Source organism: Bidens hawaiensis, unplaced genomic scaffold, assembly GCF_021521415.1.
Source record: "Bidens hawaiensis isolate Kalapana, Puna unplaced genomic scaffold, B.hawaiensis_p1.1 tig00002438_1, whole genome shotgun sequence".
NCBI classification, from domain to species: domain Eukaryota; kingdom Viridiplantae; phylum Streptophyta; class Magnoliopsida; order Asterales; family Asteraceae; genus Bidens; species Bidens hawaiensis.
The window spans coordinates 752,368-824,456 of record NW_027491134.1 but is presented as its reverse complement, the minus strand read 5'-3'; the positions used below and the strand labels follow the sequence as shown (position 1 = coordinate 824,456).

Below are 72,089 nucleotides of genomic sequence, written 5' to 3'. Positions count from 1 at the left end.
CATAGCTCGATATAGGGTCGGATCTACGGTATCCTCCAATTCATCTGGTGATAAATTGTGACCCATGGGAAGAGGAGTAGAGGGAATTTTGCCATCGGATATCTTGAATCGGCTCAAGACATCGTTCACATATTTCGTCTGATGGATAATGATCCCAGCGTCAGACTGGTGAACTTGCAAACCCAGAAAGAAACTCATTTCTCCCATCGAACTCATCTCGAATTTTGTCTGCATCGTTTTCTCGAATTCCTTGCATAAACTATCGTTTGTCGAACCAAAAATAATATCATCCACGTAAATTTGGACGAGGAGCAGATCATCACCCATATTCTTGTAAAATAACATACAATCCACAGTTCCCCTCTTGAATCCACTTTCAATCAGATGGTCAGCCAACGTGCTGTACCAGGCTCTCGGGGCCTGATGCAAACCATATAGAGCTTTGTTTAAACGGTAAACACGCTCAGGAAAGTCTGGATCCTCAAAGCCAGGAGGCTGTTTCACGTACACTTCTTCATGAATTGCTCCGTTCAAGAATGCCGATTTCACATCCATTTGATAAATTTTGAAGTTTTTGTAGGCTGCATAGGCAAGAAAGATTCGTATAGCCTCCAATCGTGCCACCGGAGCATACACTTCTGTATAATCTATGCCTTCCTGTTGATTGTAACCAAGAACGACCAATCGCGCCTTATTTCGCACGATAACCCCACGGTCGTCCTTCTTGCACTTAAAAACCCATTTTGTATGAATCGCCTTTTTAACGCGATCGGGTTTGTCGATTAAGTCCCATACACCCAGTCTAACAAACTGTTGCAGCTCCTCCTGTATAGCTTCAACCCATGTTGGTTCCTTGAGTGCCATTGCAACACTTGTCGGTTCTATCTGTGATAGAAAGCAGGTGTATTGTGCGATACTAAGGATACCCAAAGAGTGCAAATCCGCATAAGCACAAACAATCGAATCCTCAGTAGGAGATACATTATGATCATATTGATCATCACATATGTTAGCCAATTGGTGCCTTCCCGTCGTTCACATCACCAATTATCTGATCCTGTGGATGTTGCGAATGAATCCGTAAAGTAGGATTTGCAGGAACAGATACATTATCACCCAAATTGGTGATATTCACCTCCGCAGAGTCTAAAGAGACAGATGATGAATCATCACTGATTAGAATAGTCTCGGTAGTCTCTTGAGCTTCATCTACCATTACAGATGATGAATCAACAAACTCAGCATCATCGGAAAATTAAGAAACATCGTTTGACGTTTCAGATACAGTAGGAGAATCACTTGCATCAACCGAGGAAAACCTTGAACTTGGAAGACATTGGTCCACCAAATACGATCTAACGAGATCTTCAGGTATGTCAGTAACCGTTGATGTATATGAATTAAATAATTGATCGTAATCGAACATCCAATCGGGTCCTGTACCAGCTGATGGAGTCGTATAACTTTGACAATCAACGTGATACCATTCCTCCACGCAACCAGAAGAAAGATTGAAAATCCGCTTCTTCGGAGAATTATAACCCAAGAAATAACCCTCAAAAGCTTTCGCATCGAACTTTCCAACGTATTTCTTACAGAGTACATGGACACCCAAATGGTTCCAAATACTTTAAGTTCGGCTTACAGTTATGTAGAAGCTCGTAACTAGTCTTCTTGAGCTTCTTTACCGTTAGTACGCGATTCAATGTGTAGCAATCGGTATTCACAGCTTCATTCCAGAATTGAACAGGTAGCTTTGAATCAGCCAGCATTGTACGTGCAGCCTCAATCAGCGTACGATTCTTTCGTTCAGACACCCCATTCTGTTGAGGAACATAAGGTGCACTAAATTCCCGATGAATTCCTTTCTGTATATAGAAGAAATCCAATACATTATTCCTGAACTCAGTTCCATTGTCACTACGAATTCGTCTCACTTTCAAGATGTAAAGTGATTCGATCTTTGTAATAAGGTTTTGAATCAGTACAGGAGTTTGATCTTTCGATCCCATAAATAACACCCACGAGTAACGAGAGAAATCATCCGTCACAACAAAACAATAAATATCTCTAGCAATGCTAGCACGGTTCACTGGACCAAAGAGATCCATATGAAGTCGTTCCAGAGGAGTAACGATATCGTTTATTGATTTGATCGGGTGTGATTTCTTCTTTTGTTTCCCCTTCTTGCATGCAACGCAATGATCATTAAATTTGAAGTTCTTGAGGGACACTCCATTTACTAAATCATTTGTCATTAAAAAGTTCATTTTTCTTAAGTGAATGTGTCCCATGCGTCTATGCCAAAGAATAGAATCTTTCTCCATTGCTTTAGACACGAAGCAAGTAGATGAAGGAGAAACTTTGACATCGTAACTCATGTCAAGTACATAAATATCATTTGATCGAGGTGATCGCATGACAACCATGTCTTCTGGAATTGTGTATCCTGGTTGAAGAATAACACATACCTTGTCGGTAAATATGGTGGTGAACTTCTTATCGCAAATTTGTGAAACACTCAACAGATTGTGATCCACCTTTTCACAATAATTAACCTTTTCAAACGTAATTCTACCGTTTGAAACTTCCCCTTCTTTTGTAATCATTCTTCCTTGATTTCCAGCAAACGCCACATAACCCCCTTGAATACCTTTAATGTTGTTCAGAAGGTCTAAGTTGCCGGTTATATGCCGAGAACATCCGCTATCCAATATCCATTTTTGACTCGATACGGACCTAGATGTACCCTGCACAAACAAGTAAAATGATTAGTCCAAAAAGGCAGCCCAAGCCTCAGTCTTGGGCTCTCCCTTTGACACTTTTGGAGAACTTAATAATTTAACACACGTATTCGGTACTTGAGAATAAGTGGCAATTTTCTTAGTTTTCTTCTTTAGATAACCATCACGGATTCTTTCCGAATTTGTGTTTGAACAGATGGGTTGAACACGCTCAACACATGTTTTCAATACATTAAGTGCATCAACCCGAATAACTTTCCTCAGATTGATGTTTGAATACATTATCAAAGAATCATCAACTTGATTTTCCTTTGTGTTTGAAAAAGATTTAGTTTTGCAAGTTGAATAATCTTTGATATTGTTGATCTTTGCTTTGCATCGTCTTGAAATGTGACCCGGTTCACCACACTTGAAACACAGTCGAGAGTCTAAACTTTGTTGTGATGATGTACCGGTCAGTTGTGATATCAAACTTTTAAGATCATCAAATATAGATGTCTCAAAAGTGACCTTCTTCGATGAATCATGTTTTAAACCCTTCTTTGTTTTATGAAATTCAAGATTTGTCAAATTTGATGAATTTTCCAAACCTGACGATTTTATGAATTTTATAGGTTTGAAAACATTTGTTTTTTGTTTTTGAACATTACTAGTTTTTGATTGAAAGAATTTCTTCTCAAGTTCAGTCATTTTAGTAGTTTCATCTTGAAATACACTTTCAATCAATTCTGGTTTAAGAAGATTCAATGGAACTTCTTTGTCTGAGAACACTTTTGAGAGACCTTTTAATTTAAACACTTTTCCAGTTGAAGTTTTCAGTGGAGGATTAATGAATCGCATTAATTCCTCATCAGACACTGAAAGCTTTTCGGTGGAAGTTACATTAACATGTTCCTTTGGAATTGCTTTAGGAATATCCTTAGGAACACATGAAATGTTTGAATAAAAACTTGAGGATTTTGCACCATAAACAGTTTTTTCAAAATCTTCTGGTTCACACAGAATGTGATTGTCAATTGGAATGTCCTTATTTTTAACAATCACATCTGTTTCAATCAGCTCCTCGATTGAACCGTCCATTTCATTTTTGGTAAACACCTTTTTACTTTCAATATTAACTGGTTCACGAGTCAGTTCAAATGAATCAACATTTTCAGGTTTATCAGTAGGCATATTTAAAGAATTTTCTGCCTTAGGAATGCTACTGTAATCCTGATTAAATGGAGGAGGAATTTCGACGTATCCCAAACCTGCTTTTCCGTTCTTTTTATGTGAATGATTAACCTCGATTATTTCATTCAACAGAAAAGAAGAATCTCTGAATTTACTAAGTTTATGATTTAATTCCATTTTTTCTTGTTCGAGTTTGGAAATGCATGTTCGAAATCGAAGAATCTCCTTTAAATGTTGATCCACTTCGATAATTTTACAATGAACCTTTGCTTTAAGATCATGATTACTATCTGATAATTTCTGAACTTTCAGATTAGTTTGCTCAAGCAATTTTGTTTTTTGCTTATACCATTCCTTGATTGTAAAGTAATCATTAGTAAATGTATTGTTCTGATTTAATGTTGTTTCAAGTTTGGCTTTTAACACAGCACACTCAGAACAATCCACCATTATAGATGCAGGTTCATTTACATTAACTTGAGGTGTAGGACATACCTCATCAATCTTAGCCATGCAGACATAAGATTCAGTTTTCTCAGAAGTTGATTCTGGTGAAGATGACAGAGATTGATCACTGTCAGTTTCCGAGTCAGATGAATCACTACTCTCCAATACATTATCGCTACTGACATCTTCAAAATTCTTCACAGGCTCAACGATAGCAACGTTTGCTTGGTTTCCCAATAAACGTTGAGACCAATCAACTCCATCATTTACCAACAAAGCTTGAGTAACGGGAGATTTGTTTTGATCACCAGAGCCAGCAGTGTTACTTTTATCTTCTCCAGATGAAGACTTTGTAGAAGACCGGTCAGAATTGCGTGAGCCAGAATAATCTTTCCTCGGCTTGTCACACTCTTTGGCAAAGTGGCCAAATTCACTGCAATTATAACACTTGACTTTTAACTTATCAAACCCAACCCTTTTGTTCAACGTGGGAAGATCTTTTCCCGTTCATTGCATGAATCTTTTAACCTTTCGAACAATCATGGCCATGTTCCACTTTAAATCCATGAGTTCAAGATCATCAGGGTCGATTTGATCGTAGTCCTCATCTGTGAGATCGCTCGTAGCAATCTTACTTCCCACCAGTTGTTCATATGAAGTCATGAACGCACATACAAACACAAACTGTTGTTCAGCTTCTTGTAAATTAACCTGGGGTAAGCTTGATGTATGAGCATTTGAGTTGCCAGTTGCACCACTCGCCATGAAACATACATTATGAGGACTGTTTACGTTAGGATCCTCTTGGGATTGAACAAAGAATGCATTAATAGGCACTGAGCTTGTCGCATTATTTGCTAGTAATGCACCACCATAAAGTAATGGGTTTTAAGTTAATGACTGCTGATTTTAATTTTCTTTCAAAGTAGATTGACATTTAAGATCAAATTCCCTTTCTTCGATCTTGTTAATGAATTGTACAGCAGTCAGTTCAGGTTTCTGAAAGAATCCGTTCTCTTTAAGCACAAACAGAAAAGTCGAATAGTCTGTAGGTAAAGCATTCTTCAAAGTATCAATCTTGTCTTGTTCTGTTGGCTCAAGATCAACAGAAGACATCTCAACAATCAAGTGGCTAAAACGGTTGATCATTTCTTCTACAGTTTCATTTTTCATCAGAATAAAATTTCTGAATTGGAATTTCACTAAAGTCTTCTTGCTTTCGAGAGTATTTCCCAAACTTCTCGTTTTCAAGGTAGTAAACAGTGAAGCACAGACTTTGATCGTACTATATTGATGAAAAATATGTTCCGGTAAAGCCATAGTGAGTGTAGAATATGCTTTCGTCTCACTTTCAAAGCCCTTCAACTCATGTGTCTCATAATCTTTAAAAGGTTTCAGAGTCCAACTCGTGTTGTCATTACCGATCAGTGGTGCAGCATAAACATCATCAAGAAAACGAACACCGCTAGGATGCACAGATCCCAGATGTGCACGAAATCTTGGTTCCCAACGGGCAAAATCCGATAGTTTCAACAGCTTGGGACATTTATTATGACCGCCTATCTCGTTATCCATCGTCAGCATCTGTTGCAATAAGACATTCTGTGACGCTAATGCATAATAAGATGAATTCTGAGCAGCCATGATAAACTAATTGATAAACTTCAAGGATTACAAAGTTTACTGTTCACACGAATGAACCAGTAACGAATGGACCAGTAACAAATGGGTTTTAACAAATGGGATATTCGTTAAAACTGAGATACGTTAACGAATGGGATATTCGTCAAAAATTGATTATTTTAACGAATGGGATATTCGTTAAAAGTTGATTACTTTAACGAGGGATATTCGTTACAAAATTTGTTAACGAATGACAGTTAACGTATATGGCTTAACGAATCAGGCTTAACGAATTAGGTTTGATCTTAGCGAATAAGGTGACGAATGAGATTGAAATTGTAACGAATGAGTGGTTAGGTCTTAGCGAATGAGTGTAACGAATCAGGCTTCAACCTAACGAATAAGACTTCATCTTAACGAATTAATCTTCAACGATTCAAACTTCCAATTTCAACTTAGAACCCGTCCTAATCTTACTGAAACTACTTAAAAACTTATATCAAAAGGATCCAACACCAAATCCGAACCTATCTAGCCATGTCCGAAGCCACAAACATTCTTCAATCAGGTTCAATTTAATGAATAAACAGTCTCTGGTTTTGAACTTCAATTAACTCACCAAATCAATCAATTCATATTCGAAATTGATCAATTGATTATAGTTTTAACTCGATTATGTATCGAAGATCAGCTCCATGGCTCTAATACCACTTGTAAGTACTTGGAACGGATCTAGAGCTTATGATTACGACGATACATGATGTTTTGATATATGATCGAAGTTGATATACGTTATGATTGATATGAATGATATGAGAGAATAAATTGGCAGAGTAATGAGAGAAGATTGTTAACAAACTGAAAAACTTACATTAAAGAATAATTTACAAAATATATATAGGGGATGACCACATTCATTAACTTAACAGTTAACGAATGTGTCATTCGTTACATTCAACCATACGAATGAACTCTTCATTCGTTAATACATTTAACATATAACAAATAGCTCTCATTCGTTATCTCATTCGTTAAACAGGGTTAACGAATGAGCTTACAGATTAGACGAATGTGTTACATTCGTTACGGGGTAACGAATGTGTTACATTCGTTACGGGGTAACGAATGAAACATTACATTAGATCGAATGGCCCATTTAGCCATATTTACATTAAGATCCCTATACTTTAAACTAATTACATTAATGTCCTGATAAAGAATGAGACGTACAAAACGTGTATCAACATGGATGATAGTATGTACAGAACCAGCTTTGAAGAAAAAGGAAAAGCAAAACAAGTTGATCTGGACAAACTATGGACCTCAGTTGCTCCTGAAGCAAATGGATTTACCTTTGGAAGAAACATCCAAGGAGAAAATGAAGTAGAGAGAGTTGGACAAGAGGCTGGAGTTGAAATCTCAAATGAAGGTCCCAGTATTATTGAAAGTGAGCCCATCCAAAGTCAGCAACCCTCTCAGACTGAAGAAATGTATCAGTTGCAGACCCTGTTAGACTCATTGCAGCTAGGAGGAAATGAGGCATCTACATCAGAACTCAATCATGTTCAAACCTCTACTAAAAATCAAGACAGGTCTGAAGATGAATCTGCTGAGATGAATATGACAAATCTAGAAGCAGAAGTGCTAGTACCACCAGTTGTTCAAACTACCTCAGTTGAAAGAAATCACCCTGTAGAGAACATAATTGGAGACCTACATGAAAGAGTTACTAGAAGTGCATCTGAAAGAGCAAATATCTGCCTGTATGCCTGTTTTCTATCCCAAGTTGAACCAAAGAATATCAATCAAGCTTTAAAGGACAACAGCTGGGTGGAAGCTGTACAGGAGGAATTAGCTCAGTTCAGAGACTTACATGTGTGGGACTTAGTGGACAAGCCAAGAGGAAAGTATGCAATTGGTACAAAATGGGTCTTTAGAAACAAGAAGGATGAAAGGGGGATAGTGATTAAGAACAAAGCTAGATTGGCAGCTCTAGGGTGCCTACAAGAAGAAGGAGTAGACTTTGAAAAGGTATTTGCTCCTGTTGCAAGACTAGAGGCTATCAGGATTTTTCTAGCATATGCAGCATCAATGAACATTAAAGTCTATCAGCTTGATGTAAAATCTGCATTTCTGAATGGAAAGATAGATGAAGAAGTTTATGTCACTCAACCTCCTGGATTTGAAGATCCAATTCATCCAAACAAAGTCTACAAGCTCAGCAAGGCACTTTATGGACTACATCAGGCACCAAGAGCCTAGTATGATGAGCTGTCTAACCATTGATAGGTCTTTGTTTTACAAAAGAAAAGGGAAAGATTTGCTACTGCTGCAAGTGTATGTGGATGACATCATTTTTGGCTCAACAAATGACAAAATGTTCAAGGAATTTGAGCAAGTGATGAAGTCCAAATACAAAATGAGCTCAATGGGAGAAATGAATTTCTTCCTTGGACTGCAAGTGCAACAGAAGCTAGATGGAATTTTCATCAATCAATCAAAATATGTTCAAGATATTCTCACCAAGTTCAAGTGCCAAGACTTTAAGACAGTGTCAACACCAATGGACACACATGAGAAAATGGTACCTAATGAAAAAGGGGAGCCAGTGGACCAGCATGAGTATCGGGCCAAGATAGGATCACTGATGTATCTTACAGCATCTAGGCCAGATATTATGTTTGTTGTGTGTGTCTGTGCAAGGTTTCAAGCAAACCCCAAAGTGTCACATATGCTAGCAGTGAAAAGAATATTCAGATACTTGAAAGGAAAACCAGACTTGGGAATTTGGTATCCAAAGAACCTCTCTTTTGATTTGATGGCCTACATAGACAGTGACTATGATGGTTGCAACATGAGCAGGAAATCAACCTCAGGAGGCTGCCAGTTTTTATGGAACAGGTTGGTGTCATGGCAATGCAAGAAACAGACTACTGTGTCTATCTCAACTGCTGAAGCTGAATACATTGCTGCAGCTGCTTGCTGTGCACAGGTTTTGTGGATTCAAAATCAACTACTGGACTATGGTCTGAATTTCTTACTCACACCTATCTTAATTGATAATACTGCTGCTATGTTTATTGTTAAGAATCCAGTCCAACATTCTAAGACTAAGCACATTGAAATTAGACATCATTTCATTAGGGATTGTCAGGAAAAAGGTCTTATAGAAATGAAAAGGGTAGACACATCTGATAATTTGGCTGATTTGTTCACCAAACCTTTAGATAAGACCAGGTTTCATTTTCTGTTAAAATGCCTAGGAATGATAAATGCTGATGAGGTTTAATTTAGGATGTGTGCTTAAGTGAGGTGCTTACTGATGATCTAGGTTACTCACTTTGAATGTTTGCATGATAAATTGCTATGTTTGAATGCTTACTTGAATTGCATGAATCATGTTTGTGACTGTTCTTGTGTGGAATTTCTGTAAACTGAGTTAATCACAGCTGTTAGTACTTTGATATGTGCTTGCATGATGAAATTTTTATGATTCTAAGTACTTCGAGCATGAATTTGTGCTTGATGATGTGCTTATTTCTCTTCGAGCACAAGCATAGGCCTCTAAAAGACTATTCTAAGTCATTCGAGCACAGATGTCATTGCTCAACTGCTTGAGCATAGAATGCAGTCTTGAAAACTTTTGAAAGTGTTTCGAGCATGCTTCTGTGGAAGATGGGTTTTTAATGCTCTTAGAGCACAAACAATCCATACTTGGAAGTTTTTCTCAAGTAACTCGAGCATGAATGTTGTTACCAGTCGTCGAGCATGTACATATGTTCAGGATAACTTGCTTATTCCTTGCAAATTTTTGCTCGAGCACAAAGTTAAGTCTCTCGAGCACAATCATTGAATTGATTCACTTCTAAGGTTGCTCAATAGATTTTCGAGCATGCTCGATGAAGTTCTGAGCATGCTCGACAGACTTAAGTGATACTTTGTTGTTTCTATGCTATCTGAAAGTTTGTGTTTTGATTCTGTGAAAGTGTGTGCTTAATTACAAATGCTTAAATGACAACACCATCTTTGAAATCACTGTTCTTCAATTGAATTTTCAAAAGGAAAATGGTTTTTAAATGGTAAAAGTTTTTGATTAAGCAACACTGTTTTGGTGATCACATAGGAGAGATGATAACATTATCCAAGTTCCTAATCAGAAGTGATAATTATTTTTCAATTAGAGATTGAATCCAACTAATCTGGGAAATGATAGTATGTTGTCTAATCTCCTAACTCATGGATTATAGGCTTAAAAGATTTCTGCTCAGTAAACTGACAATTTGTGTGTCTTCTTCTCATGAGTGCAGTGATCTATGTGATACAAATACTATAATCATGCTAAGTTTGATGTGGTGATTCATTTGAAAACTAAGGTATGTTTCCTTGCACATCTCTCCGAATGATAGGCAGAAAGACAATTATCCAATCATACACGAGCCTGTTGATGTTTTGGTCTAACAAAAACAAGTCCTCAAATTATGAGCAGCTACTAAATAGCTATATATATTTGAAAGCTTATCAAAACAAAATGAATCAAATGAAAAGGAGTGAAAAAGAAAATGAAATATGCTTCAAAATCATTAATGATAAATAAATATATCATGACCTTAAGGGGCACTAACAGAACTACAAGAGTGGGGCATTCAAATAAGTCCTAAACACTCTGAATGAAAGGCATGTAAGTCCGGATGGCCTGTAAGTCCAACGTTCAACCTTATGGTCTGATATCTATGTATCTTATTATTAACTAAACTGCTCGGACAAATAATATTTTTTTTACCAACGCATCAGGGGGTTGAAGTCAAATCGGGGTGATTCGGAGAAAGCTAAATAAGCTTTGAGAAGAGATAAGGAACAACTAAAGTCTAAAATGTGACCATTCTAACTCAAGCAACTAATTGAACCTTAAGAATATCACAAAAAGTCATGAGAATCATGCTAAGAACCTACACCTAGTGTCAGCCTGATTTAAGTCATAATACGGCTGAAAATGAAGTGGTGTGACGGTTATTGGACAATCTGATCCCATGTTGAGATCTTTCCAATGAATTGAACTAACTTTTTGAACTGGATTTTGATCTCTTGTTCACCTCAAACCCAAGCTTGAGCAAACGGAATGATTTCATTAACTTGTAATCTTAATTATTGCAAAGTTTGAGTGTGATCTTTGTCTTAACTTCTAGGCAAATGATATTGACATAACCAATGTTATCTGTATTTTGTTCTAAGTATTTTCGAGTATGTTCTAGGAATTAGACTGTACTTCGAGCTTGCTTTTGATGTGTTTTGTTATCTTTGATCTACGAGCATGAAGATATACTTTGTTATTATACTAAGTATCTTCGAGCATGATTGCATGCGTAAGTATGATTTCAAGTCTACGAGCACGAGAACTGAATGATAGGAAACATCTAAGTGTTTCGAGCAAGGTCTGTGCTAGGTGTCTTAGTCGAGATTAGGAGAGATGAATCTATTGCTAAGTAATTTTCGAGCACGGTAAGGTACCAGATTTGTGAGTTCGAGTACGGGATTAGGAAAGATTTTGATAAGGCTTTCAAGCACAGTGTACTTCGAGCATATTGGGCTATCGATGTCTAAAGCTAAGTTCACACAGGAATGCATCTCGAGCATAGGGAATTGACATGATATATTTCTAAGTATACTCGAGCAAGGATTGTACCATGTCCTTATGTACAGGGGGAGCCAACTTTTATTTTGGCTGTATACTCGAGCAAGGGAGGTACATGTGAATTTGAAATTAAATGACAACTGTCGTGTGCTAGACAACAAACCAAGGTACTGTACCAGCCAATCGTTAGGTATAAAAAGGGGACTTAGAAAGTTTTTCACACATTTTTCTCTAATTAAACCTACACGAAAGCCCTCTTGCTCGTGCTATCTCCCTCTTGCTCGCTGGTCTATTATTCCTTAATTTCACTTTGATAATAGCCATTAGCTCTGTTTCAACTTCGGTAAGACATCGCTAGTCGATAATCGTCGCACCAATTTTGAAATTAGGGTTTCCAATTGAACAAATTGACTAACTGTTTACTTGTTTTGCAGGTACGCATATTACTACGGAACAGGTTAATTGAAGACGCCATTAATCATCTATCTATTCTCCTATATTAGTTCTGCAACTTTGTGTACTAACAACTCTTCTTATTTTTGCAAAACTGATGGCTTTCAAATTCGAAGAGCGGCATAATATGTGTGCTCGGTTGGAGATAGACTATGACAACCGAGAGTTGGAGCCAATGATACATTTTTTGAGTAACTCCAATATGAGGGTGGCTTTAACTACCGACCCCACAATATACAGAAATCATATTTCGGATTTTTGGGGGTCTGCAACATATGCCAATGACGTCAATGGGGAAAGAATTGAGGCGTCGATTCTAAATAATGACATCGAGATTACAGAAGCCTCAATCAGAGCTGCACTGGACCTTAATGACAATTTTGAGTCTCAGCCGTCCTACTCAGTCCCAAGATTACTAAGAGTCTTTCAAGAGACTATGGGCTATCAGGGAGGAGTTAAGGAGGGACAGTTTCAAAAGGGAAGTTTTCCTTTAATCTACAGGTTCCTGATTCATCACGTGATCCAGTCCTTATCTCCTCGGAGAGGGACTTGTACTTTATTGAGCAGAGAGCTTGGGACTCTCACTGTCGCCATTCTTTACCAGCAACCCTTTAACATTTCAAGACTCATCTTTCAAGGGTTGATTTCAAATGCAAAGAGGCCAGTCCATCAAAGATTCATAATGTATCCACGTTTTCTGCAGATCTTAATAAACAAAGACTTACCAGACAATTCAGAGGACAGGGCAGATTTTGAGGTTGCAAGACCCAAATATATGCAAACGTATGAAGGATGCTCAGAGTAAGTTCATTGACAATGATGTCTGGGATTTACTCCCATGGTTACTCGTACCTGCATTGGGTGCTATTGATGTACCAAGGACCCCTGGCAACAGTGATGACGAAGATGATGATGATGATGATGATGATGATGATGATGATGATGATGATGATGAAAATGATAATGATGATGGTGATGAGGGTGGAAATGACACGTTGGTTGGTTGTGCTGATGTGCCTTTGATTGAACAAGCTGCAAATTAGGAGGTTATTGCAACAGTCGAAGGACAGGAGGAGATAAATGAGCCGATGGATGAAGATGTGTTTGCTGCTCCTGTGATTTACAGTGATGACAATGTTGTTTGTTCACCATCCACTACCGAACCTGTTACTAATGATATTCCTGTTCCAACACCACCTACTTCACCACTGAAAGACTCCACTCCTCATGCACCACCTCCATCCCCAGAACCATACAAAGTTCCATCCCTTGAAACCGCAGAATCTGAACCATTCACTGAACCAGCTCCAAAGCCTACTCTTGAAACTCCTAAGTCAAGTCCAAACCTCTATGACACTATTTGTGAAAATGCTCAAATGGAGTTTGAGAACATTATGCTAAGAGAAAAGAATGCCATTTTGGCTACAAGGAACTCGGATCTGGAAGCTGCACTAAAGGAGGCATTATTGAAAATTCAAACTCTTGAGGGGCAGTCTGAGGTTGAGAAGACCTCAGATGCACCAAAACAGGGGGAGAATATTGATGTTGAAGAGGAGGTTGGACCATCTGATGCACTGAAAATGATAAATCAGGTCTATGATGATGAGTTAGAGGTTGAGGGGGAGAAAAGTGGAGAAGATGAATCTGAAAGGGAAAAGTTAAAAAGGAAAGAAAAGGGAAAAGGGATTGCCCACACAGATGATGATCTACATCCCCTGCCCCAACATACAGTTCAATCTGATAACTTATTGCACAAAGAAAATGTGGTTAACCCAGATGTAGCAGAAGCTGAGTCTGTGAAAATTGCAATTAATTTAATGAATGAAGAGTTGGAAGCTCTGGAGAGAGAAGTTTTAGAGAGAGAGGAGGAGGAGGAAATTCCTCAGGAAGTGATTAAAGCTCTCATTAACATGAAAGAGAAAGAAGAGTCAGATGAAAGGAAACTGAAAGAGGCTGATGAAGCTATAAAGGCTACACTTGATGCACTGAGAGAAAGAATGAATGTTGATGAATCTAAAAGGGATGAAACTGCAGAACCTGTGACAGCTGAACTGGAAGAGCCTGCAACAATTGAGACTGAAGATCCACTAACCAATGAACCAAAACAATCAGTGTCTGAATCTGAAAATCTTGAAAAAGAACAAGAACTTGGCTTGGGACCAGTTATTCATGAAGAAGATGAAACCATTGAAGTCCCAGCAAGCACTATGGTTAAGTTGATTATAATTAAGGATCTTACACTGATTCTGAATAATCCAGAGAAACATCACCCAGAGATTGTGATGGCAGCAAGAAAGGCTCAACTAGACTTTATAAATCTGAGCAAAGGAGAACCAAGATTTGAAGAACATGTTGAACCAAGTGAACCAATCATTCAAGAGGTTACTGAAGAAACTGAAGAAACTCATAGAAATGAAGATGTTATTGACGAATCTGAGTCAGTGGATGAGGAGATAATTATTGAAGAACAAGAAACAGAAGTGGAGCAGCCCAACACATCCACTCCAACTCAATCAAGTTTAAAAAGGAAAGACACAACTGATATTGAGACACCAAAGTCCAAAAGACAAAAATCTGTTAAGAAAATGGTGTATAAGATGAGGAGAGACAAGCTTGAAGAAAGAAGAAGAGCTCAATCCAAACAAAATGATGAACCAATGATTGAGGCTCTTCATAACCTTGAAGAAGTGGTTGACTTGGATGGTGAAAATGAAGATGAGGAAGAATTGAAGGAAGCTGAAAAGACAAATGAAGATGTTGAGTATCTGATCAGCTTGGGTTATGATCCTCTTTATGTTCAAAGACTATCAAAAGAGGATGTGGCAAAAGAAGCTGATGGTTGGAAGGCAAGGAAAAGTAAAAGGGAAGTCCTACTAAAGGCTGGCCACAAGCCAGCATTCCTCAACTTACAACCCTTTGACAAGATTGATAATATATATAAAAGGGCTCTCATGGAGGATCTATCTGAGTATGTGGATTGGTGTCTAAGAGAAAGGAAGAGAAAGAAAAGAAATTTACAAAATCTGACAGCAACAAGAGAAAAACAAAGAAGAAGGCAAATGATGAAACAGAGTATGAATCCTTGAAAGCAAAACACAAAGATATAAAATTTCTCCAGCTGTACGGATACAGCTACAATTTTTTAATAAACCTTTCTCATGAAGAAATTAAAAGAAAAATTGAACTTGTAAAATCCTCTCATAAAGACAAGAAAAGTCAGGAAGAATATCAAAGACAACAAGAGTTAAAAATGAGACTGGCAAAAGAAATGGAGGAGACTAAGAAGAAGGAAGAAGAGGTGAAGAAATGGTTTGAAGACCCTCAAAGGGTAGATTTGTTAAAAAGAATTGTAATGGAAAAGGGAGTGTCAGAAGAACAGTTTCAAAACATGCTTCTTAAACAATTAATGGAAATATATAATAGAGAGCAGAAACTGTATATTGAAACACAACGAAAGTTATAGGAGGATAGGAGGAGAGTTGAAGAGGAGGTCCATGCTGAAATGATCAATGCTCTCCACAAAAAAGGAGTAAAAATGTCAAGACTAATGATGCAAACAGAAGATACGATCAATAGATGGTATGTTGAAAAAGGTCTTGACAAAATAAAGAAAGTTGAAGTTGGGAGCTCAAGCAGAACCCATAGGTCAGAGAGTGTGAGGCCTGTGCAGCCAAGAAACTTGAATCTGCCCACACATCTCTATTTTGACCGAAGATCGAAGACTTTAAGGGTGGTGACTGAAGATGAAGCAGAACATCTCATCATCTTCAGAGATGATTTGCAAAATTTTACAAAAGAACAACTAACCAAGATGGCTGAGCTGACTTTATATGACAATCAAGTAAGGAGTCAACCATCTGGTCAACAAAGGAATGATCTCTCTAAATTCTTAAAGGAACAAGCTGAAAGGGGATTCCCATTCCTGATGCAGAAGAAGAGAGAGATTAGGAGTCAAGCAGAGAGGGAAAAGAGAAATAAAAGGATAAATGAAGTACACACATCAGAACTTTCCCTCTTTGAACCAAATAAACAAAGAACTCAAGCAAGCAGCTCTCACCACAAAAGGAAGACTTTGAAAGAGTTCTTGGCTATAAGGGAAGTGATGCGGGAACCGAACTCAGAGGTGCAACAATTTGGAAGAATCACATGCATAACGTACAATCAGCTTGATGATTCCACTACTCTGAGAAATATGTCTGGAGTTCCCATTGCTGTAATACGACATGATGAAGACCTAAAGTTCATGCATCCACAAGACTTACAAGATTTAATTAATGCAAGATTCCCAAGTGATGCCTCTGACTCCTCAGAACTTGACATGCTGAAGCAAAAAGCTGCATATGTGAAGGAACTAAAAGAAAGAGCTGAAGCCAAGAACAGAGGAAGAAGATAACAGAATGGAGCTAACGAATGATTGATTTTTATTTCAAGTTTATCTTTATATTTTGTTTGAGTTGTAAAAATTTAGTTTGTAATGCCCATGTGGCAGAATTCCAATTATGTAATGAAATGACATGTTCTTAAATGATTTATCTAGAAATCTGATATATGTGAAACTCTATGCAGGTATGTTTTGGTGCATCTGAGCTTGTTCCAATCTAGGGGGAGATTGTTGGGTTGGATTTTCTACAAGGAAGATTAGAATCTTCTCAACCTCCTCAGAAACGGCTAAGTATGGAATTCGAGCAAGCCCAGACGATCGAGCATGGTTTTTACTACTTCGAGCAAGGTTCTGAACCTTAAATGGTTGATTCTTCTAAGTGTTAAAGGCTTCGAGCAAGCTACACTTCAACGAGCAAGAGTATTCTTCTATCGAGCATTGATTGCCAATCGAGCAAACAGCTTGATCATACAAGTTCTAGCCAAGTGTTACGAGCACAGGATGATCGAGCACATGGGGACGAGCATGGATGCAATAAGAGGATGTCACGTGAATTAAAGCAAAGACTTCGAGCACAGTTCAGTTACCGAGCAAGATTTACATCCGAGCATGCTAAAGATTGCTGAATAAGAAAAGCTGAAGACATCAAGAAGAATGAGCTTGCTCGATGGACTTATTCGAGCAAAGTTTGAACAAGTCAAGAGGAATGAAGCTTACTCAAAGGGAATATGTATTCTTCGAAAGAGAATATATTCTAAGTAAAGTCTGCTCGAGGACATTCACCGAGCACACCTAGTATAGGAAGTTTGCTCGACCTCGAGGACATTCACCGAACACACCTAGTATAGGAAGTTTGCTCGAGCAAGGTATGTACCTTGCTCGAGGACTGTAACACTTGTATTTGATTTATCTTTCATTATGTAATGTCTAGGACTTCTAGAAGGAATGTCAAGGTCTATATATAGACGTCCTAGGTTACCTTTAGGGTACGGATTTCCAGACGGAATAGAGGCTGGCACGCACTGATTACGAAAACATTCCATTTTGTTCATCGTACAAGAGCCGCCGCCGTCACACAAAACCCTAGACATTCCATTCACTGTTACATTGATGTATCATTAAATATAGTGAATCTTTGTCTCTAAAATAGCATTTACTGATTATCATTTACTGTTTTGAGTTTGATATTTGTTCACAAGCCTTCATTCTCAATCATTGGATATCCTGATTCCGCCAGGATATTCAATCGGTCTTTGAGTATTTGAGTCGGTGTGTTCTTGTCGAACCTTTGCTAAGGTTGCACCCGACTGACGGTCCTGACATCCAAGTTTTAAATTGTTTTTGTTTTAATCCATGACATTTCTTTTTGCTAAACTTTGTTTACTTTTCACTTTAGCATCACAAAGTTTTCATGGTTTTAGTATGTACCTTAACATGTGTTTTCCTTCCCGTATAGTTTTTTGTTATTACTTATACATTTACGTTATTGATTCTTTGATAATCTTTAGCATACGATATTTTAAAAACTTTAGTATGCCGTCACAACATGCTCATATTTTTATATGTCATGCCGTTAAAACGAAGTTGCATTCAAAACAAGTTACGTAAGTTTCGATGAAAACAGAGTTTTTTTCGAAATAGAATATTTTTTTTTATTGTAACCACATACCGAGTGTCGGAACCACATCAATGCTATAATGAGCCGAACTAGAGGTGGACAACAAAACCGGTTCCTGGAACCGGTTCGGTGGAACCGAACCGGAACCGAACCGGTTCCTACCCGTTTTTCGTAGGAACCGGTTCGGTTCCGTTTCAACCCGACGATCCGGGACCGATTTGACATGTTTGGAGGTGGACCGGGTAGGAACCGGAACCGAACCGGAACCGGTTCTGGAACCGGTTCGACCGGAACCGGTTCGGAACCGGTTCTAGCCGTTGGAGTAGTTCTAGCCGTTGGGAAACGGTTTTATGGCCGTTTTTTGACCGTTGGGGTCAAAAATGGCCGTTTTTTGACTCCCCAAACACCTCACTACTAGTATAAATAGGTATTTGGTGTAATGGGTTCATCACAACACTCAAAACGCAAACCCGAACGCAAAAAAATACAAAAAAACGCTATTACAACGTTCTGAGTTCTCTAATCTCTTGTTTTCTCTTCTTCTATATTCATATTTGTTGTTATGGTTGCCTCACAATCATCGGTTGGTCAAGGTTCCACCGCCGGACCAAGTTTCGTTCGTATTGTACCTCATAATCGTAATCAAGAGATTTGGTGCAATTGGGATTTGGTTGAATTGAGTGACCATTCATTGAAGGCTCGGTGCAAGTTTTGTGGGATTTATTTAAACCCACTTTCGAATTCAAATTTGAAGAAACACATCGAAAGACCGTATTGCAGGGCGTTGAAACAGAACGTCGAGTCGCAACAAACGCAAATGGATAGTGAAGGCGGAATATTTACATACCAAATTGATCGAGTTCAAGATCGTATGGCGAAGTTTGTGATTCAAGAAGCTTTGCCGTTTAGCCACTTCGACAACCCTCGCTTAACCGCCATGATTCGAGATACGCTTCAACCACAATACACTCACGTAAGTCGTCATACTCTTAAACGTTATTGTTTAAAATTGTGGAAGAAGGCCAAAGAGGTACTAATTGCATATTTTGAAAATATAAATACGGGAATAAACTTAACTACTGATGTTTGGTCGGCTCCACATGGTCTACCCGAATCTTATCTTTGTGTCACCGCTCATTGGGTAGACCCGTCATCGTGGGAAATGATGAAACGCACCATTGCTTTCGAACTCTTTGAGTATCCACATACGGGAGATAATTTGTTTGAAATTTTAGATTATGTTATAAAAACTTATAAACTAGAAAATAAAATATTTTCAATTGCATTTGATAACGCGTCGAATAATACATCGGCGGTTGATAAATTAAAATTAAAATATACGCCGATTTGCAATGGTGTATTTTTTCACTCAAGGTGTGTTGCACATATCATTAATTTAATCGTGCAAGACGGACTTGCTTCGGATGAGGTTACATCGGTTATAAACGATTTTAGAGTAATGCTACATGAAGTTTTTAAGAAAAGTAAAAAAAGACAAATGGATTATAGAAAATTTTGTAAAGATACGGGAAGAAAAGCTTTGGGAGCTAATTGGGATGTACCTCATCGATGGAATTCCACTTGCATAATGTTTCAAAGTGCTTTGAAACAAAGAGAAACTTTACAAATGTTTCATTCTAGTCTTGCCGAGAATGATTTGGCAATCCCCTTTTCAAATGAGAAATGGGAAATTATCAATGACTTATCGACTTTTCTTGAAGTTTTTAAAACATCAACTACGAAACTATCGGGAACGTATTATCCGACAAGTCCCTTGGTTCTTTCGGAGTTATTTTTAATCGTTAATAATCTTAAAGAATTTGAAAATAAAAGTCCAATGTTTTCAAACATCATATTACCAATGAAGTTTAAATTAAAAAAATACTTTCTTGAATTGCCACCGATTTTTACTTGCGCCGTCGCTTTAAACCCAATGTTAAATGTTACGGGGGTTGAATGTGTGATAGACGAAATTTTTTCAGCCTTAGATATGCATGAAGTTGACCCAAACTTTTCAACAGAGGCACAAAATGATTTTAACTTGAATTTTAAATTTATGTATGACTTTTATATAAATAAATATGGGTCAAACATACACATGCCTACGCCGGGGGGGTCTTCATCAAGTTCAAGTGCTACTAGAGTACGAGACCCCATGATTAGCCTTATGAACACCGTTCGCAACGTAACGGCTAAAAAACAAAGGGGTAACACCCCTTCAAGCGAACTAGGAAGGTATAGTGCATATGATTTCTCTACCGGTTTATCCGAAGAGGAATATGGCACTTTTGATGTTTTGGCTTGGTGGAAGGTAAAGGAAACCGAGTTTCCGATTCTTGCCACCATGGCCCGTGATTTACTAACCGCCCAAGCTTCTACGGTAGCTTCGGAATCTGCTTTTTCTCTTAGTGGCAGGGTAATATCGGTGAGAAGAACAAAACTGAATTCGGAGTCGGTGGAGATGTGCATTTGCTTGAAGGATCACTTGGACTCAATCGATCGTGTTCAACACGTAACCACTCTGGAAGACAAAACACCACTTGATGTTCGAGTGCACGACGAACAAGAAGGCGTTTCTACAAGTAATTCTGATGAATAAGTCGTCACTCAATAATTACGACGAACAAGAAGGCTTTTCTAGAAATAATATGTCACAACTTTATATTTATAAGTTTAATGTTTTGTTAGTTTGTTTTTGAATATTTTAAAACATGTAACCTTTTTTTTTTGAACTTCTTAAAGTAAATAAAATGAATTTTATGTTAATTGTTTTTTTTATTTAACATGTTATACAAATACGAATCGTATAACACCGCTCTTGATTATAATTCAGCATTTGACTTGCGTAAGCCAAAAGACTATAATACATAGCAAACTCAACAAATGTAACACGATACAGATTTAAGTTCACCATTACACGATACACGATACAGACTAATCAATTCAAATACGCTGACACTCATAGCATTAAGTTCAATATGTTGTTTACCATTATTGCTCTGTGGGTGAACAACAAAAGTAGCATGAGCCTCTTCAGAAATCAGAAGAACACAAATCATCACCTACACAAGCAGCGGAAACGAAAAACGAAAAAAAAAATAATATTTTACACTGTAACCGGTTGGAACCGGTTACAGTGTAAGAACCGGTTTAGGAACCGGTCAGAACCGGTTCCACCGGTTCCGGGTCCGAGGGTTGGGGAACCGGTTCGGTTCCCTAACCGGTTCGACCATGGAACCGGTTTAAACAGTGATGTTGACTAATGGAACCGGTTCTGAACCGGTTCCGGTTCCTTTGACCAACCCGATTTGATCATCTATAAGCCGAACCAATACCAACCAAGTTCTTTTGATAGTTAGAAACTTTTATTTTGTTGTGTCAAAATGATATTCGTTACGATGTGTTTGCGTGTTCGCGTTTTAATATGCGGGTCCGTTGTCGAGTTCCCCACGCAAAGCGCGTCAGGAACACTCTAGTTAAGGTTGATAAGTAAATCAGGAAGAGTTCGTTTTTCCCATTGCCCCTTTATATTTTCTTGGTCCCATTCCATCATAAAAAGTGTCATGCTGGTTTACCTTAACTAAAAAACGATAATCATTCACTTGATTACCACTGAATTTACAACATAAATATAACTTCTTCTCGTCACCCGACCCACCTGCCTTGACCAGAACCACCCCGCTACAAAGAAAACACATTTCTAAATAGAATGCCATGATCGACTGTACAAACCCCCTACACAAACCCAACAAAACTTTTCTTACACCTACAAAGCATAAGATTCACTCTTCTATCACCATTCGGGTCAACGTTTGACCCGAAACCAAATACATCAGCACGCCAGCATTTCACCAAGAAGGCAGTACTCTTCCCCCAATATTCTGCTCACCCTTTTGACTTGAAACATTCGACCCGACATTATCAAAAGAATCACAAAACTCAAGAACCTCATCAGGTATATCATCATCATCATCATCAAAAATGTCAATCGGGTCAACGCTCGGTTTTGGTTTCACCAACACCTGCTTCTTTGACCGTGCAGTACTCGCAACAAAATCATTGTCGTTGTCGTCTCTTGAAGCATCATAAGTATCTATAACCGTGTTTCTTTTTCTCTTAACAGAACCAGAACTAGTGGCACTGCTGCCCGTGCCACCTGTCAACGAATGCCCGGTCCCACCATAGTGTTCTTTTATGATAGCCTCAATGGTTTCCAAAACTTTATCACCATACTTCATTACTTTCGCCCTGTGTTAAGCTTGTGATTAGGATTTGCATTTTTTGGCTAACTTTATAATAGCTGTGTTTTAAGTATGGTTACAAATACAATAATAATAACTTGATAATCTAGATCTTTGAAAAAACTTACTTGCCAATGCCGTTGACTTCTAGAAGCTCTTCTTTCGTTCTGGGGATCCTTTTGCAAATGTTGTGCAGTGTCGTGTCCCTAAATCAAGAGCATTTGACTATAAAGATAGTATCTTAGTTATCAAAGATGCTTTACTAGTACTATACCATGATCCGGTTATGCTAAAATCTAACAGTTTCTTTTTTTTAGAAAAATTTCAAAGTTCTAATCACTTCATGTGTACAACCAGAGGTTGCTAAAATATTCGGCTTTGAACCACCTGAGTTAAGGTTGGTTCAGTTTTCGATTTCTGCTGAAAAACCTTCAAACCGAACATAATACAAATTCTGTTTTCCGTTTCTGGTTGAAAAAACCTTCACCGAGCCGGTGTAGGATTAGTCGAGTATGAAATGTTAACTTACGCAAATATATGGTATGCGCAGACCCCGTTTTCTGCTACCTTAACAAGATTTGTTCGCATAACTCGCAAAGCTGGAAATAACTTGGCTGAAAGATCCTGCGAAAAAAAAAGCAGATAAAGTAGTTAGACTGCATTTTTATTTTAAGAAATATGCAGATAAATAAAATGCTGAAAAGGAGAAACTTTGGCACCAAAGTTAACCTACCGAGTCTACTGTTGGTTGAGGTTGAGCAGAAGCAGGAGTATCTACTTGTATAGGAGTTTTCTTCGATGATGTCAGTGGGCCTTTTGATGAGGTTGCATCATTTGTATGCGTCTTGGATGCTTTAACAGCAGAAGGGACTCTACAGGTTAACCGAACCACAAACATGAGAAACGGTTGGCTTTCTGACTGATTTTTCATGTTATAACACTATTAGAGGTTGCGGTTTTAACCCATGTATCTGTAACGGGTTGAACGAGTAAAATAAATGGGTCTAAAATCACTCAAAGTGACGTATTATTAGGGGAGTCAACTGTGCATGTTGGCGGGTTGACTTGTTCAACCCAACACGACCCATGTTATAATTCGTGTCAAAAGCACCAACCAGAACCCGCACTTTCTTAAAACCGTGTAACTCGAACACGACCCATGTAACCCATTTATCTAAACGTCTCAATCAGGTTAACGGGTGATAACCAAGTTGTAAACGTGGTAATCAAGTTGGTAGGCTGTTAAACAAAAACTACTAGAATGTAAAACAATGTTTAAAAACAATGTCAAGAGAAAGAAATTAAGTACCTTAAAGTTATGGACTGCCGACCCGCAAGTAAATTACCAGCCTTTCTTTCATTTACCTACAGACAAACGGAACAAATTGCATCTGAACAGAACCATATTAAAACTGATTACTATTTCAATAAACAAACCTTACTTTCAAAACCGACGATGTGGATCCATAAAGGTCACTTTTCTTTACATCCTCCACAAGGATCTCTTCAACAACAAGATGACGAAGAACACGTGATGCTTCCCCTTTAGCTATATGTTTCCCAGCACTGTGTAAGCTTAATAAATTGTGTTTGTTTCTTTTAACCTGCATTTTCGTAAGTATTTAGTTGAAAAGATGATTAAAAGCACATGAAAATGAAGTATAATAACAAGTGAGGATTACAATTTGGCTCATGGAGCCTCTGTAGACATCCAAAATGTGAGATGATGAGAATTGCTGTTTGACTGATTTCACTAATTCAACCTGCATATGAATAAGTTGATTAAACCTTCCACTTCCTTCTATTTAAAAAATATATTATTAGAATTTGTGATTATATTTGCTAAGCTAACTATTTACAAAAAATTGAAAAGAAAATGTCTTTGGGTTCTCCCAATTACCCAACCCACATGAACATATGTAAACGAGCCAAGCGCTCGTAAGCTACTCAAAATGGGCTTGCTAAACGCACAAATTGAGCCAAGCTTAAACAAGCCCTAAGCTTGAGCCTAAAAATAAGATTGTTTAATGAACGAGCACAAGCTCGAGCTACACTTATTGAGCTCTGAATGGCTCGTGATTCCATTATTTATATGATATATTAAATACTAATGTAACTAAAATATATGATAAAAATAACTATATAATATATATTATGCTACATATAAAACCAAAAACTAATACACATGCATATAATACTATCATAAATGTACACAAATTAATTAATAAATAACAAATATGTCGAGCAAGAGCCAAGCTTGGGCTTGAAGTAAGCTCGGGCTTTAGAAATAGAACTCGAAACGAGCCAAGCTCGAGCTCTAGTAAGTTAAACGAGCCGAGCTTGGGGCTTGGCTCGGCTTGGCTTGTTTACACCCCTACCCGCCTGGCCCACCAAGTTTCTAATGTTGCAAAATAAAGTTAAAGATAAAACAACATATGATCCTAACCAATTGTTTTGCTATCAGAGTAACATCCTTGTCCACAAGAGTCCGAGCGTTCATACAATTATCACATGTTTTTTTACAGTTGAAGGAATCAAACTTTTCCCCAAAATGAACAAGTTGTAAAAAGCGTCTGCAGTCAACATCATTTTCACAGTAACTGACCTGTAAAAAAAAGTATTAATTGTCGTAAGCAAATAATACAAATACCATTTATCAATATATGCTACAATGATAATAACTTAGTACCATTCTTAAAAGGTTTTCAGAATTTGTTTCCACCCTTCCTGAATTTGAAGAACCTGTACGAGGTTGACCATATGTAAAGGAGCTTTGCTCTCCAACCCCATTACTAAGCATATACTTGACTCGAATCTTCAATACAAAAAAAAATATGGCCGTCATTAATAGTACATATAAAAATTTATGTGTACATTAACTATATAATATATGTATTAGCATTTAGGTCTATAAACAAACTGAACGTTCAGTGAACTAGTCGTGAACTGTTTGGCGAAAAGTTTGCTTATGTTCATTTAGTTAATAAACAACTGAACATCAAAACATTGTCTTGTTCATTCATTTAAACTCGTTTATGCTTGTTTGTTTACGTTCATTTAGTTTACGCTTGTTTAAGTTCGTTAATATATTAATTTAATTTTCTCGGCCCATTACAGCTTGATATAGTTTTAAAAACGTTGTAGCCCCAAGGCACTGTTGTTCACATTTACTTTTAGTTGGTTTTAACTCACTTATGTTCATTTATCTATGTTCACTTATGTTTGTTCGTTTATGTTCGTGAACCCTTTGTTTATACAGTTAACAAAGGAACATAAACGAACACAAACAAGTTCATTTCTTAACAGACGAACACGAACAAAAAACACTGTTAGATAAATTATTTGTGTTTGATCGTTTGTCTGTTCAAGTTAAATAAAGGAACACGAACATGCTCCATTCGTGTTCGTTTGCTTGGCTTATAAGCCTATTTGCTTTACCAAATAACTGACAGCTGACTTTAAACTCTGGACTATATAATGATGAACAGGAAAATAATATTTTTAGATATAACTTACATAATCGCTATAACTGTAATACAACACACATGAAGCAATTTGACCATCTCTACCTGCACGCCCACACTCCTACAATACAGTTAAAGAGTATATAGCTCATTGTTAAATTAACACATTACTTCAGTATATGAAAAAAAAAATTAATTAATTAATAAAGAATACTTGGTGGTAGCCCTCGATTGATTTAGGAAGAGAATGATGAATGACAAATCGAACATCTGGTTTGTTGATTCCTGAAATAATTTATGAATGGGTCACACAACAAATTTGTCCCAATAATTTATAAATAATATAAATCTTTGAGAAAAAAATGTTTCCTAGCTGACCCAACCTGTTTTTACATGTACCTAGGCCTGTAAACAAACTGAGCATTCACTGAACTATTCGAAAACCATTTGGCAGGAATTTCGTTCATGTTTGTTTATTTAATTAATGTACATACATGAACAAAATATTTTTTTTTTAGTTTTATTAAAAGAACAAACAAGATTTATGTTCGTCTACATATTGATAGAAATTTTCACATATATATGCATATATGTTATGTTTTTAATTTTTAATTTAGACTTTAAATTAAAAGCCTTTTTGTTTGTTCAATTATGTTTGCTTGTGTTCCTTTGTTTTCGTTTACATCCGTGAACTGTTCGTTTAAATTTTTAACTAACGAACATGGACAAAATTAAATCTGTCGAGTATTCATGTGCAGTTAAAGTTGAATAACATAAACATGCCCCGTTCATGTTTTGTTCACACGCCCTACTTGTACAAAAGAATGGCCTGCTTTGACTGGTTACCCAGCCCGCTCATTTTTCTATTACGCATCTAACTAGTAAATAAAACTGCATCATACCCATTCCAAATGCCACAGTGGCACATATTATATTGATCTCATCTTTACTCCACTGCTTTTGAACCCATGCACGTTCCTCAGGGTCCATAGAAGCATGGTAAAATGCTGCTTTATGCCCACACTCCTGCAAAAATGTATCTCTAAATATAAAATCAAGATTGAGCAGTTCACACTTATACCCATTTTCTTTATTGTATCTTTTAGCTTAAACAGTTTGACCTGTTAAAAAGCATAGCCCATATCAACCCATTACACTTATACCCATTTTCTTTATTGTATCTTTTAGCTTAAACAGTTTGACCTGTTAAAAAGCATAGCCCATATCAACCCATTTGTAGGTAAACATGTAGAGACTGCCACCTCAAATATAAACTTTATTGGCAAAATAATGTTAAATCTATAATCAAAATAATGTAAAACACGGAACCTGCAACCGCTCAGCCACTTTTTCACAGTCCATCCTCGAAAGACAATAGATGATTCCACATTGATCAAAATGGAATTTCTTGATATAGCCATCAATATCCTCCATACATTTTTTCGTCTTCGCGGAAACCAAAAACCTGCAATATTAGCATAATTAGAAAGTTAACACGCTGTATACAAACTGGCAAAATTGATGAGTCAGGTTGGGCCCTTGGGTCGACCCACAAACACTTTTGTATTTATAAATTACTAAAGCATTAAACTAATAAATCTTACAATATATATATATGTATATATATATGTATATATATTACTAGAAAAATCACGGTTCTTTTAATAAAACATTTTAGAAGGTTATGTGAACTTCAATAAATTGTGGATGACTTGGTTGACCGGCTCACACCTTTTGGTTAAATCTTTTAGTTTAACTCCTTTGAACCGTTAGAGATACAACATAACCAAAATCAGCCCATTTGTAAATGGGTTGAAGTACCACCTTGACACCGATTACCGACTTCATAATAATGCATTATCTAGACTTAAATCATACCTTAGATTTGGACGGTTAAAACTCTGCCTAAAAATAATACAGTCAACCAGACCAAGAGCCTGCACAACATCTTCCTTGACACTAGCTGTAGCAGTTGCGGTTAAAGCCAAAACTGGTACTGTTGGAAACTTTTGCTTCAAAATACCAAGACCCTGTAAATAGCCAAAACTGGTATTATTGTTTAAAAACTTATAAATACTTCAAAGTTTGGTGCATTGTAAATAATATTGAGCAGCCAAAAGGCGTCACCTGATAATCTGGCCTGAAATCATGGCCCCATTGGCTCACACAATGTGCTTCATCAATGACAATTCTATTTAACAATTCTCGTGCGTGCAAGTTTTCCAATTGTCGCAGCAAAAAATCACTTCTGCACTCACGTATGGATTAATTTTATAGTTAGAAACATAGAAAAAATCTTTAAATTATATCTATATTTTCGCTTGTCTTTCTTTAATAATAGACTTGCTTGCAGTTGTAAGATGGTATATAAAATGGTATATAATTATGAATTCAGTAAAATTTGCATAGTATAAACGACTTAATGAGTGAAATTTCATTAACAATTTATTGAAAACAAGAACTCACTTTGCAATTTTCTCTGGAGTCACATATAGCAGCCTGTAATTACTGTATTCAGAAGCAAGCTCTCTTAGAATCTCTTGTTGCTCAGTCCACTCCATATTTGCACTTAAGTAAGCAGCAGGAATGTTTGCCTACATTATCTTTTGCATTTAATACCCAAGAGAGAAATGTTAAAAAAAATGCTTACAGAAAAAAATTAAACGCATACCTGCAAGAGATGCATTATTTGATCTTGGATGAGTGAAACAAGTGGTGAGACTACTAATGTTATACCAGGATAGATAAGAGCAGGGAGCTGAAATAAAACCAACATTGTTCAAATGTTCAAAACAAAGAATACAAACTCCAGAAACAAAAATATTTAATCATTATAAGAAACTAATTAGCAAAAACTACCTGATAGGTCAAACTTTTTCCACCACCAGTTGGCATTAAAACAAAAACATCATGTCCACTCATTGTTGCATTAATAATCTCTCTTTGGTTAGGTCTGAATGAGTGATTACCAAACACCTTCTTATTGTTAACCTGAGGTGAGCCAACGGATGATTATCAGTTTATCACCCAAAAATATAACTATATCTATATGTTTATATAGAAGTGTGTAGGGCTGTAAACAGACCAAAGTACCGAACCAAATGAGACCTTGTTTGTGTTCATTCATTTAGCTTTCATCAAACAAAGAAACAATTCACAAACATATAATCGAACGAAATTCCGCGTTCATGTTTGTTAAGAAAATAAATTTGTTTGTGTGCGTTCATCAACTCTATTAGTAATAAATGAACGTTAAAAACACAAACGCATGTAAATGAAAAGGAGGAAGCATCCAGGGAGTTTATGTGAGTTCTAGGGTTTACTGTTCAAATGTTATACTAACAAACTAGATATAAAACATAAAAATTTAAATGTGAAGAATACTGAAATAAAAATTTAAAAATATAAAAAAACTTACATAAAACAAACTAAAATGAATGAGCTTAAGAACAAGCATAAACAAACACATATGAACGTAAACAAATGAACAAAATACCGAACGTTCACAAAAACATCAAGACGAACTAGACCTTTGTCCATGTTCGTTCATTTAACACGAACGTAAACAAACTTCCTACCAAACAGTTCAGATTTGTTTAACGGGCATTAATTTGGTTTGTTAAGTCCAGTCATGTGCCTTATACATGAGGGCATTTTGATCATGTGCCTTACAAATACAAATTTAAAAAAGTGAAACTAAAGTGAATTTTACAAAAACTAAAATTTGTCTTTCTAAAGCACATGACCAAAATGCCCTCATGTGCAAGGCACATGACTAGACTTAATGGAAAAAATGAACAACCACTATTGAAAAAGACGAAGCGTGTAAACAAATTTGAACACAAAGAACAATTTCTGTCATATCCTTAGTTTAAGGACGAAACCTGAAACTTGTTATATACACCTAAAGGCTAAAAGACTAAAAGTGTAACTTGCTCTATTCTCAAATACTAGTTCCAGTTTAGTACCACATACCTCCAACTCTTTGGTCCATGGAAAATCCCGCTTGCTCCAGTTTTTGTTATCTGAACCTTCAATGTAATTGACTTCCACATACTTTGGGATGTATGGTTCTCTCTCCACAGGAGCTGAGGATATATTAATATTAATATTAATGTTACCAGCTGAGGAATATGATACCGATGGTGAATTCCATCTATTAGGCCCATCTGCGTCGTTATTCATGTAAAACTGATTATCAAGTCTGATGGGATCAACCCTAGAAGCGAGTGTAGGAGGACTTTCATACTGAAAAGCTCTTGTGGTGGTAGTGTGAGCAGAAGTTAAGCTTGATTTGGATCCTTTCTCTGTAACTGAACTAGATTGGAGATATTTCTCAAGCTGTTGAATTTGTTTATTCAACATTAGCCTATGATTAAACCAATCAAACAATTATCAGATAGCATGTCTTATAATCTTGTCAATTCAGATGCAACTAATAATTTAAGCAAATACAGAGAGGAAAAGAAAAAATTGAATGCAAAATATGTGGGCATCATGTTGTCATTTTAAATGACTCCAATATAAAAGGGCATTTTCCCACCACCACTTTTTGCGTTAAATATGATTACAAATATTATCACAGCCTTTCATATTAAAAGGTACAGATCAGGAGCGCATAATGGCACCTCACATGATATGGTTTGATGCGATCTTATGCGTGATGCAGTAGCTTTTGCAGTTGACCAGTATTCAAATAAATTGGACCGTCAATTGCAGTGGGTTTGAGTTTTTCAATCTGATTGAACAAATCAGACCATCAACTGTGCAATAAGTTTTAGCATCTGAACAACTTAGACCATTTATTGAACAAATATGACCAAAGATGATGAGAATATCTTATGTTTTAGGTGTTAAAAGTTTAACAGGTTCAAATGTTATGTTATCTATACAAAACTTTAGTATTTTTTTTAGATAGCCTTGCTATTTCTCATCAAACTCAAAACGATTACAATAAAGTGGCAGGCAAACGGGCAACAAGCTGCACCGCAACCCCCTTTTGAATAGCAAAGCCAATCCTACTAAAAACGAAGCTTTGGGACTTAGGAGCCGAAAAATAACGAAGCTTCGTTATTTTTTTTAATAACGAACTCCTTGCATACGTTAGTGCATCGGCTTTTGGGATCAAAACGCGTCGGATCGTATGTGCTTTTTAAAACCAGGTTATAGGTATTAACTAAATCTTAAAATAAAACAATTTAGAAACTGAAAATACCTGATTTCTCATAGATCAGGAATATAAAACTGAAAATAAGGCTTTATCTTCCTTTTTAAAAGATAGACTAGTGAGGGAAAGATACCTATCTTGACGAAGCTTTTCTATTTGACCGGAGTCCAGGTCAGCATTGTCAAGCAAATCATTTGATATGGAAATGAGCATGTCCTTCATTATTTGCAAATGGTCTGAAGCTTCAGGACAAAGTCCTAACTGAACCAATTTCAGAAGTTATTCATAAGGTATGCCACAAATTAACATGATACTAAATATTTAATGGTTATAGTAAGTAGTAAGTATTGGCTTGCCTTAAAGCCATGAGTGCATTCCACACACAGTTCTAAGGGCAAACTTGTGCCATCATGTCTTGCATTGCTATTGTTTACAGCTGGAGTGACAGGAATTGATGAATGAGGCGTGCCTGCTGATTGGTAGTGTTGGGAAACTATTTGATCCAAATCGATATTCTGAAATTTGAAGTTAATTCATGGTGAAAGAAACCTGTTGTTAGATACTTCAAATGTAAACAATCGCTTAAAACAGATTATGAATGGGCCAATTTGAGTTGTGTTTTATCTCAAACAGATCAAATAAAACAAATAGCTAAAAAAGAACGAATCACATGGCCTAAGAGTCTCCATATGTTTGTATTCAATGGATACAAGTCGTTCTATTCAAAGTGTAGATTATTAGTGTAACAATATTGTTTTCACAAATCATAATTAACACTTAATTATTTACAAATAAGACAAATTTGGACCAAAAGACTTTTTGCAGTTCAACCCAGCCCTCCATTTTCCCATCTCTACTTTCGAGTGCAAAAGTGTCCAATTCAAGAATTATTAATCTAGTAGCATAAATTACCTGGAGAATATCATCATCATCATCATCAATACCAATAGAATGAGTCTCCCCAAACCCTTTAAAGTGGCTTGCATTTGTGGTGTAACTGTGGCCTGAATTTATGGCATTGTTGCATGAGCTGTTCGTATTTCTATAACCAGCACCAGTGGAACTTGATGCATAAGTGGCAGCTGGTGCAAACCGACTGGGCATAGGCCTTGGCTCACTGTGTGGAATATTGATCTCATTAGAATGGTCTGCTTGCTTTCGCCCCAAATTTTTGTTATTTACAGAGGAGAACTGTTGAGTAGGTCTTCTACCATCTTGAAAAACAGCAGTACCGCCATTATTATTAGCTACTGGTCGGCTTTTACCAGGTTTAATATAGTTTCTTGAAGATAGTTTGAGGTTTGAAAAAGCTTGCCAAGCCTGTCAAAAGCTTATATATTAGAATGCTCCAGCTCCATATCATAAGTTAATCTATAGATACACTGAGAACATTTTCCGACTATTAAGGAGCAGAAGATTAAATGAAACCAAATCTTAAAAAACATATTCTTTCTTAACGTGGCAATCAATTTTTCTTAAGAATAACATGAACAGAAATGCAACACTAAAATTTCTTTAAAGTTGAGTATGAATTACTTATCTAGAGGACTTAATAGTGAAAAGAAAACATAAAGGCATCAAAGAATGAGTGCTGAAGGATGTGCGTTTTGGAAACATGTTTTACCTTGTCAGCAAGTGGACTTTGTGAGTTTGTAACATTTTGAAACTGGCAAGACAACGATCTGCAACAAAGAAAACAAAAAGTAAAACACTCCGTTCTAAAATAAATGAAATGCTAAACTTTCTAAAGAGATGATGAGTCTATGTCTGTAAATAGCTCATAAAACTAACAAATATGTGAAACGGGTGGATAACATCACCAAGATATTGTACAGATTATACAATGTAGTATAAAAAATTGGGTGTGAAAAGACCAAAGTACAACCAATAGCAGGAACCATCTGAAACCACTAGAAGTGAGCAAAAAGTGTACAAAACTACATGAAAGCGCGCAATACAAAATTAAGCAAGACATGTTTCTGCAAATAAATTATATATGCAGTTTGTCCCAAAAAAAACTAACATATGCAACAAAATTAACTTCAGTAGATAACAAAAAACATACCTTAAAGATGCTGCCATCGCTCCTTCAACACAAGGTTTTTGTGTTGGCAGGGAGAAAACAAAACTGGATTTCAAGAATTTATCTTGGTTTGAAAAATTATCATGCGTTTTGGCATGTTGAGACCAATTATCCCTCTTCAACTTGTCCACATGTTTAAAACCACCACCAAAATTGTTACTACTAAATATTCAACAAACATGAAACAAAAAGTTAGGAACAGAAAATTAAACAGAGTTACAAATATTAAAGCAACAAGGATTCTTGCCTCATGTGGTTTGCCTCTGTCAATTGCTAACATGTTCATCTACTGAAAAGTAAGTTCCACCATCTGGTATTTCAACAGATAAAACATAATAGACAACCTTTGATGCCACTTGCGAAGAATGCCTATAAAAACACACCACATATGACAAGCGTAAGTACAACATGCATGAGCAAACATCTGTATCTTTGGTGTGCTTCAAAAGTTTATATGTAGAAATAATTAGAAGCATCACTGTAAAGAGAACTAGCCAGTTGATACTTTATAGATGCTGAATCAAATTTCGAACAGCATAAAAAACAGTATTTAACTTCAAGGAACTAGCAACTTGAGAGCAAAAGTAGCCACTGAGCTTAACCAGCTTACACTTGGCTAAGAGCATCTCCAAAGGTGCTCACATGGCACCATTTGCGACAAGAATAGGTGCGTTGCGCTAGTGATGCTCTAACTATTGTAATGATGTTGAAAGCGAATTAAGCGTAGACAACATTTCAACAACATCATTTAAAATCCTAATAATTTGGTCAACTACATTCATATTACATTACTACTCCGATTAAAGCCCTAATCAATCCTCCTCAATAATAAAGTAGCAAATTAACATCTAAAGCTAAACGTAACAACAATCATTTCTACAATACGGCAACTAACACTGACAAATTTGGGGATATTGAAGCTACAATAGGACCTAATAGCATATAAATAGGATTAGAGAGAAGAAATTAACCGCTGTAAGATCAATTGGTTCAGTAAGAGAACGATAGTCCGGCGGCGGCGGCGATTACGGTGGCGGTGTGTGTGTGTGTGTGTGTGTGTGTGTTTGAAATGGAAGATTGGTGTTGAATGGCGGGATATTAAGCGCGATTTTTACGAATTTGTATTGTGTAAGCTTTGGTTACATTTTTATTAGTGTACCAGGGTTATACCCGGCGAGTTGCGCTTGGCAGCTTGGTAAAACTCAGGCGATGATAAACTCAAACTTTGTTGGTCCCGAGCGTTGAGGGGCGATAAGTCGATGCATATTCGGTCGGTTTCGATTAAGTGCGTTATGATACGGGAACTAAAAACCAAAAATAAAACAAAAACGTATAAATTTTGAGGTGGATCAATTGAGTGGCGTTAGTTGGTAACACTCAGGCGTTGGGAAGGTCCAAACATTGTCGATCTCGGAAGCTAGAGGCGGTGAGTCTACGCAAATTTGCCTGATTTCAGTCACATTGTTTATGGTACCAAAATTAAAACAAAATGCAGTGCTACGCGAAGTCGTTCGGTTTTTGTTATGTTTGTCACGGTATCTGAACTAAAACAAAAAAAATAATAATAAACAAAATTCAAGGATCAATACGGTGCCTCCAAGTGACCCAATCGATACTTATTAACTTAGACATAAGGCATGGAAAATAAGAAATGTATGTACAACTTATTAACTTAGACATGAAATATAAAATAAAAATGTAAAAAGAATGTTTGTTTCCCTTTAACCGCGGGTGTGTACAAACATATAAAACTAACATGAAATAAAAAAAAATCAAACCAAATTAAAAAATGACAGTTTGCTTTTGATTTTTTGAAAATCCAAAATAACAGTTTTGGTTCGGTTTTGTGCTTTGTGAAGAACCAAAAAATCTAAAGTGAACAAAAAAGAGCGTGAAAACTGTAGATACATGTAGTTTATTCTAGCTTAATAATAAGTTAATCATAGGTGTGTTTATTTTTTGGTTAGCAAACATCTAAAATATTTATGTCTTTATTCGTCCTTATGTATGTTTAGTGTTTGGGACTTTAGATATATAAGATATGTTTGTATATGTTTATTGTTTATCTTGGTGTTTGTTTCTATTGCACATTAAAATTAAACGGTTTGATTATTTGTATGCATTTGTCTTTGTGTTCTTGATATAACATGTTCTTGCTACTATGTGTTTGTTTATTTGTACATCACCAGGTATAATGTATGTATGATTTTGTATGAATATAAATAAATAGTAGGTTATTAAATATTAACAATTTTTTAGCAGCACAGGCTGATGCACGGGTGGTTTTGTGTTTTTACGCACGTCCTCGTTTTGCTAGGTGATATGATACCATTCATAAACCAACTAAGTGTACTATTTTCCCACTTAGTTATTGCCTAAGTCCAATTTTGATCACACAAAAGTCAAAATTGATAGTAAGTTTGTAAATGATCAAGGTAGCTTTCACACGTAAAATTCCTTATTGACCACAATATCCTTACGATCAAGAAATCAGATGTCAACAATTTGACAATGAATTCCAGATTGACCAAGAAAGTCGACCATTTTCATGATATACTCTTGCCCAGAAATGGTCCTTTTTGACAAAAAAAAAAAAAGAAAGAAAGAAAAAAAAAACTAAATTGAACATGAGGTGACCTGGTATAATGAGTCCGTATGTTTAATGAGCTGACCTGCTAAAAATATAAAAACTCATCATGAATTGTCCAAGGGTTATAACTAGAGGTGCACAAACCGGTTTTTTTAAAAAAACCGGTTCGGTTATTAACCGGACCGGTTTTTTTGGCCCGGAAAAAAACCGGTTCGGTTAATAACCGGACCGGTTAATAACCGGTTTTTTGCTGTCAAAACCCTAACCGGTCTAACCGGTTAGGACCGGTTTAGAAACCGGTTAGAACCGGTTAATAAACCGGTTTTTTTATTAACCGGTTTTTTTTATTAACCGGTTTTTTTTTTTTTTTTAAATTTTGCGGTTTCAAATACGAATATTTGTTTTTTATATTTTGTACTTAATGAAGACCATTATTTTTTCACAGTATAAACAAACCGGTAACTACAAGGCAAAACGGTAACTACAAGGCAAAACGGACTGACCGAAGCCATTCTTTGCTTTCGTTGTTAGGGTTCTTTGCTTGGAATATGAGTATGAGTGTGTGTTGGTGAATGTGTTTTCAAGAAACCAAAGATTAAAAACACATAACTTTCATTTATAGTTTTTACATTAAAAATACAAACATTAAATCGTTATCGCATATTCGTAACTCAAAAATACAAACATTAAATCATTAACACTGAAGAAATCTCTGCCAAGAACTGTTGTTCATGATTTAACTCAAAAATACAAACATTAAATCGTGAACTAGCAGATGCTCCTGTTGTTCCCAATCGCAGTTTGTTCATGATTTGTCTCCATGTTTGCTGTTTCTTTAACTAAATTAGAAAAATCCAAATCAACAAGTAAATAAGAGCACATATTAGGAAAAAGAATGCTTAGACACGATTACATGAACAACTTGCTGTTTCTTACTCATGATTTGCCTCCATGTTTGCTGTTTATTTAACTAATTTTCTTCGCTACCCGATCCCGAGCTATTTCTTAGGTAATCGTCGTACGCGGCTTCTTCGTCGGTCATTGGTTGAGTGTGTCCTTCATTGACCTCGTCTTCATACAAGCCCGCTTCATACTCCATTTCCCCCTCGAGTGAGCGTTGATGTTGTGCCCTATCTAAAGAGTCCAAGTAATCCTTGTAGCAAATCGACATCTCTATAGCTGGTGCAGTGAGTCGAGTCCTCCTAATCGATATAACCCTGCCAGAAACAGAAAAAGCAGACTCCGAAGCTACCGTGGAAGCTTGGACCGTTAGTAAATCTTTGGCCATGGCGGCGAGGATCGGAAACTCATCCTCCTTACCTCTCCACCAAGCCAGCAAATCAAGACTTCTAAATTCATCCGGAGTCATGTGTTTCACAAAGTTGGTACCACCATACCTTCCAAGTTCACTGCTTGGGGTGTTTACCTTTTGACGTTTACCGGCGTCTTCCCAAATCATGTAGTACATCCCCATTTCAAGGTCGGTTTGGGATTGGAATTGGGCAACAGCTCTTAACGAGTCATGAATTTGGGAAGACGACCCGTATTTTGTAAGGTAGACATCATACATGTTTGACAAGGTGGTGTTGAAAGCATTCTTTAAAGTTTGGCTATAATAGGGGTTTTGATCGTCGTTTAACCCTAGCTCATCACAAATTTTTTCTATTAAAGTTTCAACACCACCAACATTGATGCAAGGGTTTAACGCAGCAGCACATGTCAAAACAGCGGGTAGTTCTTGAAAATATTTTCTAAATTTTTCTTTCATTTTTACACCCATATCAAAATAAGGTGCACCCCTACAATGAAGTTCACTCAACTTTGTGCACATGACAGCAATTTTTGGTAAAGCAATGGGGCTTGTTGGATAGTAAACCCCGGATAAACTAGTTGTGCAAGATTTAAAAATTTGAAGGACCTCCGTAACGATCTCAATCAATAACCAGTTTCTAGGATCGTACGGTGCACATTTACCCCTACTTGACAAAATTTGATGAAACGCAATTAATGATTCTTTTTGTTGGATGGCTTTCTCAAACATATTACAAGTCGAGTTCCATCTTGTTGGACAATCCCAATTTGGCCCCAACCATTGACAATTAGCTTCTACACAAAATTTTTTGTATCTTGAAAATGTTTTATTGTTGCTAAAAACATCTCGTAACATTCTTTTAAAATTGTTTCTTTGCGTTTCGATCACGTTTAACCCATCTTGCACGGCCAAGTTGATAATATGTGCAATGCATCGGCTATGAAAAAACGCTCCATCACAAATAGGTTTATACTTTAATTTTAAATGGCCAACCGCGGCCGTATTGTTGGACGCGTTATCAAACGAAATTGAAAAGATTTTATGTTCAATCTTGTATTGTCGAATGACTTTATCCAAGATTTGAAAAATATTTCTACCCGTGTGCGGGTAATCAAACAATTGAAACGCAACGGTTCGTTTCATCATTTGCCACGACTCGGGGTCAACCCAATGAGCCGTCACACAAATGTATGAGTCGGGCGAACCATGAGGTACCGACCACACATCCGTTGTTAAGTTTACACCAGTTTGTAAGTTTGAAAAGTATGAAATTAGTTCGGATTTAGCGTTTTTCCATGCTTTAAGACAATCTCTTCTAAGGGTCGAACGACTTACGTGTTGGTAGCGTGGTTGAACATAGTTTTGCATCATCTCCGTGAATCGAGGGTTGTCGAAGTGGTTGAAAGGAAGTGTTTGTTGAATCACAAAGTTTGAAAACTGTTGACGTACCGCTTCAACGTCGTACGTAAACACCGCTCCTTGATTCGTCATATCCGGCTGCGAACTACTTCCCGATTCGTCCTTCAAGGCCTTGCAAAAGGGCCTTTGTACATGCGCTTTTAAAGTGGAGTTTGCATCTTTGCCATAAAACTTCAAACAATGTTTGCATCGAGCTTTTTAGCTACCGTTAGACATTTCGCATAGGTCGAAATGTTGCCAAACATCATGGTTTCGTTTCGTGGGGATGACCCGAACGACCGTTTCTCCCGTGTTCGAGGCACCCATGTTGACGGATGAAGCAGCACTTTGGGAGGCCATGATAATCGACTACGAAATAAGAGTGGTATACTCGAGTATGAAATAAACGACTACGAAATAAGAGCGTATGGAGTGGTAATGTGGTATAATTGAGCGTGAGATAACAAAATAATCGCGTATGAAATAAACGTTTAGAGCGTTTGGAGTTGTATAATCGAGTGTGATCTAACCAATACCCAACCTAAACTATATATAGATGTTTGTGGGGGTAAAATGGTAAAAAAAAAAAAAAAACGGTCCAAAAACAAAAAAAACGGTCATATAGCCGTTATAAACCGGTTTTTTATAAACCGGTTAACCGGTTTTTCCATAACCGGTTAATAAAAAAAACCGGTTTTTTTATAAACCGGTTAACCGGTTTTTCCATAACCGGTTAATAAAAAAACCGGTTTTTCCATTAACCGGTTCGTTAACCGGTTTTGGATCTAGAACTTGTAACCGAAAGACGAACCGGCGGTTTCTAAACCGGTCAAACCGGTTTTTAAAAAACCGGTTTTCGTAAAAACCAGTTTCCGGTTTAAACCGGTAAACCGGTTCCCCAACCGGTTTTTTTGGCCATCTCTAGTTATAACCAATGGTTTTTTGTGATTGCTGTCTTTTTTAAATAACCATGCAGTCACCACAATTACTCAGTTATGGTGGATTATGACCTTATGGCTTCACACAGGTATGTCTCTTTCTCCCTTCCAGAAACAATTTTTAACTAATATAAAAACTTTTAACTAATAAAAAAATTAATCAAAAAAGTATGAAGTTATATTAAAATCATAACTTAATTCTTCTAAAAGCATATCATATTTTCCGGCCAAACTCAATTCTTCCGACCAACTTCCGGCCAAGCTCAATTCTTCTGAAAGTTTTCAAAAGCACATCATATTTTCCGGCCAAACTCAATTCTTCCGACCAACTTCCGGCCAAGCTCAATTCTTCTGAAAGTTTTCAAAAGCACATCATATTTTCCGACCAACTTCCGGCCAAATTCTTCTGAAAGTTTTCAGCGGCCACTTCATCGCTGCCGGAAACCACCACCACCGTTCTTTACCTCTTTTTTTTTTTTGCAAATCTCACCCTAATCCCACACCTTCTCTTCCACGGACGGAACCACAGGAGGGTCAAGGGGGTCCTCCGGTGGCCAAGCTTACGTTAACCTGTATATCCGTAGGAGTAACTTTTTTGGTAGCTTGACCCTTCAAAATGCATCTACTAGAGCAGTTAACCTGAAGATAAGTGAAACAGAAACTTCAAAAAGTTCCGGCGGTGAACTGTGTAAATTTCCGGTGAAGAGTGAAGACGAAGGAAATGGTTTTAGGATATTAAATTAAATATAAAACAACTAATATGACTTTGTAAGCAATCTCTCAAGCAATTCAAAGTCTCATATAGACTTTTTATTATTCATACCACCAAATGAATCCATAATACAATACTTTATAAAAGAAAAAAAAATTATAATGCTTGCAAAATGTAACTTTAAATAAATAAGATATTTTTATTAATAGATAAATTAGTCACCAATTTAACAAAGATGTTGTCGGGGTATAGTACTAAGAACCCTAATTTATTGTGTTTTGGGCTTATTTTATTATATGGGCTAATACATTTGTTTTTGGGCTGAGGGGGTTTTGTGGAGGTAACCCTAACTGGGCTAGGCCCATTAGGGTACCATGATGGTGGCCATGAGGCTCCCTATATAAGGAGGTCTCCACCTCCTTATCAAGGGTTGGCAAACAGCTCAATAAGAGCCACCACCATATTTTTGTGTCTGTGAACAAGAGATCCTCTGGATTTCTTAGCGGTCACCTCCACACCCCCAAAAGTCACAGCAGATCACAGCAGCGGTCGGAGCAGAAGCAAGCAAGTCGTGGTTCGTTCATCTCGAAGTCCGTGGAAACATCGTCATGGGTCAGGTCAGATTCATTTCACGTTTCTACATTTGGCGCCATCCGTGGGACGGCAATGATCCACACTTCGCTTCTCGTTTCGGCCCTCCGATCTGTCCATCAGCATCTCAGATCTACGGATCTGTTCATCAGATCTACGGATCTGTTCATCAAGATCTCAGATATACGGATCAATATTCCAGATCTGTTCATCAATATCTCAGATCTGTTCATCAATATTCCAGATCTGTTCATCGATATCTCAGATCTACGATTTCTTCTCTCAGATATGTTCTTCCGTAGATCTAAAAAATATTTCCAGATCTGGAAATACTATCAGATCTGTTGGAAGAAAAACACAAGAAGAAATGCTATCGGATCTGAACAATGATCTGGAAGTACACAGGAAGAAATACCCGATATTTTGGGGAAAACCCTCATATCTGTGCTGAATCAGATCTGGGTTCGCTCACGCGTCAAGCATGCTCAAACATCAAGCATGCTCAAACATCTAAGTATGCTCACGCATCGATGCTCACGCATCAAGCATGCTCAAACATGCGCGCAGGCACCGAGCGCGCGACAAGCATGCTCACGCATCAAGCATGCTCAAACATCAAGCATGCTCAAGCATCAAGCATGCTCACGCATCGATGCTCAAACATCAAGCATGCTCAAGCATCAAGCATGCTCAAGCATCAAGCATGCTCACGCATCGATGCTCAAGCATCAAGCATGCTCAAGCATCAAGCATGCTCACGCATCGATGCTCAAACATCAAGCATGCTCAAACATGCGCGCAGGCACCGAGCGCGCGACAAGCATGCTCAAACATCAAGCATGCTCAAGCATCAAGCATGCTCAAGCATCAAGCATGCTCACGCATCGATGCTCAAACATCAAGCATGCTCAAACATGCGCGCAGGCACCGAGCGCGCGACAAGCATGCTCACGCATCAAGAATGCTCAAACATCAAGCATGCTCAAGCATCAAGCATGCTCAAACATCAAGCATGCTCAAGCATCAAGCATGCTCAAACATCTAAGTATGCTCACGCATCAAGCATACTCACGCATCAAGCATGCTCAGACATCAAGCATGCTCAGGCATCAAGCATGCTCAGACATCAAGCATGCTCAGGCATCAAGCATGCTCAAACATCAAGCATGCTCACGCATCACGCATGCTCACACATCACAGATGCTCACGCATTCAAAATCTCTAGATCATGCGCGCCACCGCGGATCAACTTCGGATTCCGCATGCGCGCTCCCGGCGATCACTCTTCGCCACAGCGGTTTGCATTCGCGCCACCGCATACATGTTTTTGCATACATGTTTCACACTTCCTTTTATTAATTTGAGCAATATGACAACATTATATTGACATCAAACTAAAAATACAACGAAGTAAAACATACATACGCGAGCTTCAAGCTCAAACGCGTTGACGAGTCTTAACTCTAAAACGTCAGGGCCTTAGCCCAAAAATATGAGGCTTAGCTCAAACTTAAAAGTTGGGAATCCTCTTAAACCCACAGGCCTCGCGCCAAGGGTGGAATACTCATAAACCCACAGGCCTCGCGCCAAGGGTGGAATACTCAGACCCACAGGCCTCGCGCCGAGGGTGGAATACATAGACCCACAGGCCTCGCGCCAAGGGTGGAATGCTCATAGACCCACAGGCCTCGCGCCAAGGGTGGAATGCTCATAGACCCACAGGCCTCGCGCCAAGGGTGGAATGCTCATAGACCCACAGGCCTCGCGCCAAGGGTGGAATGCTCATAGACCCACAGGCCTCGCGCCAAGGGTGGAATGCTCATAGACCCACAGGCCTCGCGCCAAGGGTGGAATGCTCATAGACCCACAGGCCTCGCGCCAAGGGTGGAATGCTCATAGACCCACAGGCCTCGCGCCAAGGGTGGAATGCTCATAGACCCACAGGCCTCGCGCCAAGGGTGGAATGCTCATAGACCCACAGGCCTCGCGCCAAGGGTGGAATGCTCATAAACCCATATGGCTACGCGCCATACTAAAAGGTTCGGCCACGAGCCGCGCAAGCACCTGTGACATCATTATTATTATCTGGCCGTTTGTGCCTCCATTATTATTTTGAAGACAAGCCGGAATAGTCATCCTGCGCAGAAGAGGCCCTTGGCCAGTCATTATCATCATTATTACAGCTCGTAAGTCGCAATGCGCGCAGGCTCTCATTATTCTACAAGCTCGTAAGTCGCCTCACGCGCCAGCTTTATTATTTTACAGCTCGTAAGTCGCCTTGCGCGCCAGTTTCATTATTCTACAAGCTCGTAAGTCGCCTCGCGCGCCAGTTTCTTTATTATTACAAGCTCGTAAGTCGCAATGCGCGCAGGCTCTCATTATTCTACAAGCTTGTAAGTCGCCTCACGCGCCAGCTTTATTATTTTACAGCTCGTAAGTCGCCTTGCGCGCCAGCTTCATTATTCTACAAGCTCGTAAGTCGCCTTGCGCGCCAGCTTCATTATTCTACAAGCTCGTAAGTCGCCTCGCGCGCCAGCTTCATTATTCTACAAGCTCGTAAGTCGCCTCGCGCGCCAGCTTCTTTATTATTACAGCTCGTAAGTCGCCATGCGCGCAGGCTCTCATTATTCTACAAGCTCGTAAGTCGCCGCGCGCGCCAAGCTTTATTACTCTTAGCTCGTAAGTCGCCGCACGCGCCAGCTTTATTACTCTCAGCTCGTAAGTCGCCTCGCGCGCAGGCTTTTATTATTCTCAGCTCGTAAGTCGCTTCGCGCGCAGGCTTTTGTTATTATTATAGCTCATAAGTCGCCTCGCGCGCAAGCTTTATTATCAGGCCCCGCGCCAATATTATTATGATGCGTGCTATATCTTATTCATACTAGTGCACCATCATCATCATAAGGATCACAACATGTCACCATCATGGAGAAAACCTCCCAAAACTCAAAGACAAGGCCGAAGAAAAGGGAAGAAACCGCCTCACGATCTAGCACACCTTATAAAGTCCAGTGCTCCACCTAAACGCTTGCACGCCTAGGAGCAACACTGGACTTGGGGGGCTTGTCGGGGTATAGTACTAAGAACCCTAATTTATTGTGTTTTGGGCTTATCTTATTATATGGGCTAATACATTTGTTTTTGGGCTGAGGGGGTTTTGTGGAGGTAACCCTAACTGGGCTAGGCCCATTAGGGTACCATGATGGTGACCATGAGGCTCCCTATATAAGGAGGTCTCCACCTCCTTATCAAGGGTTGGCAAACAGCTCAATAAGAGCCACCACCATATTTTTGTGTCTGTGAACAAGAGATCCTCTGGATTTCTTAGCGGTCACCTCCACACCCCCAAAAGTCACAGCTGATCACAGCAGCGGTCGGAGCAGAAGCAAGCAAGTCGTGGTTCGTTCATCTCGAAGTCCGTGGAAACATCGTCATGGGTCAGGTCAGATTCATTTCACGTTTCTACAGATGTCATCACTGGTCTTGTTGGATAGTTGTTGCATGGATACAAGCTCTTTGTCAGCTTCCGCCTTCCTTTCTTTAATTTCAAGTTTTAATTAAGTTTTTCTCTTTTCGTCATTAACCTTTGAATATTATTCAAAAGTCATCTCCTAAATAAAAAAAATGGTTAATTTGAGTTGTATTGTATGATTATATATCTCTAATTAAGTACTAAGTCAAATAGATACAATTTATAAACTCTGCTCAACTTTATATATCTCTTAAGTCAAAAGAAAAGATTAGATTAGCAATGATAATAGTAATTATTTGTAATCATAACTAATACCTGGTCCTCATAATCCTTTTTGTCATATTCATTTGTATAATTCTTACTTTTCTCATCCTTTGACTCTTCGCGCTGGTCAGTGTTTCTTCTGTATCACTGGATAGAAGCAAGGTAAAAATTACTAACTTGAAAATAAATATATTAGAGAAGAATGGGTCGTTTTGTGTCATTTACTATCTCCGACAGGTCAAATTGAGAAATGACAATATTGGGGTTTACAAAATAAGGAATGAAGATGGTGGAAGAAGCACACAGTGTAATGAAAGTACACAAATTTTAGACATGCATTTAACATTTTGTTACCTTCTACCTTGTTTTAAATTTCATATTATCCATTACTTGAAACATAGTCTCCCTCTGATAAATTTCTTGGATTTCTTGCAGCAAAGTTACAACAGATCAACTGATCTAGCATTGCTTGCAATAAAATCCGGCCCAAGCGCATCATTTTACTAACAGTAGGCAAGATGAGTGGTTCAAAGCGGCTAGGTAATGGGTCAAAATTGGTAATTTCTTTGATTCACACGTTACAACTCCATATAGATAAAGATGCAAACCAGATCCACCGATTTTCTTTACCTCACTGATATGGTCTACAATATACATATTATTATATAAATATTTCCTACATTTTTTTAAGTACTTTTGAGCTAGATTCTTAATAAATACATTCTTTGTTGGCTCATATGTGAGTTTAATGGTTTATAGAGACTATAAGCTAAAATGGAGCACTTTTGCTAAACTTAAGACCAAAGAATTGAAAGTAAAATAAATATTATATATTACAATTATTATTGCTAATTTTGTTATTATTAGTAATGGTTTTAGTTTATCATCTTTAAGGTTATAAATTAAATGTAGAGTTATAGTGGTATAATAATAAAATCAATTAATATTAATAATTGGGTTATAAATGACTAAATTAGTTTCATATGGACTTTTACAGTGGGCCGAACAAAGGAGCTGAACATATAAGAGAATCCAACAAATTCATGTGGCCTTTGAGCAGTAGGAGTGTCGGTAATTGTTACGTAAAAAGCAAGCTAGGGTGTAGGTTTAACATGGGATGGAAACATTATAAATGGGGATCCGTGAAGAGGTTTGGGGGGGCAGAATTGGGAGACCAAAAAGAATCCCACATTCACCGTCACATATTATTTGAAAAACAGAGGGGAGGCAGACGCAAAAAAAAGAGGAAAAAGAGGAAGAAAGCAGTTGGTTCGAGTAGAGAGCTTTTGGGTTCAACACCTACTCATCTAGATATTCTTATTATTCGGTTTGAATTTATTTGTTTTCGTTATGAATTCATTATTTGAATTTATTTATTTTGATTTGTTCTTGAGTATGGTTGTTGGCTAAACCCTTATACCACCTAGGTTTATGATGAACTTTTGTTGACGTTGGATTTTAGTTTGGACTTTGCTTTTGTTATGGTTTATGATTAAGTAAGAGGTTTCTTGTTTTTCTCATTCGATACATATGTGTGTTTAGGATTGTTTGGTGAATTTTATTGTTTCACAATTTCCTTGGTAATTGTCTGTCATATAATATGATTCTGTTAGGTCATATACTGTGTGTTTTTGACTAGTTTATGGTTGATTTGCAATAAAGCCATAGGAACAATATTAATAAATCAAATAGATCTAAGTATGCTACTAATCTAAATAGCTGAGAGGTGATAGATTATATGATAAGTTTTGGTTGTTTAAGATTGCTAGATTTAGTTCTTCGTAAGGAGTCCGTCTAGGTTTGATTTTTCAGCATTGTTTATCTAGTCGAGTGAATACTTTAAACTACCTTTGATTTCTGCGCTGTAAGGTAGGATTTCTTATAGAGGTACTTATCATAAAATAATTAGCGATCGTAAGCGAGTCTAATTAAACTGGTGTTTTTAAGAATTTAATAGGGATCCATAGGTGTCTTCTTGAGAAGGGTCAGGGGTCCTGTTCGGGTTTTCGTTAAGTGAATAATTTAAGATCCCAGTTCCATAACTTAACATTTTCCAACTAATTGATAATTGATACATTAGGGAATCTAGCCTAGGTGGTTGTTTATCATTATCTGAGTTAAATCCAAGTCATAAGTTAAGTCGTTTTCAGTTTTATTAATTAGTCTAATTTTAGTTTAAATCTTATTTCTTTAGTAAAACCCCCAAAAATAAAATAAATAAATAGTCGCGTCTGTAATTGAGTCTAATTTAGCTAGTTTACGTAACTTAAAGAGTCTCGTGGGTTCGATATCCGGACTTACTTAGTTGTACTAGAGTCGACCGGTTCACTTGTCGGTTAGTAGTTTTAGCTAGGTTAAGAGTCTAAAATTTATTACTTAGTGTCTAAATTAGCGTGTTTTTATATAACTACTTTTAGCACATCACTCACACAAAAGGTATAGTTATCATACATTCCTACAGTAATATAAAATAAAGTATGTTATGGCATCAATTGCTACTTAACAAATAATAATCCAATCTTATAACAGAATAAACTAACATTGCAGTTTTGTAGCGACTCAAAAAATGTTTATCCGTTAACTACTTCACTTCATACTCGAATGCTCATAGTATTGATCACAATCGAAACATGTAACACATAAGCAATCTACTCCATTTTTCTGATTACCTGAAAAGCACGTTAAAGTAGGTCAACTACAAATAGTTGGTGAGTTTCATAAGTTTTACCAAAATCAATTCTGCGTACTACACGGTCATAGCTTGTAGGTACGTGTAGCTTATAGGTACGTGCGTATGTAAGAAAATGTAATTACGTGTATATATGTATTTCTGTATCTTTGTATGCACATATATATGTGTATAAGTTTATAATAAAATTTGAAATTACAATAAAATCGTGACTGTTCGTTCGTAATACGTGCCTTCGTTTACCATTGTGCCCCCCCCCTTCCGCCTACAACGGTTCCCCGTAAATTCAACCACTATGGCCCCCTTCCGCCTACATTAGTTCCACATAAACTTAAACATTACACAGTATATACACAAATAATTAGTATTTTCTAAACTCAGTATTTCCTACATCTATTCACATAATGTGTATACACAAATATTTATATATACACAAATGTAGTATTTATTATGTATCACCAATCACTGTGGCTCCCTTCCCGCCCACAACATAATATAATCACAATATTTTCTTGACACTCATGTCATAATCAAGTTAGTTCGTTTAATAAGTTGCAACAGAACTTAGCTCATAGGCCATACTCAACTTTGGTTTATAAGTTGCAGCAAAACTTGGCTCATATGTCATACTCAACTTTAGTTTATAAGTTACAACAGAACTTGGCTCATAGGCCATACTCAATTTTGGTTTATAAGTTGCAGCAGAACTTGGCTCATAAGCCATACTCAACTTTAGTTTATTACTATTGTGGCTCCCCTTCCACCCACTATAGTCCCATGATCATCACAGATCACGCTATCCCCATGATCATCATAGACCACGTTATTTCCCCAACCTGTTGTGTTTAGCATTATATAGCGTATTTGTATAAGCAGATTGTCACGTATGATTTCATTATGTTTTGGCATTCGTAGTATTTCCATTTAATATATCAATCCCGATAATAATCACCTTTCATCAGCACGTAGTTTATCATTATGTTTATAGGGACTTTTCATATATGAAGGTTCAGGTATTTTACGTTCTGAACCGTTTTCAGATAGATAATGCATATAAACATGCTTTTCACCCCAAAAGTTCATAAAACAGTTTAAAGGGTGGGGTCATGAAACTCACGGTTTTGTAGGCAATCAGTGCGAGGTCAGTCGGGGTCCGTTTTCCTTGCTATCACTTAGTCCCTTTAGTTAATATTATAATAATATTAATATTTTAATATTATTATAATCTTTATACTAAGCTGGGCTGTATAGCTAGTTTGGGCATGGTTGTAACACCCAGAAAGTGTCAATAGGCTTAGATTGTGATGTTGTTCAATGTCTGATGTTTAAAATCGAACTTGGCTCAGTTTCCACGTTTCACCAGCTGGGCCAAGTTGCTCGTTTATGCGTTTGGAAAACAGTTATGGGGAAGTAAACTTGGGTAAACGTGTTGGTTGATAAATGATTAAGTTATGAAGAAAGATCACGTGTTAGGGGTTTGGATTAGCTACAGTGCTCGTTTCCGTTTATTCAGTTTGATTTGGAGAAAAATGCGCAAAATCTATCCAAATTGTTCGGATTTCTCACAAAAAGTTCGTTTTTACATAATAAATCCAAAAATATCCTTTTTGATCACTCTAGATGTTCTAATGTTCTAACATGCTCGTTAATCACGAACTTGTCGGTTTTCGTCAGAATTAAATCTGTTTAATCTTCAAATTGACACAATTAGTTATCCGTTAATCATTAGATTATGAAAATTTAGAAACTTATCAAATAAAATATGTAGATTTTTATAAAAATATTCTGGAATTATTTACTGATTTATAAATTTATAAAAAATCATTTTATGTGCTATAATTAGTCCGAAAATCATCCGTTTATACCAAATGATTTCCGAAAAATCTGCCAATGATGCTGGAACATTTCTGCCCAAATAATGAAATTCAGAGGTTAGAACACGAACTGTGGAGCTTGGAAATGAAAGTAGCGGATCATCTGGGGTATACAAACCGCTTCAATGAACTGGCTCGCTTAGTACCCTAGTTAGTAACTCTTGAAGACAAACGAATTGAACGTTATGTTTAGGGTTTTGCCTCAGAATTGAGGAGTTTGGTAAACTCTGTGGGCCACACATCGTTTGAAAATGCAGTGACTCAGGCTGGTGTTGTGACTTTCGATTTAATAAGAAGTGGTGTACTGAGAAAGGCTGGAGAATCAGTGGGTATGAAACGAACCGACTATGGGACGAGATCGCAAGGAGGGCAACCAAGTAAACCTGCACGTCCAATAATAAGAAATTATGCTATAACCGGTTCAGATACGAAACAAGACAGGTACAAGGGACCCTTGCCAAAGTGCGATAAATGTAATTACCATCATGTGGGAGAATGCAGATTGCCAGTATGCCAGAAATGTAGTAGAACTGGGCATTATGCCCCAAATTGCAGAGCAGGTGCAGAAATTGTGAACCGACCAACCCAAGCAACTCAACCTCGTTGTCCACAACCACCTAAACCTCAACCAATCCGTCAACAAGCTATTCAACAAACCCCAGCCGCAACAACCTACCGTGCCTGCTATGAATGTGGCAGTACAGAACATATTAGAAGAAACTGCCCCAAGTTGAATCCAAGAGCAATTACTAGACCGAACCAAGCATCAACTTTAAATGCGCCTAGAGGACGCGCGTTTGTAATTGGGTCAGGAGAAGCACGACAAGACCCGAATGTGGTGACAGGTACATTTATAGTCTCTGATCAATATGCTTCTTTATTATTTGACAAGGGTGCCGATAGAAGCTTTATTTCTACTAGCCTTGGGGAATATGCCAGTTAGTGAACTAACAAATCCTTATACTATAGAACTCGCTAACGGTAACTCTATAACTGTCAACCAAATAGCCCAAAACTGTTTCATTATTCTAAATGACCACTCATTCCTTATTGACCTACTCCCAGTAGAGTTAGGAAGTTTCAATGTTATTGTCTGCATGGAATGGTTAACCAAGTATAAGGCAGAGATTGTGTGTAATGACAAGACAGTTAAAATTCCCCTTTCGGATGGTGAAATGAACGTGGTACAGGGAGAGAAGTCTGGTTTGATATTACCTCTCGTGTCCCATCTCAAAGTGATGAAGTGTTTACGCCAAGGGTGCATGGCGTTTCTGGCAAATGTAACCATAAAGAACCCTAATGAGAAACGCATAGGAGAGATCCCCGTTGTACGTAAATACCCTGATGTCTTTCCTGACGATTTACCTGGATTACCACCGAACCGACAGGTTGAATTCCGTATTGACATAGTCCTAGGATCAGCCCCTATTGCTAAGGTACCTTATCGATTGGCACCCTTTGAAATGCAAGAATTATCCAACCAATTACAAGAATTGTTAGATAAGGGTTTCATACGTCCCAGCTATTCTCCTTGGGGAGCACCGGTGTTCTTCGTAAAGAAGAAAGATGGAAGTTTTAGAATGTGCATTGATTACCGGGAATTAAACAAAGTTACCATAAAAAACCGATACCCTCTTCCATGAATAGACGACTTGTTTGACCAACTTCAAGGGGCAAATTATTTCTCAAAATGTGACCTCCGATCAGGTTACCATCAAGTCAAAATTCGAGAGGAAGATGTGTCAAAACAGCATTTCGAACTCGTTATGGTCACTATGAATTCTTAGTTATGCCTTTTGGGCTGACTAATGCACCCGTAGTTTTCATGGACCTTATGAATCGAGTTTGTAAGTCGTACCTCGACAAATTCGTTATTGTATTTATAGATGACATTCTAATATATTCAAAAACCAAGGAGGAACACGAGTAGCGTTTACGAACTATCTTGGAGCTGTTGAGGCAGGAAAAGTTGTATGCCAAGTTGTCAAAATGTGAATTCTGGCTACATGAGGTTCAATTTTAGGGCACGTTGTTAATCGGCATGGAATTCATGTAGACCCGAGCAAAATTGAAGCCATTAAAAATTGGCAAGCCCCAAAGTCACCGAAAGAAATCCGCCAATTTTTGGGATTACTTGGGAATTACCGGCGCTTTATTGCTAATTTTTCCAGCATAGCCCAACCTTTAACCCTTTTGACTCAAAAAGATCATGCTTATGTTTGGGGAGAAGAACAAAAAGCGGCTTTCCAATTGCTGAAGCAGAAACTATGCCAAGCCCCGATACTAAGTCTTCCAAAAGAAACTGATGATCTGGTAGTTTATTGTGATGCATCCCGGAAAGGCTTAGGATGCATACTTATGCAAAGAAACAAAGTCATAGCATATGCTTCTCGACAATTAAAGGTGCATGAGAAGAATTACACCACCCATGACTTGGAACTGGGCGCGGTTATCTTTGCACTTAAAATCTGGAGGCACTATTTGTATGGCACTAAATGTACAGTATACACCGACTACAAGAGCCTACAGCACATTTTCGACCAGAAAGAACTAAACATGAGGCAGAAGAGATGGGTAGAACTGTTGAATGATTATGACTGTGAAATACGATACCATCCGGGCAAGGCTAACATAGTAGCAGATGCCTTAAGTAGAAAAGACAGAATCAAACCACTAAGGGTCCGAGCACTTGGATTGATCGTCCAAACTAGCCTTACTGGACAAATCCGCGTTGCCCAAAACAAAGCTTTAAAAGAAGATCACTTGGAAAATGAAGACTTACATGGGACTGAACAAAACTTTGAAGAAAGAACCGACGAAATTTTATACTACAAAAGCCGAGTTTGGATTCCCACTATTAACAATTTGCGGAACATGATCATGGACGAAGCCCATAAATCCAAATATTGCATTCACCCAGGGACAGATAACATGTACAAGGACTTGAAGGAGTATTATTGGTGGCCCGGTATGAAGAAGGATATAGCCACGTATGTTGGTAAATGTTTAACTTGTTACAGGGTTAAGGCTGAATATCAAAAACCTTCGGGAATGTTGCGCCAACCAGAAATACCGCAATGGAAATTGGAATAGATTACCATGGATTTTGTAACACACCTTCCCAAAACCTCCCGAGGAAATGATGCGATATGGGTAATAGTTGACCGATTAACCAAATCCACGCACTTCCTTCCAATTCGTACCACTTACACAACCGAAAAACTTGCTCACATTTACATCAACAAAATCGTATCCTGACACGGCGTACCCGTTTCAATCATCTCTGATCGTGATAGACATTTCACCTCTCGATTCTGGCAAGCTGTGCAAGAAGCCTTGGGAACCCGAATTAACCTAAGCACCGCCTACCATCCCCAAACCGACGATCAATCCGAGCGAACCATTCAAACCTTAGAAGATTTGCTTCGCGCTTGTGTACTAGACTTCGATGGGAACTGGGATCAACATCTTCCACTGGTTGAATTTTCGTACAATAATAGCTATCATAGTAGCGTTCAAGCGGCACCATACGAAGCGTTGTACGGTCGAAAATGTAGATCACCCCTGTGCTGGACTGAAGTTGGAGATACCCAAATTACCCGATCTAACTTGATTCAAGAAACCACTGATAAAATCCGTAAAATCACTAACAAATTAAAAATGGCCCGAGATCGACAGAAAAGCTACGCTGATGTTTGAAAAAAACCGTTGTCTTTTGAAGTAGGTGATAAAGTATTCCTTAAAGTATCCTCATGGAAAGGCGTCATTCGATTCGGTAAGACTAGGAAACTAGCTCCGAGATACATTGGGCCGTATGAAGTAATTTCTAAGATCGGTCCTGTAGCCTACCGACTGAAACTTCCTCCAGAGCTAAGTTCGATTCACGATGTCTTTCACGTTTCGAACCTGAAAACGTGCCTTACCGACAAAACCGAAATCGTGCCACTAAAAGAATTGAACATAAACGAAAAACTAAACTTTGTAGAGGAACCGGTGGAAATATTGGAAGGGAAAATAAAACAATTAAGACACAACAAAATTTATCTGGTAAAAGTTTGGTGGAATTCAGAGGGGACCTGAATTCACGTGGGAGCGAAAGTCCGAATTTAAAAAGAAATACCCACACCTATCTCCAAATAAGGGCAAAGTTGAATAATCAAATTTCGTGGACGAAATTTTCTAACAGGGGGGAGAATGTGACAATTGAGACAAAACCAGGTACACCATGTTATACAGTTACCGATTTAACGATTAAACGCGTATTGCGTAACGGTTGAACGATTAACCGAACGGGTCTGGTTATGACCCAAATATCCCGCGGGCTATCTATAAGTGATATACGTTTAATATAAGCTAATATATTAGTATTATGGCCTTAGTTCGATAGCTAACGAGTTAAACAAAAACATGCTCGTTTAACTACCCGCTTTAGATTTAAATGTGAAAGATAGTTAAACACCAAGCATTGTATCATCCGTTAAGTCGAAAAAGACTTACCAAACATTTATTTGAAATGTTTAAAGCGATCCGTGAAAATATTTTCGAATTATACAAATGTATACTATGTTTTTACTATTTTATACAAAAATAGTCGAAAAATACTCGTTTTCGCGCTGTTTGACGCACCCGATATTTTTTTCACACCAAAAACCGGACCCGAAATAAATTTGGAGTCAGAATTTCACGCCCAGGCATGAAAACCAAGATAAATGGGCTAAAATGGGGCCTAAGGGGAGGCCCAACCCTTGCGCCCACCATTTTTTTTATTTTTTTATTATTTCGATTATTATATAACAAACTTCATGTATAAGCAACTAGATATTTTCTAACATCAAAATTCAAAATTTCTGGACCTTTCCTCGTGTTCTTCAGCTCAGCCCCAAAGAAACCTAAGTAAGTTTATTAAACTCATCATTTTTAACTAATTTTAATGATGTTTAATACCATATAAACATGAGTTAATTGACAAAAATCATTTCTAACCATGTAAAAATCCTAACAATGGTCCATAAATATGTTTTGATCATACACATGGTTAGGAACCTAGTTTGATATTTTTTTGGCCATAAACACGGATTATAGGGTTTAAACGGCGTTTTTACGGTCCAAAAGTTCGGTTTAACACCTTAGCCGAAACCCTACGTTAATGGGTTATTATGTTGATAAATCTTGCTTGGTTTGTGATATAAGACTTGTATCTAGCCTTCATAGAAGCACAAAATCTTGAAACCTTGATTAGAAAGGCGAAAACAAGCCAAACCCGCTAAGATAATACTGAATCACTCGTTTACGGGCTGTCTAGGTTAAGGTTGTGATGTATATATTTTTAGGTCTTGAAATTATGCAGGGATATCAGGGACAATATCTTTGAGTCCCTGTTCAAATTTGTTGATTTTTCGACCATCCGTTAATATTTGGTGAATTTATAACCGAATTGGGATGTTTAATTGGGAAAAATAGTTAAAATGCTTGAAAAATTATGAAATTTTGTGGAGAACTTAGATTTGGTATTTTTGATCACATATGAAATTTGGAATCATTTGGAAAAGGTTAGGTGTGTTTTGTGCATATGCGTTCATATAAGTTTTTATAGTCGAATTTGGCTCGAAAAGAATATTGAACAAGGTTGTTACATTCTGGAATTGATACAGATAGTTTTGGGATATAATTTGAGCATCCAGGAATTTTTGTGGAATTTTTGGAAATCGTTTGGGATAAACGGACGATTTTCAGGCTAAATATAACTGATAAAATGAATTTTTATAAATTAATAAATCAGTATTTCCAGAAATATTTTTATAAAAATCTACAAATTTTATTTGATAAGTGAATAAATTTTCATAAATTAATGATTAACGGTTAATTAATAATGCTAATTTGAAAATTAAACAAAATTCAATTCTGATAAAAACCTGCGGGAATATTAGAACACCAAGAGTGATCAAAATTCATATTTTTGGATTAATTATGTAAAAACGAACCTTTTTTGAGAAACCTGGACAATCCGGATAGATTGTGCGCGTTTCTCCTCAAATCAAACTGAATAAACGGAAACGGGCCCCGTAGCAGACCGGGAACCCCAATGTGTGATCTTTCTTTATAACTTAATCATTTTATCGACCAACACATTTACCCAAGTTTACTTCCCCATAACTATTTTCTGAACGCATAAACGAACAACTTGGCCCAGCTGGGGAAACGGGAAACTGAGCCAAGTTCGGTTTTAAGTATTAGACAATGAACAACATCACAACTTAAGCCTATTGACATTTTCTGGGCATTCCAGCTATACCCACATTAGTTATACAGTCCAGTTTAGTATTGAGATTATAATAATATTAAAATAGTAATTTTATTTTAATATTGATTATATGAACTAGTGATAGCGAATCGAACAAACCACGAGCTGACTCAGTACTGATTATCTACTAAAATGTGAGTTTAATGACCCTTCTCTTTAAACAATTTTATGAACTTTTGGGGTGAAAAGCATGCTTGATTACATATACATATATGAAATTTGTAATGATATGAATTATTTAAGTGCTAACACACGAAAGTCCCCACTAACACAGTGATTAACTTCGAGCCGGTGGCTTGTGAATATTTTTATTGGTTTGACAAACCCAAACAGAGTCGACCTGGTTTCCGTGTCACATAGCTTCGTTTGGACATGACCATACTTATACAAACAAGCTATGTAGTGTTTAACATAGCTACCGGGGCATGTTGTGGGCGGAAGGGGAGCCACAGTGGTTGATTGGGCGTGGGAAATGGATGCACGCAGCACAAACAGTCAAGGCTTCACTGTAGCTTAGCATAATTACATCATTTACATACATACATATTTATATCATAATTACAAGTGTTAACTTGTGAATATTCATAACTGTTTTCTTGAAACTCGTGAAACTCACCAACTCCAGTAGTTGACCCATTTTTAAACTGCTTTTCAGGATTATCAAAGTTGGAGTAAAGTGATTTCTTGCTATCTATCGTGGAACGTGCTTGATGCTATGTGAATAGACGCAAGGTTATTAGTACGAATAGAATAGTTTAACGAACATATTTTGTTGTAACACCTAGTTTGTAAACAAAGATAGATCAATGTAATATAATGTAAATTAGTTTGTAATATTTCTTTATAAACAATGTTATTGATACCAGATGTGTCTGTTTCATTCCCGTTTACGCTTCCGCATTGTGCTAGTCGGGATGTGATAGAAGTTGCTCAGAAAGCAGTTCGGCAACAATCTCGTTCCATGTTATTGATCTAAAACAAATATGTCATTTTTGGACCAACTTAAGTTAAACATGTGTGAATTGAACATACGTAACTTCCATCCTTAATTATATCATCTCAAATGAAAACATCACAGAAAAATTAAACCATAATAAAAGCCGCCAAATGTATTATAAATTCACGCATAGATGAAAACATCGCAGAAAAATCAAACCATACTAAAAGCTGCCAAAAGTATTATAAATTCACGCACAGATAAAAACATCGCAGAAAAATCAAACCATAATAAAAGCCGCCAAAAGTATTATAAATTCACGCACATATGAAAACATCGCAGAAAAATCAAACTATAATAAAAGCCGCTAAAAGTATTATAAATTCACGCACAGATAAAAACATCGAAGAAAAATCAAACCATAATAAAAGCCGCCAAAAGTATTATAAATTCACACACAGATGAAAACATCGCAGAAAAATAAAACCATAATAAAAGTCGCCAAAAGTATTATAAATTCACGCATTTATCAATATATAAAATAAAAGTTAACTTTTGTGTTAGAAAACATAAAGTCAAACCAAAATTAGCATTAAAAAGTCGATATACCAACATATCATTGCCACAATTATTATCAAAAAAACATAATAAGAAGAAACCAAAGATGAAATAATTTATCCATTTTGGGGCTAAATCGAAATCTTTATAATTTAAAAAGAAATTATAACAAATTAAGATGCTGGATTAAAAAGGCTGAAATACTATCAAAACCAAAAAGACTAAAAATACCCTAAATAATGAACTAAAAGATCCAATAAAATAACAAATAGAGAGTTCAATGAAAAGTAGGAGAGTATACCTTGAACTGAAGTCGGAAGGCATAACTATAAGGCTGGACTAGAAAAACTAACAAAGTCAAAATCCGAATACCAACAAAGAGGTCAAACAGTCTAAAGCACTAAACTTCATGATTAAAAGAAATCACAGAATCATTGATAATAACGAAACTGAAGAGCAATATATGGATTCGAGAAACCAGTTATACCTTGAACACTATGTTAACAAAATTTCCACAAATCTCGTGTTAAACAATATGATGAACACTATGTACTGCTCTTCATAAAAAATATTATGCTTTAAAGTTACAATTCGAATCAACAATAAAAAGACAAATAAAAAAACCTAAAATCAAACTTGAAATTCCCTTTGACGTCTTGTATTATTCGGTCGATGCTAAACAAAATCGATGTAAAAACACAATTATTAAAGAAAAGAAATACCACAACGATCAAATCTAAGTAATCAAGAACCCAATTCAAAAGATGCTAAAATTAACGAACCCTAATTGTAGCTGAGCGTTAAATGAGGGTATCGATTTAAAGGCTTAAAACATAATTGCGGTTAGTTTTTATGATTTAAATGTATAAGAAGATGGAAGATTGTTGACAATGATACCTCGAAAACAAAAGACGATGATTGATATTGTTGATTGTGTATCACCGAATCTGTAAACGATAGACAGGATTAGTATTGTTGAAGACGATTGAATATGAAGATTTAATAACTGGTTTGTTGACGGTGAATGCATGGTTAAAGATTGGTGGCTGACTGCTTTATGAAATAGTTTGGAGAATATTTTAAGTCTGAGCAAATGAACAATTGAGAATGAAGAAAGAGAGAATTAATATATTTGGGATTATACTAATTAAATTAAAATAAACAATAAATAGGAAAATTACACATGGACAAAGAATGAAATTTGGTAGAAAGTTAGGGGAGGATTTGGTGGAGAATCCACTGTTTTATTAGATAGGAAGATGTAGGTTAAAATTATTTAAATTTCCAACGTTTTGTTTTAGTTACAAAAATTATATTATGGTTCTGAAGTTTAGCAAAGATAAAATACTTGATAACAATAGGATTAACTGTTTGATCATTGTGAATATTTGTGAGTGTGATCGCTCAATTGTGTAAGTTACCAGCTTTAGTAGTTCTTTGTAGCTTTCATGATAGCGTTGGATTTATATAAGTCATCGTTGCTTCAGAAGGAGAAAGCAAAGGTCATTCAAGCTATTTGTTTGATTAGGACCTAACGGTTGTGGAAAAAAGAGGAATGCGTTAGTACACTCTGGAATTTCGGTTCAACTTGCGGCCTTAGTGGAAGAGATAAAGGTATTGGGTTTTCTTTGGATTGAGAATAGGGGGAAGTGGGCTCTCTTAGGATAGGTGGTGTAGATTTCAATTGTGACGGGTGTTGTGGGATGGGGGTCGGGTGGTATTTTTGGTTTTGTTTTATTTGGTAGCATTTGATATACGTTTTGGTGATTGTATTGGTGTGTCTAGTAGTTGTTATCGTTTTAATGGAAAGTTTTTTATGTTTTTTAGTTGGTGGTTAAAAAAATGTTCCATGGGAAAACTAACCTGAGATCAATAATTTTAGGTTATGATAGTAGCTAAACTTTGATAACACATTTGGTTTTGCTCGTGGTCCATAATTTTTAAAGCACACGTATGAAGGGTGTTGTTGCTAGTTGCTACAACGAGTATAATGACAATGAAGGTATGGTAGTCCAAGAGTATGATACTAACAGAGCTTACTAACCTGCTAAGATCAAAGAGCGAGACCGGTTAGTCTCACCGCAGGAGGGGGTCTCCTGCGATCAGCCTCCGGCTTGAGAATCAGTAATTTGATACGAATAAGAGGTGATAAGAGAGTAAGTATGAAGAGAGAATATAGAGAATACGATAAGAGTGAATGAATAATACCGTTGGTGAAGCCCTCCTTTTATAGGCAATGCAGAAGCTAATTTGGGGAAGCTTAAGCTTCTTAAAGAGAAAGTGTCAACTCCTCTTTCAGCATGTTCAAATAAGTCATACCATTTTAGTGTAACTTGCTGTCTACTTTTGTCTTTCCATGTCGACATTTGTGCTTTATGGCAAATTTCAGCTTTATGTCACATCAGATGTTACTTTTCTAAGATTTACTTTAACAAGGAGCTTCCCTAATTAATCTAGAAACTTTGGTGATAAAGCTTCGAGCTTCCTGGCTTAGCAGCTTGTGTATGACAAATATGTCGATTACATCATACTCTGTTGCGGTTACTATTCTCCCTGCTGTAACAGGTTCATAGATTTATTATTATTCATGTTTTATATTACTTACATGAAGAACTAATCAACATGTTGTTCATCTAGGAAACGTCGACTCTCATTCTACTTCAATAGAGCACAAATCTGAATGTTCGAAGGGAAATGAGTTCGGCCGATTTAGGAAAATATACTTTTGTCATGTTAAATTTGGTCGCACTAAAATTAATTAACATGAATTGAAATGAGTCATTTTATTTGAAAAAAACAACCACCAAAATAGATTCACGGGCTATACTTATTATTATGGCAGTTATAACGATGGTTATTGGTTGCCATGAAAGACACTATACAAGAGGAAACGGCGACGATGGTAACAGTGTTCGAATCAGCTGTGCTAGTGACAGCAGTGATGCTGATTGTGGTATACGTAATGCGACGTGAATGATGGTGGTGGTTATGGTGTGGAGAAATTTGCGTCACCAGTGGCGGTGATTTTGTGGTTTTTGGTATAGTGGTGGTGGTGGTGGTGGTTGTGTCGATGGTGTGGTGGTGGTTGTATACTTGTGTCGATGGCAGCCAACATTAGAGGTATAGTGGCGACAAAAAAATGGTCGCCAGTGTTGCTTAACAGTTTGGATCCTTTTTAAGCTATTAAGGTTTGGTTGGTAGCCTCTTAATGGTCATTAAGAGGCTATCTCTTAATAGCTCATAACCTCTTAATAGTTAATAGGTAGCCTTAAGTCTGAATGGTTAAGAAACGACTCATTTTGAGCTTGATTGATATACTAAGTATGCCATTCTTACCTATTGTTTAAAATGAGTCTTGTCCATTCTTACCGTTGTTTAATTTGCATCGACCCATATGAACCTGAATGTATATTTCAAATCAACTTATCTACTAAATAACAAGTTATGATTGTCAAGCTTAATTACAACTGATCATTAATCATGACTTAACATGTTTATACATTATATTCATCATTATATCATGAACGTCTTTGTTCTCAAATTCATGATCATGGTGTTTGAATTTTGTATCTCAATTTACCATGTTTTCTTTCGGTCATGTTTTGGCTCAAATATACGAGAGTTAATCTTGACATTTTATCTTAGTTGACTTTGTGTTCATCATAACCGTTCAAAACCAAAATATATACGTCGATTGGTAATGAATTTTCAATGTGTTGGGTATAATGGAAACTTTCCACGATTTTAATCTTCAAGTGAATTAAGTTTCTCATTAGAACTAAGATTATGATGATACATAGGGTTGTGCAAATGACAATAACCAGACCGGGCCGAGTTAAACCCGACCCGAGAACCGAAAACTTATCTAAATGAGAACCGATGGTTGGACTTTAACATAAATTTCGGGTACCCGGTTTTTCGGGTTCGGTGCTTCAGGTAGACCGTCAAAGACCAAAACCGATGATGTTTAAACTGGCAGGGGTTAACTACCAGAAAATAGAGAGAATGATCTTTAAGAATCCGTTTGAAACTCTGAACCATCTTCGACTTAGTAGAGTCGCATCAAAAACTTTTTGTGCCAGCACACTAGAAATGCATGGTGATGATGTCATGAAAAGTATCTTCAAATCCGGTGGTGGTGCTGGTAACTTCTTTCTTAAGTTCTTTTCGAATGGAGAATTTTAAAGATATTTAAGTTAATCAATTAAGAGAATTTAAGAGTATATAAAGAAAAAGAAAAAGAGTAACCAAATGTCATAACATTCATACTTGCATTGCTTTTTTATTCTCTTAGTCAACTAAAAATTTATTGCATTTGTATCCATGCAATGCAACTTTTGGGTTTTCTATGCACGTCATTATCATGTAAATTTGGTCTTTTCAGTTTTGAAATTTTTAATAAAATAATATAAAAAATACAAATAAAGGCAAAGTTTTTTCTACTTTTCTTTCTCGTAAAATGAAGTCTGGTGAAAAAATAAAAGAAATAATTACTTTTTTACGTGTACCACCACCGTACTTAATCTTCTTCTTCATTCGTTAAATTCTTCTAACTTCATAACCAACCACCTTTGCTTCGCCATGGACGCCGTCTACCATTTTCAAACCCATTGACCCATCGATACTCATCTGAACTCTTACTCGAGTCCTGGAAAACCAAGAGACATGCACATGCTCTTCTTTTTGGGGTCGGTCCTCAAGTTTCCGGTTTTCATCATGTAAGGCCCGATACCTAACCCGAAACCGAAATGCACAGGAGGCATGGTCCGATAAAAAAACCGAAGGTATTAAGTAACTTCTTGTTTCGGTCTTTTTCGGTCCAGGTAATCGGTTTTTTCGGTCCGGACCGATTTATGCAAACCCCTAAATTGATACATAGCGTTTTGATATCAATTGTTGTATCATAATTGCATAAAGTAGCAACAATTGTACCTAATAAATCTCACATATAGCCAAAGTTATAAGTAAGGTCTGGGAAGAATGTGAAATAACAAAACAAATTGTGATAAATGGATATTGTAAAAGTACAGACACATGACATCATGGAACAAAAAAAAAGTAGACACTCACATGCAAAGTCTACCTACAATTTAGGAGAAACTAAGTTATAGAGCTAAGGATAAGACATAATAATCGTTTCCCTATAAATGTATAACCTTAATTCTACGTATCCACTAGCTTCTATCATTGACCATTTATCATAATTGCATTATAATTGGTAACAAGGGATTCAGTTACATGTATCCGTTCTCATGCTCCCATTCTAAAAAATCATGTAAAAACTTTCATATTTATCCATGAAGTCTTATAGTCAATAACCGCTTGTGATGCGTAATTACTTGGATCGATATTACCAACATTACTTGTTATGAGGACAGGATTGACATTAGATGACTTCTCTTGAAACATAACTTCTTTTCGATAACATAACTTAAAGTCTTAGCTACCCGAAGTAAAATGGAATAAGGGAAGTTGACTTTGAATCCGTACTTTGAGATGAGACACTAGGAGGAAGTTTCAAGCTTTCTATGGCAATATCCCTTCATCAACTAACCTAATAAATTCTACTAATAGCTAATAAATTATAATAAGTGTTGGGTATGGAGGTTTAATTGGCCCGGTTAGAATACATCGGTAGATTAATTAAAGTGAAGACTAGTGGCAAGCGTGGCCCGCATAGCCCATTATTAGTTTTCTTGGGTAGTTAGTTGTAAACTCTATATGTTCTCTATATATATTCATTATACTTGTAATTCCTCATCACGAGTGAGGCAGAAAGCAATAATAAAGTATCCTGGTTGTAGCCCGTGGACATAGGTTAGCCGACCGAACCACGTAAATCTCGCGTGTTCATCTTCGTTTATATTTTCTCTTGTAGATTATTTGTGTTTATATGTGCTTTGCAATACTCGAATCCTAACAAGTGGTATCAGAGCTGAGGTCATGGTTACACAAGGGAGAAACACAACGCGAAAGAAATTGTTTGGATTGATCTAGGGTTACGTTAAATTTTGGCAGCCAACCAAATAAATCCCAAGGTTGGTTCGATCAGAGTTTAGAGGTTAACATCCCACCGTTTCTATTGTGTGCTCATTACCAACATAAGACAAAAAAGATATATTGGAATTAGTTATATTCTTTTGTCTTGTGCGTGAAGTTGAACACTGTCGCCATATATTGATATATATGATTATATATCCTCATCAAGATTAAAGATAAGTGACTAATAATAATAATTCACCATCGATTTGGAGCCAGCCAAGAAATATTAAGATGGTTGCAACTCTTTTTTACCTATCAAGAAGAAATCGCTCATACCCGTTTGTTCTCTGCTCGTTTTTAGTTTATTGATTAAGGTTTGGTTATCGGGTTTGGCATCGGGTTTTGTTTTCGATTTTGGCTTTTGGGTGTGATAACCGGGTTTGATATTTGGTTGATTAATGTTTCGGTTATCTTTGGGTTGGCGTATTTACCGGGTAGTTAACCGGGTGATTTTATTAGTGGCGTTTGTTTTGTTTGTCCAAGTTTTCTTTGATACAGTTACCGAGATCCAAAGTCGGGAACTCTTAGTTTAAGATAATGGTTGAGAGCGGCAAACTTCAGATTAAGAAGTTTGATGGGAAAGACTTTGGTTGGTGGAAAATGAAAATGGGGGATTTTCTAGTTCAGAAAGATTTGGACATGAGATTGGGTGAAAGACCAAAGAAGATACAACCAAACGGGTGGGAAACTTTAGATATGAAAGCCAAGGCAGTTATTAGATTATCGCTATCGAAGGATGCGACATTCAATATCTTGAAGGAAACCACAACGCGTGGATTATGAATGCACTGTCTACTATGTATGAGAAGCCTTCGGCAACTAATAAGGTTTCCTTGATACGTGAACTGGTAAACATGAAGATGAAAGAAAGAAGTTATGTTACAGTACACATCAACAAATTAAACTCGATTTTGTCAAGACTTGGGTCAATTAGAATCAAATTCGAGGATGAGGACTGTTACATGAAAATGGGGGATTTTACTACTGTTATCATCCTTACCTGATAGCTGGTCAAGGACTGTTACAGCGATTACTAGTTCTACCAGTGAGTTCTCTTTCGATGGGATTTGTGATCTTATTCTAGGCGAAGGCGTCAGGTAAATAAAATCAAGTGAATCATCAAATGATTTAATACATGCTGGCATAGGAAGGAAAAACAACATATGTAGTGGGAGCGGGAACATGAAAAGGAGCTAGTCTAGGACTCGGAAGGATGTGGTATGTTGGAACTGTAACGAGACGGGACATTTTAGGAATCAATGTCTAAATGAAAAGAAAGAAGTCAACACTACGGAAAAATACTCAGAGAATGAGGCTTTAGCTCTTAGTATTGAGGATAATGTTGGTTCATGGGTCATGGATTCTGGTGCTTCAATTCATGCTACCCATAACATGAAGCATTGCAGAATTTGAAGGAAGGTGATTTTGGTAAGGTTAGACTGGCGAATAATGATGTTCTTGATGTTACGGGCATTGGTGACATGAATTTAGTTACTTCAGCAGGTTCATTGTGACATTCGTCAATTTCGAGTCTTGTTTGTATTCGTTTTTGTATTTGTTTATTATGTAAACCGACCCGATTTGTGAACCGAAGCTTATGTTATAATCAAAATGATGGATTTATGTTACAATATTGTTGACACACTTGTTGGGTCTTGTAAACATCCTATTTTTATTTATTTATTTATTTATTTTTGTTGTTTTGTGTTTTTGTCTTGATCCATTTTGCATGAAAACTCTTGTGTCTCACACCCATATTTGACCACCAACATTACCCTATATATACACCACCTTTCCTCTTCATTTTCCCTTGCTACAACTCCAAAAAAAAAAAACTCTCTCAAACATCAAAGATTCAAGGTTATCTTCTTAAGTGTTCTTGAAGGTTTTTAGTCTTTCATCTTAATTAGTTTATGTAGCCTTAATACTTGTTTATGGTTGTGCAACATATATATAATATACACCCCTTGTTTACATTTGGTAGTTACTTCTCCGATTCCGGTCGGTGAAGTTTCGGACCTCATAAGGCAAGGCTTCATGGAGGACTTCGTGTCCTTGATATATATACATCTATATAACTTGTTCATACATATTAATCTTGCTTATTTTAGTTTGTTGGTCATGTTTACAAGTTCCATGGTTATGGGTTTTTAAGAGTCTATGCTTTGGTTTAACCGTAAATAGCTCTAAACCGTAAACCGAACTTTGTTACTAGTTTTGTTAAATAATTGTTTAAACATACTTATTGTTAGATATAAGTTTCTAAAATCATTTTTACAAATTCTATGGTTATGGGTTTGTAGAATCTTACCTCGGTCTTAACCCGAAACACGATCCGAACCGAAAACCAAACTTTTGTTTAAAGACTTTATTGTTAACTTTTGGTTGTAAAACTTAAAGTATTTTTATTTGTACATTATTATACAAGTTCTTTAGTGTTTGGACATGTGGAAACCATCTATGAACTTGTTGTGAGATGGAAACCGAACCAAACCGATTCTTAACCGCTTAAGACACACAAGTGTGTTTTTTTTAGCCATCAAGACTTGTATATTTCTTTAAAAAATAGTTACAAATTGATTTTTAAATATTTTCTTAAGTACTTGGGAATGTTGGATCCAACTTGATCTCATAACAAAGTTTGGACCGACAAAACCGAACACTCGCTTAACGTGCGTTGTTAGTTTTAAAACAATGGAACTACATACTTGGTTAAGTCTTATTAAATTTTATTGAGTTATCTCATAACATTCAATATTTTGGAAAGTTGACTTTGGGTTTGACCAATTATCAAGACCCGAACCGACAACCCGAACACTCGATAAAAAAAATCGTTTTAGTATCTTTATTCCAAAGGGATTTACATTCTTACATTTTACCCACCATATTACTTAACATAGGTTGAGTAAATATTAAGGTTAGATACTTTAACCTGGTTTTGAGCAAACTTACATTTTTAAAGGGTTATTATTATAAATTCTTAAATAGTTACATTTTAAACCTTGAACTTTAATTATTTACATTTCTCAACAATTATTTTGTTTAAAGACCTTCAAGACAACCTTTCTAAATTCAAGACTTCTTTTCTTTTTAGGCATTGTGCGTTAAACTCGTCGTTCTGACAAATCTCCAAATTATCATCTTTCAAGTTTACTACTTGAAGGTGAGTACTTCATACCCTATTTTCCATCTTTTATTTTGGGGGTGACATTTCATACTTATTCAACAAAATGCTTTATATTTGAATCTTAAACCACAAACGTAGTTGTATAATTTACCTAAATAATTGCTCGATTTGGTGTTCTATGCTTATATGCCTATGTGTTTATCGCTTTTGGTTGGTGGAACTATAAAATCCTAGACTATTTGGCATCCCCTTATAGTAAGGTGTCGTTAATGTAATGCAATTAACGATAACTATAAATTCCCAGACTATTTGGCATCCCCTTATAGCTAGGTGTCGCTAATGTGTTTAGCGATATCTATTTATCCAAATTACCACTTTTATTTATCGTTTCGTATGTAAGTTTTGTGGCTATCTTTATTATATACTAATATGATTAAACTTATGAATTGCTCACCAACCTTTGTGTTGACAAACTTTATTTTATGAAATATTGCAGGTTTGCATCTTGGTTAATTTATGATTGAAAATGACATCAAAGACCTTAGGATATTAGTAAAAATGAACAATATCAAATTTGCCATATTTTGTGATATCTTGTTTATGGTTATTTTATGGATAATTGTTATGTGACATTTTCAATGTTGTGAAATGAAATGAGTTTATTAAATACTGTCACTTTAATTAGTGTCATGTGCTTATGGACAATCGTTACACTTCGGCATGTTCCGCCGCCTTTGGTCGGGGTGTGACATTCATGGACCTTGATGGATATTAGAGTGATTCCAAGCTTAAAGAAAAAGTTGATTTATGTTGGGCAGTTGGATGAACAGGGACTTGAGGTTAAATTTTGGAATAGACAGTGGAAAGTTGTTAAGGGAAATCTTGTCATAACTCGAGGAAAAAGAGGGGTTCATTGTATATGGCCAGTTTATCGTCTGAGGAGGTGACCGACCTACTTCAGAAGAATACCAGAGTTCGGTTCACAAAGTCTAGTTGGCAGAAGAAGGTTTGTTTTGCAGGAAATAAACCCAGAGCCACAGGTCATATTTAGGTTGAACATGCTAGAATAGGTTCAGAGAGACCATTCAGGGTTTTTGTGGCAGTGGGAGCACTGGCTGTCGACCAGTCAAAGCTTTAGCTAGAGTTACTAGACAGTGGGTTAAGAGAACCAGTATTTCAGCGGTTATAGTCTTTCCAGAAGATTACCTGCTAAATATGGAGAGTGTTGCTTGTTCTCAAGGTATTCCAAGATCCAGAAGTTCATGTAAGTGGGAGCTGATAAGGATAGAGAACGAGTCAGTGGCAGTTGTAGCTATGACTTATGCGTTGGAGCTAGGGGAGCTTCAACGGGCCTTCAGGTTAACTGATGAGAAGGCGCTGCAACCAGAAAAATGAGGGAGATTACAAGAGGTAAGTTTTAAATAGGGGAGTTGGTTTAGTGCAAGTGTGTACGATCCCGTAAATGTAAGCATCAAGGTCCGAATTTTAACGGTTTGTTCGGTTTAGTCCGTCTTGATAAAGAGCCAAATCTAAATCCAATTTACCATAATATTAAAATATATGACTTACTTCAATAAAATCAGTAACTTAAACAAGTTTGAGAATTTTATCAATTAAAGTCCCAAACTCGGGTTTAAGCGAGTGTTTGGTGTAAATCAGTCCGATCTTGGTATAAGACCAAGTTTGGTTCAAACACACCATAATCATAAGAAATATAAATAATACAAAATGAAACATGAGCTAAGAAGTTAGGATGATTTTTGGTGGTTTGTACGGTGACTAACTCGTTAAAACGAGAAGTTCAATTTTACTCGATTTTTATCCGAAACATGGTTCAAGTCAAGATTTGTTCCAACACTTCCAAAATCCTAAGTAATATGTGTAATATAAAGTAAAACATAACTAAAAAGATAGGTTGAACTTTTGGTGGTTTTGAACGTTGACTAACTTGTTAAGACGAGTGTTCGATTTTACTCGGTTTTGATCTGAAACTTGGTTCAAGCCAAGATTTTTTATAACACTTCCATATCAACCATATAAGAGCTAAAATACAAAGAAAAACTCGAATCCAACGTGTTTCATGCAACTTGGTTGCTTAAAGTTAATTAAAGTTCTTAAGCGAGTGTTCGATTTTGGTTTGGTCCTTGACTCGGTATGAGATCGATGATGGTTACCACATGTCCAAAACCATAGAACTAAAATAAAGTAAAATTTCCAGATCCAAGCTCAAATAGAAGGTTAAAAAATAAACTTTTTAGAAAACAACCAAACGGGCTTAAAATGCATAAATATGTGTTAGAGTGTCCAAAAATCTTTAATAAAGATGGAAATGGTTTTCTTGAGATAATATAACCTATAACAACTGAAAATATCAAAAGCATTTATTCGAAATTGATTGAAATGAAAGATTCAGTTCCATTGACTTTTAAAGTCAAAGTTAAGCAAAACTAGCTACAGCTTGTAAGTTCAAACAATTTGGGAGAAGAAGGTGAAGATGAGCAGATGAAATGCCTGAGATTGAGGGGTTATTTATAGTAAGGATTAGGATTTGAGGCAAGGGAGCACGAATATGTCCGGTGGATAAACCGGTGCACCTAGATTCTTTTGTTTAAATGGTTTTTGAATTACATAATTTGTTTCTAGAGATAAAAACATGTTTGGAGTGTTTTAGAATAATTATGGGTTGAGTCTTGGTTGGTTTGGATGGTTAAAACACGAGTTCAAAGCTTAAATGATCAAAAACGAACTAAAAAATGAATTCTGTTGACCTGATGGGTAGGCCGCCATACGCGACGGAACGAGACCAGCCCTACGCGCGGTGTGGGGTGGGCGTTTATGGCAAAACTTTGATTTTTGGCAATTTTGGTCCTTGCAGTTCGTTTTAGGTCATTTTGAGCATAAAATAAGCGTTTTAAACACCGTTAAAGACTTTGGAACGAAACGACAAGTATGAAACATGATTACAACATAAAATTCATTGTTTTGTTAATAACAAAGGACTCAAAAAGCAAAACAGGTCGGGTTTACAATACCAATACGAATACAAATGTGAACCATGCCACAAGTACAATCATACAAATTGAGTTTGAGATATGGCAATACAAAAACAAAATGAGTCAATAACACAAATAAGCACACAACGTGACATAATCATAAAACATGTAATATAACACACAAACATGAGGTTGAATTGTAGCATTTAACTTCAAATAATAATTGAGATAAAATATGGGGTTTGATAATCAGTAATGCATGCTACCCTTAAAAATGTAAAAGTGGAAAAGATGTATGAATACTCACATGAAAGTAAAAGAGATGAAACGTAAAGCAGCTTTTAGCGAGCGATCGGGACGAGTTCGGTTTGACACGTGACCCTAGATTATAAAATAACAAGGTTTAATATGAGGTTCTAGGAAAAAGTAAAAGTGAGGAAAGAAAACTGAAGTTCGGTTCAAGGTTTAGAAGTTTGGGTGATTAAAGTTGAAAATATATATTTCTCCATAGCTCTTAGCCTTTGGTTGTTTAGTTCTATTTTGTCATGTTTTTGAACAAAAGAGTTTGATTATAGTATGTATTACTCAATTTTAATGTGCTCAACTCATTTTGGGATAACGAGTCAAACGCCATAAAAGAAAAGAAAAAAATGTGTGGGTAAAGGGATTTAAGCTAGTAGTTCAGTTTGGTCGGATACTAACATGCGGTTGAGTCGGGTTTGCCACCAGCATGTTTGAAATGCTATAACGATGCTAAAAAAACGTGTAAAAGTCAAAATTTTAGATTAGTTGCTTAAGAAAAGCAAAATTTGAACATAAACAAAATAAACGAACCGAAAGACGAAAATGATACATTACCATCTTGTCAATTGAGTTTGACAACATGGGTATGATCACAATATGATAAGGTACATAAACAATAACTTAAATTATCTAAGGGTTAAATTAACGAGTGAAAGACTTTAGGACAGTAGACTTTTAAAGTCAAACCTTGATCTTGAGCATCAAAATGATGAAATTGAGTGTAAATTGGTGTAAGGCGGAAATGCCGGGGCGTGATTCGATTGCTCACAGCTTGAAGATACTATCATATATAAAATGTGACAATATCTAATTGATTATTTTATTCAAATAATACACACATTTTCCAATTATAACAAACAATTTACAAATACGAATATAAGCTTAAATAATGTTTATCTTGATTATATCCTAAGGTTTTGTCTACGTATCCAAACTTCAATCTTCAATACAAGCAACTTGCATGTAAGGCCCCGAACCCGGTGACCCTACTTTAGCGTCGGATTTACTCATAAACACAGTTCTTCAAATCAGAGTTTATTAAAACTTTTCGCGGAATATAAAACGTCAATCATTTGTTACAAAACATTAAATCTTTTCCTTGATACCATAACACCAAAACTTTATATTTAAAACATCTTTACTTCTCTCTTCAGATGCCAGCCGTTCAATCCATGCCATGTGCCATCCTCATGCTAACTCTATAATCAGCTCACCTGCGTGCATACTAAAAGTCAGCTACGCTGAGTGAGTTCTAGTTAATCACATAATCATACAATACATTCTTGCATTTCATACTTTCTTACCTTCATACTTTTATACATTCATATATTCATACTTTTATTCATTCATACTTCTATACATTCATGTATTCATGCTTTTATTCTTTCATACTTCTATACATTCATGTATTCATCCTTTTATTCTTTCATACTTCTATACATTCATATATTCATACGTTTTAAAGAGCCTTTCGCCCTATAACCTCACAGATATTATAAGGGTCTGGTCCCTAACATCACAGATATTATAAGGGTCTGGTCCCTAACATCACAGATATTATAAGGGTCTGGTCCCTAACATCACAGATATTATAAGGGTCTGGTCCCTAACATCACAGATATTATAAGGGTCTGGTCCCTAACATCACAGATATTATAAGGGTCTGGTCCCTAACATCACAGATATTATAAGGGTCTGGTCCCTAACATCACAGATATTATAAGGGTCTGGTCCCTAACATCACAGATATTATAAGGGTCTGGTCCCTAACATCACAGATATTATAAGGGTCTGGTCCCTAACATCACAGATATTATAAGGGTCTGGTCCCTAACATCACAGATATTATAAGGGTCTGGTCCCTAACATCACAGATATTATAAGGGTCTGGTCCCTTGTTTTCGAATATTAGAAGGGTTCGATTCCCTCTTCGTCACCATACAACCATACATCATACCTCGAGTATTAGTAGGGCTCGGTACCCTTTTCGTAACCATACATTATCATTTCTTTCTTCTATTATCTCTATCATGTTCATACACATAAACATACATATCATACTTACCTTACACATAGTGTTACAACCTGACAGTACGTGCAATATCCGAAGATCGTTCACGTACCATCAAGCAATCATTCCTATATATCATATCATTCACATAAGGCATACACTTATCTCTTAGGATAAGCGTATTAACAAACATATCGAGTATGCACACAGCCCCGAAAACATAACACATAAATGGGGCTAGAAACTCACCTGAATACTGCTTCTTTTTCTGAGAGCTGTAAATCCCTTCTTTAACTGAGCTCGGCTAACTGTACAAGTTACACGTATCAATACTCGCCTGACCTAATCTGGTGGCCTAGTATTAGCTTACTTTAACTTATCGCTTTATAATTTATTTTCTAATCAAACTTGGCTTTAGGCGAAGTTAACCCTTCGGGCGAACTTAGCTTCAGGCGAAGTTAAACCTTAGGCGAACTTGGCTTCAGGCGAAGTTAAACCTTAGGCGAACTTGGCTTCAGGCGAAGTTAAACCTCAGGCGAACTTGGCTTTTAGGCGAAGTTAAACCTCAGGCGAACTTGGCTTCAGGCGAAGTTAAACCTTAGGCGAACTTGGCTTCAGGCGAAGTTAAACCTTAGGCGAACTTGGCTTTTAGGCGAAGTTACCATTTAGGCGAAGTTGCCATCAGGCGAACTTGGCTTCAGGCGAACTTATCAGGCGAACTTGGCTTGCAGGCGAAGTTCATCAGGCGAACTTAGCTTGCAGGCGAAGTTCATCGCTTGAAGGCGAAGTTGCCCAGATGAAGGCGAAGTTGTCGCGCTGCAGATCTGTTTGCCCATAACTCCTTCGTTTCTTAGCCAAATAACTCGATTTTGGTACCCACGGAATCGTATGATCGGCGCCTACAAACCCTAACCATCAAATCGGCCTAAAATCGACGTTTTAGAGGTCCGATTTGGG

At 36.9% G+C, this 72,089-nt stretch overlaps 1 protein-coding gene across 1 annotated transcript; it reads right to left on the bottom strand.

Annotated features, from left to right (window-relative positions):
• Positions 1-21,903: 21,903 nt before the first annotated feature.
• LOC143619390 (ATP-dependent DNA helicase Q-like 4A) lies at positions 21,904-59,022 on the bottom strand. Its single transcript, XM_077091334.1, has 25 exons — positions 58,865-59,022; positions 33,006-33,185; positions 32,565-32,622; positions 31,853-32,260; positions 31,297-31,455; positions 31,074-31,201; positions 29,749-30,142; positions 28,633-28,764; positions 28,445-28,531; positions 28,240-28,367; positions 27,901-28,021; positions 27,652-27,803; positions 27,103-27,238; positions 26,676-26,799; positions 25,988-26,058; positions 25,826-25,894; positions 24,999-25,124; positions 24,756-24,914; positions 23,992-24,072; positions 23,752-23,913; positions 23,619-23,674; positions 23,043-23,181; positions 22,839-22,933; positions 22,438-22,515; positions 21,904-22,316 (listed from the first exon to the last, which is right to left on the bottom strand). Exons 1-25 carry the CDS (start codon positions 59,020-59,022, stop codon positions 21,917-21,919), a joined length of 3,801 nt encoding a protein of 1,266 aa, XP_076947449.1. The 3' UTR covers positions 21,904-21,916.
• Between the last annotated feature and the right edge of the window lie 13,067 nt (positions 59,023-72,089).

Coding starts and splice junctions, on each gene's coding strand:
- LOC143619390 (XM_077091334.1), bottom strand. CDS start 59,022: ATGTCGACATGGAAAGACAAAAGTAGACAGCAAGTTACACTAAAATGG. Junction 28,532..28,632: donor GAAAAAGTTTGACCTATCAG/GTAGTTTTTGCT, acceptor GTTTTATTTCAG/CTCCCTGCTCTTATCTATCC. Junction 24,073..24,755: donor CTCTGATAGCAAAACAATTG/GTTAGGATCATA, acceptor ATTCATATGCAG/GTTGAATTAGTGAAATCAGT.